At 46.1% G+C, this 71,272-nt stretch overlaps 1 protein-coding gene and 1 long non-coding RNA gene across 3 annotated transcripts; one reads left to right on the top strand and one right to left on the bottom strand.

Annotated features, from left to right (window-relative positions):
* Positions 1-16,453: 16,453 nt before the first annotated feature.
* BOD1L1 (biorientation of chromosomes in cell division 1 like 1) lies at positions 16,454-69,895 on the bottom strand. Of its 2 annotated transcripts, XM_045474528.1 has the most exons (27): positions 69,520-69,895; positions 63,172-63,296; positions 57,997-58,187; positions 56,900-57,514; positions 56,568-56,717; positions 54,286-54,452; positions 52,368-52,479; positions 51,573-51,711; positions 50,814-50,886; positions 42,829-48,814; positions 40,484-40,548; positions 39,528-39,612; positions 35,567-35,610; positions 34,014-34,074; positions 32,385-32,455; positions 31,687-31,759; positions 30,127-30,200; positions 28,177-28,261; positions 27,740-27,813; positions 26,699-26,774; positions 26,462-26,496; positions 25,355-25,400; positions 23,527-23,576; positions 23,345-23,429; positions 22,778-22,931; positions 20,019-20,159; positions 16,454-17,222 (listed from the first exon to the last, which is right to left on the bottom strand). In XM_045474528.1, the coding sequence occupies exons 1-27, from the start codon at positions 69,748-69,750 to the stop codon at positions 17,105-17,107; spliced, it is 9,126 nt and encodes a 3,041-aa protein (XP_045330484.1). In that variant the 5' UTR covers positions 69,751-69,895; the 3' UTR covers positions 16,454-17,104. The 2 variants fall into 2 exon arrangements, with proteins under 2 accessions (XP_045330484.1, XP_045330486.1); XM_045474530.1 differs by lacking the exon at positions 20,019-20,159.
* Positions 64,310-66,177, top strand: LOC123596166. The gene is made up of 3 exons (XR_006711574.1): positions 64,310-64,375; positions 65,338-65,431; positions 66,067-66,177. It is a non-coding gene; the product is annotated as an uncharacterized LOC123596166 (long non-coding RNA).
* Positions 69,896-71,272: the final 1,377 nt, after the last annotated feature.

Here is a 71,272-nt window from a genome sequence, read left to right as displayed (position 1 = left end):
TTTTCTGTTTCCAGAGCCTCACGTTGTCCGTGATGTAGTAGCGGGGGTGTTCCATTTTAAAAACTCACGCAGACGCGTTTGGGACCCCCCACTGGAGACCTTCCCACTCCAGGCCAGGGGAAGATTGGAGCCTGGAGGGACGTACACGGACCAGTTTCAGAATCGAAGTGGTTGCAGTGGGGAGAGCCCAGACACCTCCTGGCCTAGCAGCCCCTCCATCCTCTGTGCTGGCTCCGCGGGCTGCCTCTCCAGAGTGCTGGCTCCAGGCTCCTGATGGATGGTCATATAGAGCACACGCTCTCAGTGTGTTTAAATGGTGCGGTAGGAAGGTTTATCTGTTTCTTCGGAAACCAATTTCTTCAGGACACTAATTGGGGATATTTCGCCCTAAACATCGGAAACTTCAGGCATTAAAACGAACCCATCTTGTCCATCAGGTTTTTTTTTTTTCTCATTTGGGTTGTCGGGCGGTGGGTGATGATGGTGATAATCTGAGGAGTGGGGAGGTTAAGTCACAGGAGCAGGTCTGAGTAGATAAAGAGGAAGATGTTATGTGCTGCTGCTTGGTCGAGTCTGAGATGCTTGTAAAATACAAAGTCTTCTGGGGCGCTGGGGTGGCTCAGTCAGTTAAGCATCCAACTTCGGCTCAGGTCCACGATCTCAAGGTTCGTGGGTTCGAGCCCCGCGTCGGGCTCTGTGCTGACAGCTGGAGCCTGGATCCTGCTTCGGATTCTGTGTCTCCCTCTCTCTCTGCCCCTTCCTGCTCATGCTCTATCTGTGTCTCTCAAAAAATAAATAAATGTTTAAAAAATTAAAAAATACAAAATCTTCGGGGCCGCCTGGGTGGCTCAGTTGGTTGGGCATCCGACTTCAGCTCAGTCATTGGGCGTGAGATTCGAAGCCGAAAGAGATATGGAGAAAGAGATTTTTAGAGGGAAAAACTAGTGCCCGGGCACATGGTGGGGAGAGTCGGTGAGCTCAAGGCCCCGGACACGACACTCCTGTGGCCAGAGTGAGGGGGGAGGGGCAGAGTGGTCAGAGACCAGACAGCACAGAACTTTATAAGCCACAGTCAAGGGGGTGACCTTTATTCTAAGCATGATTGGAAGCCACAGGAAGATCGGAGGCCCAGAGCTAACTGACTATGAGTTGCATCTGGCTGTTCTGCAACCAAAAGATTCAGGCGGTGGCGAATGGAGAATTGGGGAGACCACCTAGAAGCTAGTGAGTCCCTTAGGTGGTGCTAGAGATAGAAGAAGAGATGGAGGGAAAAGCCAGATTTGGCATCTGTTTTTTAATAGGTTTTATTTTTAAGTAACCTCTACGTCCCATGTGGGGCTCGAACTTACGACCCCAAGATCTAGAGTCACCTGCTCCACTGACTGAACCAGCCAAGTACCACAGGAGTATGTTCCTTTTACTGATTTCTTTTAAAAAGTCATGGTAAAATGATTATAACATGCAATTTACCACCTTAACCATTTTGAAGTTTGCAGCTCAGTGGCATTTCCGTACATTTACGTTGCTGTGGGACCATGACCCCCACCCATCTGCAGAATGCATTCTTCTTGCAGAACTGAAGCTCATTGAACTGTACTCGTGAAATAAGCTCCCATTCCTCGGTAGCCTCCATTCTACTTTCTGTCTCTACGCATTTGACTACGTTAATTTCTTCCTGTAAACGGAATCCTTCACTATTTGTCCTTTGGCGACTGGCTTATTTCACTAGCATATTTCACTGGCTTATTTCATTAGCATAATGGCCTCATGTTTCATCCATGCTGTAGCATATGTCAGAATTTCTTTTCTTTGTTAAGACTGAATAATAACCCATTGTATGCATATATACCCCATATTAAACAACTCATTCATCCCTCAGTGGACACTTGGGTTGCATCTATACATTGGCACCATTGTGAATACTGCTGATATAAACATGGGCTTACAAACATCTCTTCAAGACCCTGGTTTCAGTTCTTTTGGGTATACACCCAAAAGATCATATGGTAACTGGATCATATGGTAACTTGTGTTTAATTTTTTGAGGAATCCCAATGCTGTTTTCCATAATGGCCGCACCATTTCACATTCCCATCCACAGTGGCCACAGTTCCAGTTTCTCCACATTGTTGGCAACACTTTTGTTTCTTGTTGTGTTGTGTTGTTTTTGCTAGTAGCCATGCTAATGGGCAAGAAATGGCATTTCACTGTGGTTTTGATTCTCATTTCCCCAGTGATTAGGGACATTGAGCTTGTTTTCATATGCTTATTAGCCATCTGAGTATCTTCTTTGGAGATGGGTCCGTTCTCGTCCTTTGCCCATCATTGAAGTGGTTGGTTTTGTTTTGTTTTTTTTCATTATTTTTTTTAATGTTTATTTATTTAAAAAAAAAATTTTTTTTTCAACGTTTATTTATTTTTGGGACAGAGAGAGACAGAGCATGAACGGGGGAGGGGCAGAGAGAGAGGGAGACACAGAATCGGAAACAGGCTCCAGGCTCCGAGCCATCAGCCCAGAGCCTGACGCGGGGCTCGAACTCACGGGCTGCGAGATCGTGACCTGGCTGAAGTCAGACGCTTAACCGACTGCGCCACCCAGGCGCCCCATGTTTATTTATTTTTGAGAGAGAGAGAGACTGAGTGTGAGCAGGGAAGAGGAGGTGAGAAATAGTCATTTTGGACAACGGGGAAGGAAGATTCCAGGGTAAGGTAGAACAGCTGGGCAGGATTGAGGGAGTCTTTGAGACTCACATGCCTACACCGAAAGTGTGACCGGTTAGCACAGATGTGTCCTTCTGTCCAGCTACATTCCCCGGCTCTGGGTAAAACAAACCAAAACAAACCCAAAAGCCAAAGAATGAAAAGAAAAAAACCAAACAGGTAGACTGGTAAACAGTTGGGCTTCCCGAGGTTGGGGTGTTGCGGGGCCGTGAACAGAGAACAAGACAGCTGGGGATTTCAGGCTCAGAGCCAAGGAGTCGAAGCTGGATCAGGGCAAAATGACGACACGAGGAAGGTGATGGATAGATTTAAGATCGACGGCTTAGAAGTTCTGGAAGAGTAAGATGCGTGCTGGAGCATGCGTATCAGGAATATGAGTTGGAAAGAGCCGTAGTCACAGATTGGGGAAATTAGTCAAGACTTCACAGGTAGTCAAGTTGTCAGTGACACCGAGGTCGAGGGTGACGGCGTCCGGTGGAGGTGTTGATCACTGAGGGTGCTCTCCGGCCTTGTTTCCCCCAATATTTCTTATTTCTTATGTCTGCCGTGATGTTCCCACGAAACCCTCCAACCTTGGCTCCTGTTTCTTCCACCTACCCGCCATCTGCCCTCATGGTGGAGATCCCACTGACCCACAAAGTTGGCAAAGAACACGGAAGCAGGAAAATGTACTTTTTTTTTTTTTTTCAAAGATACTGTCCTCCACCTGCCAAGCTCAGCTCACGTATTGCTTTAGTTCTGAGTCCTTCTGCTCCCCTCCCACCCGTACCTATTGTGACCTTTCCCTCCCGGAAACGAGGAAACCCAGTGCTTTGGAATGATTTGCTGGGACATCTGACCTGAGCACTTTGTCTTTAATTAGAGCAACTCATCTGGGCAAACTGCCACCCAGCGATGATTAACAAAGATATTTCATTCGAAAGTGTGGCTTTTTTAGAATAGCGTTTCCTACATTACAGTATTTGATACCCTTTTCACATTTTTTTTTTTTTTTTTTACCATCTGTAGCCACCTGTCACCATTGGTTGCTTAATAGATTTATTTAAATGACTACTTTTAAAAACTCTTTTTTGGGGTTTATTTATTTATTTTAAGAGAGAGAGCTGGGGAGGGGCAAAGAGAGGGAGAAAGAATCCCAAGCAGGCTCCATGCTACAGGTGCAGAGCCTATCAGGGGACTCAAACTCACAAACTGTGAGATCATGACGTGAACCCAAGTCAAGAGTCAGATGATTAACCGACTGAGCCACCCAGCTGCCCCTAAATGACTACTTTTTAAACTTGAAACGGGGCGCCTGGGTGGCTCAGTCAGCAAGTGTCCGACTTCAGCTCAGGTCATGATCTCACGGTTCGTGAGTTCGAGCCCCGTACCGGGCTCTGTGCTGACAGCTCCGAGCCTGGAGCCTGCTTCGGGTTCTGTGTCTCCCTCTCTCTCTGCCCCTCCCCCACTCATGCTCTGTCTCTCTCTCAAAAATAAATAAACATTTAAAAAAATTAAAAAAAATAAACTTGAAAAAGATTTATTTTCAAAAGAACCTTTGTAGAAAGAGCATGTATTTGGATATAAGTATGTAAATAAATGGGGCACTGGGAACCTCTTGCCAAGTATAATCTGAAAAAACATGGAATGCCAATAAAACAGCATTAGTAAACTAGCTGGGTAGAATGGGATGCCGAAGACTGGGGGCCTGAGGTTGGCTCTCTTATAGGAGCAGCTCGTCGTGTGCTGGAGAGACAATACAACGCACAGGCGTCAACCTGAGACTCTCTGTCTGACCTAATGAAAAAGACTGAAAGGGAGTTGACCCAACAGAAATGTGCAGGTACGTTCTCCAAAGACATGTACCAGAATGTCCATAGCCTCGTGTTCTAGTTTCCAAAAACCTGGAAACCACTCAAATGCCCATTCAGAATATCATGGATAAATCACGTAGGATGTAATCCCAGAATAGGATGCTATGCAGCAATGAAAATCACCAGTCTACAGCCACAGGCAGCCACGGGGATGAATCTCATAAACACAATGTTTGTTTGCTTGTTTTTCTTTCCTTTCCTTTTTTTAATTATTTTTTTTATTTAAAAAAAATTTTTTTTTTAAACGTTTATTTATTTTTGAGACAGAGAGAGACAGAGCATGAACGGGGGAGGGGCAGAGAGAAAGGGAGACACAGAATCTGAAACAGGCTCCAGGCTCTGAGCGGTCAGCACAGAGCCTGACGTGGGGCTCGAACTCACATACCACGAGATCTTGACCTGAGCCGAAGTCGGATGCTCAACCGACTGAGCCACCCAGGTGCCCCTCCTTTCCTTTTTTTTAAATTTAAATTTTAGTTAGTTATCATACAATGCAATATTGCGTTTAGGAGGAGAATTCAGTGATTCATCACTTCCATACAACACCCAGTGCTCATCCCAACAAGTGCCCTCCTGAATGCCCATCACCCATCTAGACCATCCTCCACCCAATGTCCCTGCATCAAATCTAGGTTTGTTCTCTATAGTTAAGAGTCTTGTGATTTGTTTCCCTCTTCTTTCCCCCCACTTTCCGTATGTTCATCTGTTTGTTTCTTAAATTCCACATATGAGTGAAATCATGTGGAATTTACCTTTCTCTGGCTTATTTTGCTTAGCATAATACATTCTAGCTCTATCCATGTCATTGCAAATGGCAAAATTTCATTCTCTTTGATGGCTGAGTAATATTCATATATACGTGTGTGTGTGTGTGTGTGTGTGTGTGTGTGTGTATATATATTCATGTCTTCTGCCCATTTCTTTACTGGGTTGTTTGTGTTTTGGGTGTTGAGTTAGATAAGTTCTTTATACATTTTGGATACTAACCCTTTATCGGATGTGTCATTTGGGAATATCTTCTCCCATCCCATAGGCTGCCTTTTAGTTTTGTTGATTGTTTCCTTTACTGTGCAGAAGCTTTTTATCTTGATGAAGTCCCGATAGTTCCCTTACCTTCAGTGACTTAAACACAGTGTTTTAAATGACTCCCTGTCGCATCCCCAGTGCCTGGAGGCGGGGGGGGGGGGGTGTCTGGCACATCATAGGCCCTTGGCAAATATTTATTGAGTATATGGTCTCATTTGATCCTCATACAGCACAATGAGACTGGTGGGACAGGAATCAGAATTTCTAGTTACAGATGAGGAACCTGAGACTCAGAGGAGCCAAGTGGTTTATTCAAGGTCATCCAGAGCATGGCCACTGCATTGGGATGCCTGCTCTGTAAACGGGTTAGTTCTCCATCATCCTCGTTACACAGCTCTTCCCCTAGCTTTTTAACACAAATAACATATTTCAGTTTCTTTTGTTGTTGTTAAATCATCTTCTGAGGCCCAACTTGGAGATGTTTATTTCCATTATGAGATATTTTGGACCGGGCTTTGAAAGGGAAAGGGCCAGAAGGCTGTGCTTTCAGAGAAAGGGGTGTAGGGTGGGGGAGAAAGCTCACTGGGGAGATTTATGTCAAAGAATTACAGTGAGCTGTCATTCTGTCTAAGTGTGGCGAGGAACAGGAAGGGAGAAAACAGGATGTCGTGGTAGCACGTGCACTTCATGGAATGTCAGATGAACAGATGGGCCTGAGCTGTCCTGGGAACTGTCAAAGGAATAAGCTCGAGGAGGCTTTGGAGAAATCCCTGCACAAGTGCAGGTGACCTGGGCTGGAGACACGTGCTTCTTGTAGGTCAGAAAGGATTCTTAGTGAAGTACACAAAGGCAAAGCAGTGGTATCTTCTGTCTAAGCTACGACTCTGCAGTCAGTCCAGATTCAGGCCGGAAGGAAGTAGGGTTCCGGGGATTGAGGGGGGACACATTTATTGAGACATGGATTTCACTTAAAGGTTAGATTTGCTTTTTTTTTTAATTTCAAGAACCCGAAACAACTAAGTGTATCCTTTTAAACGCCAATCATGTTTACTGGGGAAAGAATTTTTTAAAGGACCAGAGGGCCCCCACAATGACGGGGGGTGAAATGAACAACGGTGTTTGAGGGCAAATAGGGACGTGTGAGCCAAAAATAGGAGAAGGCAAGGTCTTGTTGAATACTTCTTTTCGGTTGAAAAACTGTTGACTGTTTCAAGTAAGGCTTGCGGAAGACTGACAAATTGGTTTCCGCAAATAAAAACAACTCTGAGTTTTGATGATAAACTCATTTTGAAAAGATGACAAAAAAAAAAAAAAGCATTGCATGGATTCCGCGAGCGGTCATAGGAAACACATTTATTAAAAGCGAGCGGAGAGGCTGATCCGTTAGGAGATATAAACTGAGTCAATGAGGACACAGGCTTCTTCAGAGGCTTTGAAAAATGTATTTGGAGTTTCCGCTTTAGGAACCATGGCACAGAAGGAATTTAGCAAGGCCCTACTGCAACGAAACGCCCAGATGCTAGATGAATTACATACCGGGATTGCAGACGTCAAGTGCAAGCAGATGTCAAGTGCATTGCTGAGCTTGCTGGAGAACGAGGGAAATGTACAAGCCGCCCGTTGTTCCTGGGTGCAGAGCAGGGTGTGGGGGGTGAGTCGTCAGGAGTGTGGCGTGTGCCAATTACTAAACTACTGTTTCTTCATCCCGGAGCCACGCCTCTCGATGCTGCTTCGTGGCATCGGGACCGGCCGTCTGCAGCCCCGGTTTCTCCCTGGGCGGCTGGCTCTCCACCGTCTGTCAGCTGGAGGCACTAAAAAGAGACTGAGGCCGAAGCCGGGGAAGGGATTTGCTGCTTCCTGTTGGCTCCCTCTTTTGTTAGTGTCACCCTTGCAACGTTTCTTCGCCGCAGCGGTGGCAGCTGATGGGTCACCGTTGGCTTCAGTGTCCGATTTTTCCTCAGTCTCCTGGAACGAGCCCCCCCTGTCCTGTGTCGGGCATGCCAGCACCACCCGGGCAGCCTTGCTGCTGAGTCTGAGTCCCTGAGCTCTGCAGAGCTTCCCCTCCGTCTCCTGCCACACTCAGTCTTGTCTTTGCGTTCCCCCAAGCCACGCTGGAGTGACGGTTGCTTTCTGAAGTTACTCTGTATTACGTCTGTGTGTCCCCCTTGAGCTTGTTAGTCAAAGCCAGTTCCCTATATTAAATGATTTATTACAATAACTGATGTGGGTTCTCATATCCGACTGGACCGTGATAAAACAGGTCTAAAATGATTTGCTATACTGCTGGTGGGAATGCAAACTGGTGCAGCCACTCTGGAAAACAGTATGAAGGTTCCTCAAAAAATTAAAAATAGAACTACCCGGGGACCCAGCAATTGCACTACTGGGTATTTATCCAAAGGATACCAAAATGCTGACTCAAAGAGGCACATGCACCCCAATGTTTATAGCAATGCTATCGACAGTTGCCAAATTATGGAAAGAGCCCAAATGTCCATTGACTGATGTGGTATCAGGACCCCCCTCCTTCCCCCCACCCCCGGTGGCTCAGTCGGCTAAGTGTCTAACTCTTGATTTTGACTCAGGTCATGATCTCACAGTTCATGAGTTCGTCTCATGCTGATAGCGTAGAGCCTACTTGGGATTCTTTCTCTAAAAAAGAAAAAAAAAAGGAAGATGGGGTCTATATACACAACGGAATATTACTTGGCGATCAAAAAGAATGGAATCTTGCCATTTGCAACAATGTCGATGGAACTAGAGTGTATTATGCTAAGCGAAATAAGTCAGAAAGAGGTAAATATAGTATGATTTTACTCATGTGGAATTTAAGAAACAAAACAGATGAACACAGATGAACAGAAGGAAACAATAAGGTAAAAACAGAGGGAGGCAAACCATAAGAGCCTCTTCAATACAGAGAACAAACTGAGGGTTAATGGGGGTGGGGGTGGGTGGGGAATGAGCTAGATGGGGGATGGGCATTCGAAGAACACTTGGGATGAGCACAGGGTGTTATATGTCAGTGATGAACCACTGAATTCTACTCCTGAGACCAATATTTCACGGTATGTTAACTAACTTAAATTTATAAATAAAATCAAAAAATAAAATGATTTGCTATAATGTAATACGAAGAATATGATTACCTTCAGGCCTTTAATCCGATACTGAGAGATGCCCTGAGAAAGGGATTAGGTGACCTGGAGCTAGAAATTTCCAGGCAAACAAGTGATGGCTTTTGCTAGAGACTTGATACTCACAGAATGCTTTTAGCGGGATGTACCTGGGCCCTCCAGGATCGCTTGTAGCAACAACACAGCAAACAAACGACCCCCACCCCTTGGAATCTGTGATTTATGGGCATAGCTCCCTGGAAAATGTCACACAGGCTGTGTCGCCATCTGGGGAGGGATGTGCCATGACTGAAACGTCTTCCTTCTGTGTAAGCAATGGAGCTGCAGGTGGTTTTTAGAGACCTTATCTGCCAACGTGGGTACGTGCGTGTCCTGGCCCAGACCTCCATGCTTGAGTTGTGCCCAGCAGCTATGCATGTGCTTGACGTTGTTACAACCCTTGACGCTGGGCGAGAGCTCCCATTTATGATGAGTCTGACCTGATAGTTGGTCCTTTGTGTTCTTACAGAAGAACTTTCTCAGAATGTTACCGGGGCTTTGTCAAAATATGATGAAGGTGTGTGATACAGGTCTTAGGGGATCCGAGGGACGAGAGCGGTGAAGGGCATCCCCAGGGCAGTGGTTAGAGGACCCCAGGACGTGAGGGCTGCCAGTCCACACTGGAGAAGTGGAACTCAAAAGACTGATTGGTAGAGCTGTTTTCAGCAAGACACCTTCCGGCTTTAGACTGGGAGAACTTGGCCAGATTTCTTTGGGTACTTGGCTTGCCTGGATCTCACACGAACATAGCCCTTGTTTTCCTCTCTGCACCCTCAATGTGAGACGCAAAACATAAAACTTGTAGAAGAATAGCTATTTGATCTCGAATCTCAAGACAATAGCTAACTACAAAATGAAACTTATATTCAGTGACGTTAAAATTAAAAACCATTCACCGAAAGTAGCGCAAAGAAATGAAAAGATAATCTACACGATATGTGCACGTGTGTGTGTGTGTGTGTGTGTGTGTGTTTGAGAGTGTGATATTTGTGACACATATACACAAAGATTATTGCCCCCAGTACTAGAACTATATATTTACATCTTAAAAAAATTTTTTAACGTTCACTTATTTTTGAGAGAGAGAGACAGAACACGAGCAGAGGAAGGGCAGAGAGAGAGAGACAGAGACAGAGAGAGTAAGAGGGAGACACAGAATCCGAAGCAGGCGCCAGGCTCTGAGCAGTCAGCACAGAGTCCGACGCGGGGCTCGAACTCATGAACCATGAGATCATGACCTGAGCTGAAGTCGGATGCTTAACTGACTGAGCCACCCAGGCATCCTATGTTTGTATCTTTATATAAAAATATATAAAGAACTCTCACATATCAATAAGCAAAACACAAAGAACCGAATGGGAAGATGGACAAAAGGCATGAACAGGCATTTCTCAGAAAAGGAAATGAGACAGAAAATAAACCCATGGAAAGATACTCCTTCCACCTTCTGGAAACCAGTGCAAATAAAAACCCCGGTGAGATATTTTACCTCCACCAAATAGGCAAAAATCACGAAGTCCTCAACTAAAAGGTCAAGAGAGGGAAGCGTACAGCAGGAGGACAGGTGGTAAACCCGTTTGGGAAACACTTGGACCTTACCTTGCAAAGCTGAAAACATGCTTACCTTAGAGGTTAGCAGCTGTGCCCCTGGGGCAGAAAGCTGGGCATGTCTTGAAGCAGAAAATGGGGGTACGCTCATCTTCTGGCCGTCAAAGTTGTCGGTCTGAGCTGGTCCTCTGGTTCGCAGGCTGATGGTCTCCCCAGGCAGCAACCAGCCTCGTCCTTCTTACTTCAGAATTCTGCCCCTGCGGTAAATATACTTTTCTATGCGTACAACGATATGAATAACTTTGGGAAGGTCTGCCCACAAAATATTCATACAATGCTCATGAAAGCATTGTTTAACCCAGGAATGACGCAAAGACCAGTAACAGGCAACTAAATGGCTTTAGTACATTGTGATAAAGTCTTTCACTGGAATCCTACACAGTGGTGAAAATGAGCCAACTGGAGCCACACCCGTTACTGGAGATGACTTTTAAAACACGGTGTGAGGGGCGCCTGGGTGGCTCAGTCGGTTGAGCGGCCGACCTCAATTCAGGTCGTGATCTCGTGGTCTGTGGGTTCGAGCCCCGCGTCGGGCTCTGTGCTGACAGCTCGGAGCCTGGAGCCTGCTTTGGATTCGTGTCTCCCTCTCTCTCTGCCCCTCCCCCGCTGACACACTGTCTTTCTCTCCCTCTCAAAAATAAACATTAAAAAAAATTAAAAAAAAATATTCTCTTTATGTAAAGGGTAAAAATGTTCACAACTTGCAATGTTGTTTAGGGTCGTATGCGCATGTAGTAAAATGATAAACTTGTATTTATAATGGTCATGGTAACCTTGTGGGCATGCTGGGAACGTCCAGGAGGTGTTGGTATTTATGATTCTGTGTCTCAAGCTGAAGGGTGAGTAAATGAGATTTTAAAGAACAATTCTGTCAATGGAGTCTGCTTAAGATTCTCTCTCTCCCTCTCTCTGCCCCTCCTTCACTTGTGCACACTCTCTCTCGTTCGAAAATGCATACATACATACATACATACATACATACATAAATACATAAACAAACCCATTCATGGGGCGCCTGGGTGGCTTAGTCGGTTGAGTGTCTGACTTCGGCTCAGGTCATGGTCTCGCAGTCTGTGAGTTCGAGACCCACATTGGGCTCATTGCTGTCAGCATGGAGCCCACTTTGGATCCTCTGTCCCCCTCTCTCTCCTCCTTCCCACTTGTGCTTTCTCTCTCTCTCAAAAATAAATAAACATTAAAAAATTAAAAAAAATTCTTTACAGCATATGTATGTACATACATCATATATATGTATACACACACATATACATTATATATATAATCTTATAGCATATGTATATACATGTATCCATACTTACATACTATGTATATTATCTAAGACATATGATATTCTTATTATATACTTGTATATATCATATGTATGTACATATATTTTATATATGTATATATAAAAGCTCTCTATCCTTTTGATTGTAAGAAATATTCCATAAATACGTAATATTTTAAGAGTATAAAAATGTAGATATGTAAAATCTCATTTTCGTAAAAAATCTATCTACCTATTTCATTAATTCAAAGGCACACTTTTGCCTCCCATGTTTTAACACCTCTGGAATTAGAAAGTATCTTTTTTTTCCAAGTGTATTTATTTATTTTGAGAGAGAGAGACAGAGCGAGAGAAAGAAAGAGAATCCCAAGCAGGCTCCACACTGTCAGTGCGGAGCCCGACTTGAGGCTCCATCTCCCAAACTGTGAGATCGTGACCTGAGCCGAAATCAAGAGTCAGCTGCTTAACCTGTTGAGTCACCCAGGCACCCCAGAAAGTATCTTAAAATTGCTACTGATCAAGTGGCAGTTAGGCTATAGTTATCGTCATGTGTTCTCGTTTCTAACTATTGATACTGCTGTGAATGATGTGCATCATTGATTCTGTGTGCTTTGCTTTTAAACATCATTTAAAGTGTCTTTTCAAAGATTGCATCATGATTTGGCAATAAAACAGAGGTAGTGTGTATTCAGAAAGTCCCAGGAACCTGGCAGCAAGAAATACCTGATGTATCAGGGAGGCAGATACTGTGTTGGAGGAAAAATACCTGTGATTTCATCTTTTCTTGCAAAGTAACCACCAAGTTCCGTGTGAGACAAGAAAGGAAGATATCCCAGAGCAGGTGAGGCTGTTCCATCTTGTTCCTGAGCTATGTGCAAAGGATTATGTGGTGCATTCCCAGGCACACAGCTAACAGTGGGAGGAAATCATCAATCCCTTTCATTTCAAAGCAACAAGTGGATATGATGGATTCATGCCTCTGGTGAGACTATGATGAGTGTCATACTCTCAGTTTTTTCTTTCTTAGTATATAAAGTAATGATGATGCATTTTATAGTCAATAGCATCTTAGATTTCATGAAATATGGCATATGAGTTTTATATGTACGTAAAAAGAAAAGTCTGGAGGAATTGTGTATCAATCAAAGTAATAACATATCTGACTTGTGGGCTTACGAGTGGTTTGGTTTTTTTTTTTTTTTTCCATCTTTGCCTCCTGTTTTTTAAAATGTTTATTTATTTTTGAGAGGCGCGGGAGAGAGAGAGAGAGAGAGAGAGAGAGAAAGTGCAAGTGGAGAGGGGCAGAGAAAGAGGGAGAGAATCCCAAGCAGGCTCCGTTTGAGGGGATCGATGCCACAAACCATGAGATCATGACCTTAGCTGAAATTAAGAGTTGGAGACTTAACTGAGCCACCCAGGTGCCCCTGCTTGGTTTCGTTTTTAATTTTTTCCACAACCAAGACATTACTTTTAGAACAAAAATACTACTATTTAACAAAATTCAGGTTATATATCATTTGTTTAAAAAGGTCAAGCATACAACTAAGAGGGAGCGAGGACGCTCCAGCCTACGTGTGTCCACGGGTCACCTGGCTCCTGCCACAGCAGACACTGTCACGGCCACACTTGTGGACGCTGACGAGGCTCACGGCATCTTGGTTCCAGTCCCAGCAACACGTAGTGTGTGTGTCCTTAGAAGTCAGTGATACAACCTGAGTGTCGCGTCTCCTTGCCATAGAACAGGGGGGCCGATATCCTTCACAGGGCTAAGAACCGAGTGGAGTTTTCAGTTTTGAACCTCATCAGTTTCCGTGGATGTTGAATTACGTTTCTGGGTGTGCAGGTGTATGTGTGTGCGTTGGGGTGCAGAAACAGGGGTTTTAGGTTTAGTAACTTCTGGGTTAAACTAACCTAATTTCTTGGAAATTTATGTGCACTGCTGATACATCCAGTGAACTTTCCGGAAGGGCCGCAGGGTGAGGAAGCCTCTCCTGGAACTAGTGCTTTGTGTGATGTGGAGCTATTGAAACAGTTATCGCCTCCAGGAACTTTCTGGAAAGTTGACCTGGTGGTAAAGATGGCACCCATCATGGCCTCCAGTTCACCCTGCTCGTCAGCTTCTAGAATGCTCTCTTCTCTAGGTTCTAACCTTGCTTAAAACTCGTCTTATTTTTTTTTTTTAAATTTTTTTTTTCAACGTTTATTTATTTTTGGGACAGAGAGAGACAGAGCATGAACGGGGGAGGGGCAGAGAGAGAGGGAGACACAGAATCGGAAACAGGCTCCAGGCTCTGAGCCATCAGCCCAGAGCCCGACGCGGGGCTCGAACTCACAGACCGCGAGATCGTGACCTGGCTGAAGTCGGACGCTCAACCGACTGCGCCACCCAGGCGCCCCTAAAACTCGTCTTATACTTAAAGCAAATAACGACCTCTTCCTCTGGTTTGTCAGGAGTTAGTCCTTCATCTGGCTTCCCTCTTCCCCCTGCCGGGTCCTGTGCCTGGACAGCAATCTCTGTGCAGCACAGCTGTTTCGCTGATGTCACCCTTCAACACCTGGGTTCAGACTCGAATCTCTGGTGCCAGGCCTGGTGCAGGAGCTTGTCAGATACATATTCCCCAGCATGGTGGCTTCGATGGGAAGACAGGCCCTTGATTTCCTTCGCCTCAAGGAGGTGTCAGTGGATGGTGAAGAACGCCTTATTCTTTCTTGACTTCATCATAATGATGGCTAAGCAGTAATTCGGGGAAATGTAAAGTGCTCTTGCACATAGGATGAATAGAAGACACGAAAATCACAGAAAGCAAGCAAACCTTCCGGCATTTGAGTTCGAATCGTCAACCACCAGTCTCAAATCGGTTAGGTTGACCAGTCACTCGATGTCTGGGCTCCACTACAGGATGGTCCTGAGGTCGGCGGGCCTGCTGTTGACTTCCATCAGTGGCCCCCTCCCACGGGGCCTGGCACGGAGAACCCCGACCTGGGGCTTAGGAGAGTTGAGTCCCAACTTTGCCACCAACCCACTTTGAGATCTCGCCGGGAAGAGGAACACTAGATGGCCATTCCTAATTGGGGTGCTTAGGGCAAGACATCGTTAGGTTGTAGTCTTTACAAAGCCTAGGTGGTGGTGGTGGTGGTGGGGGTGGGGGGCATAACGTGCAGAGGCCTCAAGTTGGCAGGGAAGGACTGTGGTCTTGCACGACCAGCTTTAGCTCAAGAGGAATTAGCCACATCACTTTCCACCAGGGGATTTTTCTGCCCCTTCGGGAAGTCTTGCTGGCTTATTCCAGCCCTGTCTCAGCTCCGCGATGTGCTGGTGTTCATGTTGCTCGCGGAGGGGCAGAGAGTGGTGGGGACAGTGGTAGCTGGGCGGAGACCAGGGGATGGCAAACACGGAGATGGTCTGTGCGGGTCTCCAGGGGAAGCTACAGGCATTTGGCGCAGACGTTTCTGTGGAGGCGAGGGCGGTCTCGTCCCCTGCAGAACGTTCAGCGTTCTGACCTCCTCCCTTCTACTAAACGCCAGCAGGACTGAATCATCGTGATGACTGACAACTGCTCCCCTGTAGTTCCGGTGCCCCATGGGACGGTGTCCCCTCCCTACCTGGCTTTTAGAACAACTGGAAGCCACGATGGCCTAGCTGAGTTCCCACCAGAAAATTGCATTTCCCAGTGCCGATATTTAGCTCCAACTTTATAAAGAGGCAGCATTTCCTCCTGGTCCGACGACTCTGTCGCTGTCAGGCCATGCCCAGAACAGCTGTGACCCAACCGCATACGCAGGTTTCGCACTGAGAATACAGTTTGAGGTGTTTCTGGTAATCCAATCTAAACCCCACAGTGCAGAGACTGTGGCTCCAGGACTTTGGGGCCTTGGAACCAACTCTGGCTTCTTCCCTTGACTAACTGTAAGAAAAGCCACTTTCCATTTCTGAGCTTTGGTTAAATTCATCCACTTAAATGAAAACGAGTAACTCTCTTGTTCTTGTCTCCAAGGTCCCTTCCAGATCCAACATTCAGTTCTACCAAGGGGCCACCACGGACTCATATTTGAAAGTGAAAATGGAACAGTATCTCCAACACCAAGTATTTGAAGAGAAGAAGTGTTTTTCACAGGAAGAACATTTAAAATACGGAAAAAAAAAAAAAAATCTTACCGCTCAAGTTTTGGAAACATCTTATAATTTATATATAAAATCTTGTAAGAAACCATGTAAAATGACAGAAATATCCACCTTACATTAAGAGTCAAAAAAAATTCACACACACTGAATGTAAATTTTAATTATAAAACAATATGAACAAAACATTTTAAAATAATCTCAATTATTTGGCAACTCATCACATCCATTGCTAGAGACAAATTTGATCTTAAGAAAAATTTAATCTTATGAAAAAACTTAGGTTGGACAGTTTGTTCATATGGGAGTTAAAACATGTTTAAAAAAGAACCTGGCGATAAAGCCAGTTTCTATCTTGAAATCACCGTGTATAAAACAACATAAAATCCTGAAGCTCGATAGACAGGAGTGACCTAATCTCAATGCATTTCTCGTCACCGAGAAAGGACAATATGGAAAGAAAATGGGTAGAAGCCTCGGAGTAGCACACAGGGGAGGAACGAACACTGACAGAGAGGTTTTTGCTGCAGGTGACGGGATGTAGGACCTCGCACACCAGTGGGGCTGGAAGGAGAGCCACAGAGGCGAGCATAATCTAAAAACAAGGTACATTCTTAAAAACAGTCACAGCTGTGAACAGAAAAGCAATGCAGACCCTTTCTGGAGCTAAACTACTTTACTGGGATACATGCGAGAAGATTCTGTATTTCCTGCCAGGTCATATTCATATAGTTACAAGGCAGGCAGCGTCCTAAAACATCTCTACTGATGACTGCATAGCATTGAAACCCACCCCACCCCCTTTTTTTTTATAAAAAAAAATAATAAAATAAAATAAACAGATATATAGTAAAGTTCACAGATAAGTTTTCTCTGTAAAATAAATAAAGTGTTCATTGATTAGCATCATACATAGAGTAAAATACAACCTATTTTTACATGTTTATATACTGTACACAGATTACCAGTAGGCAGCCTGGTGTCTGATGGGCTGGAAGGGTTCGCATTAGTGACGTGTCCCATCGGGAAATCCCAATTTCACATGTTAAAATATACAACTACTTTGTTTTGAGTTCAGATACAAAGTAAACTTATTTTCCTTTATCTGAAATAAATGTACATAATATCTTCTATGAACAGTAGTTTATAAAGCTGTTTAAAACAGAACAAGAAAAAGCTTGCACCTAGAAACTCAGAGCACATGCATGTCCTTTCCCTGGTTTAAAAAAAAAAAAAAAAGCTTATGGCCCCGAGGCTCGTCCCTCCTCTCTCCGCGGTGTCCTCCACAAGCCAGGGGCGGCGGCGGCCAGGATCACCGCTTGGCCTTCTTCGAAGGGGCTTCTTCCACCCTCTGCTGGCCTCTAGTTCGGGCTCCGGGGGGGCTGGCCTCCCTCTTGCGCTTGCTAGGAGGGGAGAGCTGGGCCTTCGATCTGCAGGAAAGAAAAGTCAAGGCAGTGATGAGAGCTGAAGGGAACGGCTTCAGTAACTTGGGAGTTCTTTAAACAAGGGGAGGTTTTGGACTTTAGAGCCAGGAGGAGAAAGCCCGGGTCACGTTTCCGCAGGAAGAGGCGGCTCTAGGGGGGAGCAGTGCTGACTGGTCATCCGCTGACCGCCTCATACAAACGGCATGAGGGCAGCTCGGAGGCCTGTAATCTGCTTCTAGCTCCCTCGCGCTCCGGGTGCCCGCCTGGGTCCAAGCACCTTCTTCTCTGGGTCCTAGTTCTTCTGTCTACAAAGTAACCAACAGCCAGTCCTCCACGCACTGCCCCGAGTTGAGACGGCCAGCGGGACCCCAGCAGGGCTGTCCGCTACGTCTGGGCGAGGGCCTGATCGTGTTTCACGGGCCAGTTTACAGAGAAGGGCTGGCAATGGTAGAAAAGGCACCGGAGGGGGAGTTCGGGGCGGGTGGGGGAGGCGCACATGGGTGGCTCAGTCAGTTAAGTGTCCAACTTTGGCTCACATCACGGTTCATGGGTTCGAGCCCCCCATCAGGCTCTGAGCTGACAACTCGGAGCCTGGAGCCTGCTTTAGATTCTGTGTCTCCCTCTTTCTTTGCCCCTCCCCTGCTCATGCTCTGTCTCTCTCTCTCAAAAATGAATAAACGTTTTTTAAAAAAAAAAAAAAAGGCACTGGAATTTCCTAAGAGCATTCTGGCCAATCTCCTCACTCTCCTGTCTGCCGTGACAATGATCTGTTGGAAACCCCAACGGATCGTGTCACTGTCCTGTTTAGTATTATATGGATGTCCCTGTTGACTACCTGATGCTTTCAAGATAAAGTCATCCCGAGAATTCAAAAGTCCTTTACAGTTAGCCCTTGACTTCTACACCACCCTGGGCTACGGTCCTGCCGAAGTCCTGCCGTTCCCAAACATGACATTCCTTTACGTTTTCGTGCTTTGACAAGTGAATTCTTGGAGAATCACCCACACCTCCCGTCTAGCAAACATGCACGTTTTTAGGCCCCAGTTCAAAAGCAACTCCTTCCGGGAAGCCGTCATCATCACAGAGCGAGCTGCTCTCTTCCAACTAGAGGATACAGTCATCGTTCTAGAACGACACGTGAACAGACCTCAATAGGAAATGCCACCGGCATTGCTTCTATTAAATTTCGTTCACGAAAATTTTGTTTCGGTGATAGAGGCAGAATGTGAACACAGGTGATGCTGCAAAAACCGTTTTGGCGCGGTTGGGGCCAAGGAAAGTTGAAAATCACGTCCACGCGTCCGCGTCCGCTAGGCTGCTTCTCCAGGGCGGCTGCTGGGTCCAGTACCGGGTATGCAGGCACGTGTCCGCGCCTGTCCGTGTGCTACCCGGGAAGGAGAACACCGCGGAAGCCGAGTCTGCAGGGGCGGACCAGTGGGGCCACACCGACAGGAGAATGCGTTTGCGCTACCGTTCTTCTGACGGCACAGGGACAGAACTCAAACGGAGTCAGCTGCGCTTGTACAGGACGCGGTTCCGCCGGGCCCGCATGAGCGAACGTCCACCTCAAGCCGAGCCGGGGAAGCCGCCGGCCACTAAGTGAACACCTATTTGCCGGGCAGCCGGTGTATGCCGGGCCCGTGCCCCATGCCATGTGGCGGGGAACAGCAGCTCTCGGTCAGGGTGCTTCTTCCCGGCCGGGGGGGGGTGCTGGGTGGGCCCCCCAGGATGCAGTCTGTGACCAGCGGCACCAGCATCACCTGGGGCTGTTGGCAACGCAGATTCTCGGCCCCCCCACCCCGCAGAATGGCAATCTTCTTCCTAGCGAGAGTGTCCATGATTGGTCTGCAGTTCCGCTTTGGGAAACACGGACCAGCCTTTCCTGAGATTCATCCCCTCCCTGATGAAATAAGGATAAATACTACATTCCACATGATGAGGATTAAATGGAGAATCTATGTGAAAGGCGCCTGGCCCTTTAGTCCACTTCCCTTTCCAGGACGTGGGGATATCAGCGCATGTACACATTATACACACTCGTATGCTGTGAGAAGCCAACTGTCGTAGGACAGGTCGCGACAGCCTTTGTACAGCGTGAAGAGTCTTCTATCTTTCGGTGCTATGACTTACGGAAAGTAAGACACGCCCCGCCTCTCAAGGAAGAAGCTTACAGTCCAGAGGGGGCCCCGCTGCCATCCTCCGCACAGCAGGCGAGAGGTGCGGCAGGAAGGACAGCAAAGACACCGAAGCAGCGGGGGGCGGGGGCCTCCTGAGGAGGGAGAGTCAGGATGGCAGTGCCTGGCTTACTGGGGGCTGGTGGCAAGGGCGCTGGAGACCCAGCACAAGCCAAGGCCAAAAAGGAGGCCTCGGCGCAGCCTGTGGGAAGCGGCAGGACGAAGGGGGCTGTGGACAGTGGGGGCTGAACCAGAAGCGGCCGTTTTGCTCGTTACCCCATCGCCTCGCCAACGCTCCGGCTAAAACACAAATGGTTCTGGGCTATGAGATGCTGTGCTGGGTTAGCCAAGCACTCAGACCCGTGGCCACCTGGGAAGAAACACGCCTCGCCCTTGGCCCTGGCGGACGGGAGCCAGCAGGGAAGGCGCACAAGGGTCAAGGGCAAGTCCATGTAGGAGGGCCGACATTCCTTCCACAGCCACTCCAATTCCTCTTGGAGGAGGTTTCCATTTGGGAAACCAATGATCCCAAAAGACAGATCTTAAAGGAACTTGGGAAGAAAACATTATCGTACCAAAAATAGGCTCAGGGCATTAAAAAAGACTTGGAGTGTAAGCAGGGACTTACCTTCCTAATGGGGGAGAGTTACTAACTTTCTCGCTGGCAGATAACTTCTCTTTTGCTAATTTTTGGCGATTTCTAGAAGAAACTGTCTCTGGGCTGCCATGTTTGGATGCTGCAGGTGCCGATGGCTTGCTAGGATGCTTTCTGAAACAGATTACAGAAACACCGGGCAGTGGTACCCTCAGCACTCCAGTCCCGGGGCCTGTCCCGAAAGGACAAGGCTCCTCGTGGGTGAGTCAGAGAATGGGGACTAAAAGCAGAAAATGGTTGGTTTTCCGGACCGATGGTAAAAAGTGGACCTGATGTCGTCTACCACGAACTGCCCGCACGGCTCTGGATTTGCTTTGATTGTGTGGGAGGTTTTTCCATGATTTAGAGGAAGAGGAATCTGTGATAATAACAAATACACTGGCTGACAAGACAGCAATCCCCACAATGCTCCCCGCGGGAGAGTAAGGGCCCAGAGTCACAGAAGTACAAGCCACAAGGCTAATGGATGAGGCCCTGGGACTGGGCCGAGTAACGGTCTGCACAGGTAACAGGGGACCGGAGAGCTGGCTCGCCAGGAAGCCCGGGAGAGAAAGCTCGTGTGAGCTGCTGTGCGGCTCCAGCGGAGAACGGAGAGCCGGGCGCACGGCTGGCTGCAGCGCGTCCCTACGAGATAAGGTGGGGCGATCCTCTCCCGGGTTCCTTAGCCCACACGTTGTGCAGGACACGTGTGCAGAGCAAGTGCTCCGGAGTGACACAGAAACTCTGGGGAACACATGGATGATGAGGGGGTTCAAAGTAAGAGGACACCTAGAAGTTGCCCACAAGCGTTTAGGGAAATGCTGGAGAGAAGCCCCCGGAGCAGATCCAGAACAAGGGCAGCCGCCTCTGGGAGGCCAGCTCCTACTGCGCACAAGGAATAGAATGCCAAGCAGGGGTGGCTTCCCCGCCCCCGAGGACCCCGCCGCGGGAAGGCCTTCCGAGAGGAGCTGCGGGCGCAACAGGTTAGCAGCACTAACCCATGGAGACCCCGGCCAACCCCCAGCATCTGGAATTAACCAGAGCCAGAGCCCTGGAACCAATCAACGGATGCCAAGGAATCGAAACCAAGACAAGAGAATCCCTTTGTAAGTCAGAAGCCCTGAAGGCACGTTAAGGAGAGCGCTGACAACCTAGGCAATCACGGAATCCGAAGTCGAGTCAGGTTTGTTTTCAAAGAATGAATTCGAAACACCTGACCGCTACCTGCAGACGCTCACTCAGAGACCACAAGAAGGCCCACAGACTGGCCGTGAGGCGGGCCCAACTGTCCCGGCGGAGGCGGTGGCCCTGCAGTGGTTCTGAGCCCGATGCAGGGGACTGCGCTCCACTTCCCGCCCTCTCCCACGCGCAGGGGACCGGACTCTGGCTCTTCTGCTTATCTGAGCTGCTCCAGCTAAAAACCAAGTATGAGGCCACCCGCCACCTCTCTTCACCATGCGAGCTCCTGAAGTCTTGTGGCTCTGAAATCTGATTCTTGGAGAAACCAAACTGTGGCACCAGTGGCTGCTGATGAGTTAAGTATGGAGTGATCAGAAACGGTGATTTCGGAGCACCTGGCTGGTTCAGGCGGTGGAGCGTCCGACTCTTGATTTGGGCTCGGGTCACGATCTCACGGTTCGTGGGTTCCAGCCCTGTGCTGGGCTCTGCACTGATTCTCTCTCTCTCTCTCCCTCTGCCCCTTCCCTGCTTGCTCTCTCTCTACCTCAAAAAAAAAAAAAAAGCATTAAAAAAAAAACAAAAAACTAAAAGAAATAGGTTGATTTTAAGTCTTCACGCAAACACACGTCACTATTACTGCTACACGACGGTGACAGATATAATCAAATGATACTCTTGAAATAAATGTTCCTGAACTTTTTGCTGAATCTTGGGTAACGAAAGGACAGAAGATGATGCCACAATCAGCGGCTTGTGAATCACCTTAAACACGGAAAATACTCTCGCTTTGGTAGGTTAATAAACCATAAAGTGATGCAACAGGTCTCAAAATGTGCCCTGGGGAAAAGAACACTGACTGATACTAACAGGTGCGGGTGGGGGTATAACTGGCGAATAATGTCTGTTCAGACAAAGTTCAACAGGTTTCCTTCCTCTAGGACCGCGCCAAGCCCTTGATATTCTCATGTGCCCTGGGACTCCTGAAGGACAAAGAATTCACTGGCACTCCCAAAACTCATTTGCCCACGGCACTCTGTCTTCCAGAGGCTTCTGGCTGACCCAGGGCCTGGGAGAATGAACCCTGGGAAACATGAAGTAACTTATGTGAGGAAAAAATGGTCGCGTGCGGGCAATTTCCCACGGTCAACCTGGTCCGTGCCACCGGCTGCACGCGCCTCACGAGTGACGGGTGTGCCCGCCTCCTCTCTCGCTGGAGCTGAGCCGGCTGCAGGCGGGGCCTGTGTGCGCGCTTCCCTTCCCCCAGGGGCCCAGCACGGAATCCGAGACACCGAGTGACGCTCAGTAAGGATCTGTACCGGGACCGAACTGGTTCCACCAAACGGGCTTTGGGACCCTGGCAAAGACTCGAATGTGAGGGTGGAAGGAGGGTTTCTCCGAGAACTGCGGGGTGCGAGGGCTGAGAGCACGTGCTCTCTGCTCAAGATACAAGGAAAGGACACAGCTTACGCCGCGGCGCGAGGGGGTCAATGAAAAGAGAATCCCGTGAAACCCGAAGCTGCTTTCTGATGGGAGAAGCTGGTGGAAGGCCTTTGGAAGCTCTCTGCCCCCGTTACCTCTGAGCCTCGGATCTGGTGGTGGACCTCGTGGTGGCTCCCGAGGGCTCATCCTCTTCCTCCTCTTCCTCGTCCTCCTCAGACTCCGGGTCTTTCTTGTCCTCGGTGGCTTCAGACACTGATTTCTGGCGTTTCCTTTCTGGCTCTGAAGATTCTGCTCAAACAGAAGGGTAACACCTGGGTTCTACAATTCCCCGAGACACTTCCAGAGGAGAGTCATGGCGCTTAGAGCGTAGGATATGAGGGACTTGGAGGCAGAAGAAGCGGTTTTCCATTTCCTTTTGTTTCAGCACTTGCAACTCAGAACTGTTTAACTTAATCTCAAACACATTTGGGATAGTTTACTTAGGCAGTTCACAGCCAGCATTCACGAAAAATCCACATGTACTCAGAAAAGCATCTGGGATGTACCATTTCTGACATGGGATTAGAGCCATTTCACACATATTTATGTAATATTAATACTAGCTGTGCCCCACTGGATTTTCCCTCATCCAGAGAAAAACTCTTAAAAAGGTGATTTTGAAATGGTAAGACTCCGCAATTAAGAACGTGCCAGAAACATACCAGCGTCGTCTGACAGAGTGAGCGAGCGCTTGGGCTTTCTTCCTCTCCGACGCACGCTCGCTACTGCTTTTTCTTCACCATCATCCTAGAAGCAGTAACGATAAAGTGAAAAGGGTGGTTAACTGAACATTTACTAAATTTATTCCTAAAGGATGGACCTTGATGAGAAAATTGACACTTACATTGCTTGTACTTCTTTCTTGTGGGGTAGTGGTTTCTTTATTGGACTCATCTTTAAGAAAAGGAAAATCTCTGCATTAATACTTGGTGTAAAATCAGTTTTCAACAGTCTGGCTTGTTGTCTCCGAATGTACCAGTGCCGATTAATGCCCTGTTACCCCAGCTGTCACCATCTTGTATCAGGCAAACGGAGCTCGAGTCAGAATACGCAGCAGAAAGTACATCTGAATCCAAGTCGAGACCTCCAAATCTGTGCTTTAGACCCGTCAGAGGTCACCTGGGCCATCTGGGAAAAATTTTAAATTCCCCAAGCCTCAGTGTTTCACCTGTAAGCTGAGGACCTGGCTTAGCCCACCTTTTCAGCTCGAATGCTCTGAACCCAGAAAAGGAGGAGGAAAGGGACGTCTGGGACACCTCGGGACACACCGGGAGCTGAGCATCAGGACGAGAGACCTCACAGAGACCTCAGTGTAGCTCCCTCTCTGTTATAATCCCCATTTTACAGTTAGGAAAAACGAGGCCCAGGTAACTTGATGTGAGTAATTTGTTCGGAGTCACATCACAAGTGCATGCTAGCTGGAATGCTCTGACTGTAAACAGTTATATTGGAGCAATGAGAAAAGCACATATTAGAGGCCGATTTTAGGTTGTGTGTGCCTGCTCTTTACATACATGCTTCCTGTAGATGTTACAGCTTTCTGACGGTGTGTCTGAAGTTTAGTTTAAGGCGCTGTTTGAAGTTATTAAAGTTATGTAGATGGAACAGTCACGTCAAGAAGGCTGGCAGTGGAGAAGCCTGCCTCAACCGGCCATCGTTACCCAGACTCAGAAAATCGCTGCCAAACCACTGATCACGCAGCTCAGATTAGACTCCTTCGAGGGGATTCAAGTTATAAAGGTTTCTTGTTATATGGATTCAAAATATTATAAAATTATGAATAAAAACTGGTTAAAAACCAAACATAAGACGTCCCCTTTGTAAAAAAAAATCAATAAATAAAATAATAATAATAATCAGCCAACCTTAATTTTCCAAGAGACAAGAAAAACCGGAATTTGATCACAAGATCAAATGTGATCAGTTAAATGTGGAGAAGTTTTTAAATCACGTATTTGCTTTACCTTGCTGAGAACATGTACTTTCCTGATCTAACCAGCTGTTTATTTGATCCCAAATCGTGGTCACATTCATCTTTTTGCCTGTGCCAATCCTTTAAAACCCACCAATGGGTCTTGTTGGTTTTAAGTACAAAGTTTTAAACCATGAAAGTAATATATACACATTGTACAAATTCTGGAAAATGCAGGTAACGAAAAGAACACGGAATGTTCCCATGATCCCACCACCCTGGGCCAATCATTGTCAACATTCTGGAGTATTTTTCTCCTTGGAACGAGGACCAAAATAACAGAAGCAATTTTATCTCTTGCACTCTGCCTCTAGAACTGCACAGGCTACTTTCAAAACTGTGTGAGAACAACAGGCTTTTGAATATCAATTCCTATCTTCCTGGTACGAGTGCCCAGTCCCCAGCCTGACCCATCTCTCCCTTAAACATACCTAGTAAATTATGGTTTGGACACGACAGTGTCACCCCTATTTTACTTTTGGTTGCCTTCACCCTCCTCTCTGGAGGCTTCCTCAAAAAGCCTGAAGCCAAGAAGGGCTCCTGTCACAAGAAAGGCCAGTAGCAAGAGTCTCCCAGGGCTACGAGGGCACCTGTTGAAACCCACTTCACTGAGAAACAATGAAACTCTGAAACCTTCCCCCATAGGCGGCCGCCTCCGCTCTGTCCCTAGATCCCGTGCAGAGCAACGCTCAAGGCATACCTGCTTGTGTTAATTTTGGTTTGCTGCCAGGTGGAGACTGTTCTACCTAAGTTTAAACAAAGAAAAAACTGAAGTCAGCAGTTAGTTGTCACCACCAAGAAAGTCAGCAATTACGTAAGGCAGGTTCAAGATCGCTACGACGTAGGCAGAATCTATGGAACCTGTCTCCTGCCGTTGGCTAGGTCTACCAGGAGAACATGGATGCCGTGCTTGTGAACGCATGGTCTTTCCACAGGAGGACCGGGGCTGCCACGAGCCTCGTCCCCGGCCGCGCTGCTGCTATGCTGGGAGAGGAGCACCGGAGGGGACGTGGCATGGCCCACTGTTAATATTCCCCAACTCGGGCAAACCATCTCACACGTTGTAAAGTGCATTCACACATGGCTCCTCGGTCCTGCTGTCTTCTAATAACTCTACTGAGAGAAGCATGGCAGGTACTGTTACGGTTCTTTACATCCAAAGACACGGGAGTCTCTGGAGGCTCACATCACTAGCCTAGTGCACAGCTCTGGCAGTAAGTGGCAGAGTGGAGACTCCAGTTCCATTTGGTTTTGTTAGAACACTGGACGTGTGTTTGTCCTTCTAATAACGCTGCCCTTGAAACTCATGCAGTGAAGTCTTGACGCAATGATTTTGTTGGACGGTACACGTCAGGGCCAAAGACAAAGAAAAGATAAAGTATCGCTGAGGATTTTCCTGCACTGATATCGGGGTGCATTTTATCACGAAAGGAACTCCATAGGGAGTAGTAACAGGTGAGACACAGTGAGGGTTTCCATAAAGAAGCCATTATCTAAAAATCACATACAACAGCCATTTTCTACATCTTAATCAAGGATGACAAGAAGGTAAGTCCCTACGTAATTTCTATATAACCAAACTCACACGTGAGGGTGGGATCGGACTGAAAAACAGTATGTTTACATAAAGTTACTGGTAACTGGAATGTTATTTAAATGGTTATTCAGGATTCTATTTGAGGAACTCGTTCAATGCTTTCCAAATATTAAAAAAAAGTAAAGTGGTTCAGAACACGAATGCTGCAGTATATACTATCCAGGTCCAGAGCAAATGCTCCCAGATTTCTCACGCGCTGCAATTACTCACAGTGACAACACCAGGATCTGTTTTGCAATCTTCTTCTAAAAAATACAAAAATAAAAATCTCACTTAGAAAATCAGTTTGAAAGTATCTTTTTTTTTTTTTTTTTTTACATAAGCGCTATGCCCGATGTGGGCCTCAAACTCACAACCCTGAGATCAAGAATCTAACCACTGAGCCAACCACGCCCCCCCGGAAACGTCTTTCCTGTGAACCGAGAACACATGAAAATAAATACCTACTTGTTTTTAACGCTGTTTCCACGGGGTATTTACGGGGTCTTCCTCTTTTCCTTTTAATAATTACTGGCTGATCCTCCTAAGGGGAGAAGGAAACAAAGAGCAATAAAATTTTGTTGTTGTCTCCAAATGAGATTTAGAGTTCTCTCCTAAGACGTAGGTCTCAGATCCCAGCTCTGTCACTTAAAAAAAATACCTGGCCCAGGGCTCCATTCCCAGTCGTGCATTCTGTCACCTTGTAAACACGGAGAGCTGTACTACTAATTCGCGGAGTCCTGGGGATTAGGTGATGAGCTAGCGGAAGTGAGTGCTTAGTGTCAGCTTTTACTTCTGCAGTCGACATATGTGTGCACTGAAATATGGATTCAGTCCTAGTCACTTGTGACCAAATGTTATCCCTTATAAAAAAAGTAAAGTAGGCCACTGATCTTCTCATACACAAGTGTGAGAAAACAAAGAGAACTATTCAGAAGTTGTATCAAGTCAGGCAACCTTGGTCACAGTCACCTGGATGTGGCTGGTGTATAGGTTGTTTCCCTTGATTTATGGGCCTGTCTCAGTCCAGCGGGATTCTGCCTCCACCGCCCCCCCCGCCCCAGGCTCTGCACATCCCCCAGAGTAGAGGGGGATGTGGCTAGGGGTCGGCCTGCCCTCCTGAAAGTGGGTCCCATTGCGCACTCGCTGTGGGCCTTCTGTGCACCCGGCTGTGCTGTCCCCATTTCGTCCTGTCTAGACTCCAGGGCTCAGCAGTCCTGCTCTCTGACCTAAACACTGAGGTACAGCTCTGGGCTGATCCTACATGGTCATGACAGAAATAGGTCTCTTAAAATGTTCGGATGAAATGAAGTGAAAATGAAGAGAGCAAGATTAACCACAACGACACCGTTGATACGATGCGCAGCGTGAAACGGTGGCCCAGCGCGCTGAAAAAACGAACGACCTCAAAGGCACCTGGCAAAAACTTTCGGTAATCGCCTTCAACGCACTCTATTTCTCGTCAGTACTCGCGTATCTGAACAAGAAGACAGGAGGGACACTGCTTACCTCCTGAGATTTCACCGTGTCGTCGTCATTCTGCTCCGTCTTTTCGCCAGCAGCTTCCCCGCCGCTGTATTCGTCTGCAGAAAGAGCACAGCTCAGTCCACTGCTGGGGACCGCGGGCAGCCGCGTCGCCACCACACCCGTCCAAGTGGCCTACGTGGTCTCAGTCACCGACGCGCACACACGCCATCCTCAGGCCTATGCCGCCCAAGTTAAGGCGCTGGAGTCTGGCTAACTGATAAGCATACTTTGGGTAGAGTTAAGATCCAAATTCAAAACGATTCCCAAGCCCTGGGGCTATGAAGCGTGAGCCACCGGATTCTCCAGGAAGGACAGCTGAGTCATCTGCAGCTTTGGCCAGCGAAGTCTGGGGACAGAGACGCTGGCACTCGGAAGATTAGTCTCTCCCAACAACGTATCTAAGTCTGTGTATCACTCACCTTTTTCGTCCGTGGCCCGTGAGGCAGTGCTGTTCGTCTTAGAGCTCATTTTAGATAATTCTTCCAGATCTCCTGCGTTCTCCTCCTATGGAGAGGTTGAACAAGACCAGAAGCTTCCTCACCCTGCCTCCTTTTGTCCTTCCCAAAGTTTTCCTTTCTATTTCAAAACTATTTCCTAGGAGTTTTTGTAGAAGTTTGTTGCACAATTTTTAAAAAGTAACTGTTTTTGCTGCTAGTGAGGCTATACCAAAAGATACAAATTCCCAAGGTAGACCCACAGGAGATAAGGCTAGACTCTACAGCAACAAGGCCATTCTTTTTTCCCCTGCAAAACAGAAATCACTCTTCCTCCCTCAGGCTGGATTTTGTCTTTTTGAGAGAAACTCCAGAGAAGAACTGATAGGAATTTGCAACAGATTTCTTTTGTTCGTTGGGAGGTGGAGGAGGGGGTGGGGGGTGGGGTGGGGAGGGATAAAGGGGAAAGTGCCTGCGAGAATCTGGGGGGATCCAGCTGGGCTGATTTAGAGCAATGATCTCGCAACACATGAAGTCATCCCTTAGGGGCAAAAAAGTTTTGAGCAAGAAACATCGAAATGCTATACTGTAATACTAACATAGTACGTAAACAAAACCACATAAGTTAAAATATAAAATGGGAATTCTGTCTTACAACATTGAAAATATTATCGGTATGTGATTTTTTTAGTGAAAATGGTTGGTATCTTTGACCTAAATTTAACATGAAAAAACTTACATGAAATTGAAGGGAAAATATAAAGGTACCCCTTCAACCTGGTCTCTCCAAATCCAGGTGTATTGTCTCAGGGTTCTTGTTCAGCACAGGGCAGGGGGAGGGATGCGGTTAAAATCCTCTTTCTTTCCTTCACCATGACCAATTGAAATTCATGACGTTACATGGCTCCCTCTCTGGTTGTTAAAATCCTGCCATTACTTTTTATTTAGTTCATCGATCACTGGGAGAAAAGAGAGACTCTGAACTGGTGTCACTAAGCTAGAATTCAACTGCATGTATGGATATAAGCTGACTTCAATACTTCTGGAACAAAGTGGAAAAAATAAATGAGGGAAAGAGAGAACAGGGAGACGGAACTAGTTTGGAAGAGACAAAAAGCAGTACTGAGTCTCAGAAATGGAAGTGTGCCCAAGAAGGGGTGTCGCCAGGAAATGCAGAAATGGGGGCCTGGAGAGCAAGGGCAGAAATACAAATTTGTGAGCTGCCTCCCTGAGTCCTCAGGGGAGAATAAGACCATGTGAACGAGAGGCAGTGGGTGAGGCCAAGCCTTGGACTACTTCTATTTTAAGTCCAGGAAGTAAAGTAGAAGGCAGAGTATTGAATTTTTATTTAAAAAAAAATTTTTTTTTTCAACGTTTATTTATTTTTGGGACAGAGAGAGACAGAGCATGAACGGGGGAGGGGCAGAGAGAGAGGGAGACACAGAATCGGAAACAGGCTCCAGGCTCTGAGCCATCAGCCCAGAGCCCGACGCGGGGCTCCAACTCACGGACCGCGAGATCGTGACCTGGCTGAAGTCGGACGCTTAACCGACTGCGCCACCCAGGCGCCCCTTGAATTTTTAAAATAACGTGATGCGTCATTGTATTTCAATGTTTTGGTGCAAGCACATCGGTAGCATATGACACTTTGGAAGAAAACACCTAGAAACCTTAAGTCAGTGAATGTGACTGAACAGAAACCTCAGCAATGGTTACATATAAACTGTGATGTTACTGCCCTTACAGCTTAAGATGATAAAGTGCAGTATTTGTTGTTTTGCAGGATCCTAAAAAATACACCTTTTATGATAAAGTGACTATTAGAGATACATGAAGTAAAAAGGGTACGAGAATGAGAAAGAATATCATAATAAGTATTCACAGTGATGTAATTAGGTTGCCCCAAAACCTAAAATTAATATGTGGAAAAAATACCTTTGTATCTTGCGGCTCAGTTTCAGAACACTGTGCTGTTTCTATTCTGGAATCTAGGACATCTGGATTTTCATCTGTAAATCAGTTTGGACAGAATCACAAAGGGATAAAAGCTAAATGGAAAATGAAATGCATAGTTCTATTTTAAGACACTTTAAGGCTTCTTTTTTAGTCTTGTGATATAGTGAACCCAAAAGTTACTCTAAATGTATTTATGTCACGTGACTTGAGCACTGAACACTGATGGTGGCCCTGGCAAAACCAGGAAAGCAAAACATAAAAAATAAAACAAGAAATCCACAAGTGCTCAGATGACACCAAAAAAGCAGCAGGTTCCATGGAAAGGGCTTAGGGCGCACGGAGTTCCTGGAGATACGTTAGCACCCTCAATGAGTTACCACCTAGAAGGTGTAGCTTAGGGATTAAGACCACGGGCTTGGGAATCAGATTTACTTGGTGGGAATGAAGTCATCGTCTCGCCAAACCTTCATTTACAAATTCATTTACAAAATGGCGATGATGCCTAACTCACACAGTTATTATGAACGTGTATAAAATAACATGAATGGTACCTAAAATATGAACTCGAGAATTAAAAAATAATTACATGCTCCTAACCAAAAAAGGAAATTCTTCTTCACATATTCTTTCTCACATATTATTTAATAAGCATTTATTGCATTTCTTTTTTTTTTTTCTTTTCAACGTTTATTTATTTTTGGGACAGAGAGAGACAGAGCATGAACGGGGGAGGGGCAGAGAGAGAGGGAGACACAGAATCGGAAGCAGGCTCCAGGCTCTGAGCCATCAGCCCAGAGCCCGACGCGGGGCTCCAACTCACGGACCGCGAGATCGTGACCTGGCTGAAGTCGGACGCTTAACCGACTGTGCCACCCAGGCGCCCCGCATTTATTGCATTTCTATTTTGTGTCAGGTATCAGTCTCTGTACCATCCAATACGGTAGCCATTAGCGACATGTGGCTGTTGAAATTTAAATTAAAATTGAATGAAATTATAAATCCAGTCTTCCGTTCACACTGACGGCATTTTACTGCTCAACAGCCAGCCACATGTGGCTCTGGCTACTCTACTAGACAAAACAAATGCAGAATATTTCCACCCCTGCAACAAGTTCTATTGGATGGCACTGTTACAGACCGTGGGAAAGTCAACAATATGAAGCACAGAAGGGCTACTGCATTTAAGCTTCACTAACACACTTCACGAGCTCTGTGGGGCATCTGTTTATGATATAAAATAAGGAAACTGGTGGCCCCTGGCAGGGTCCAGGCACAGGTTACAGAGGGACCCATAAAACCCAGGGTTTATGTCAGTCCCAGTAGTCCCAGTGATTGGGTCTTCTGCATGTAGTTTCTAGATCAAGTCCAGAAAAATCCTTGAGGTGCCAAGCCAGTCTGGACACAAACTGGACTCAAGAGTTGTAAAGTAGGTACTTATCACCCTCAAAAATTTTCTAGGATGTTTGCCTAGCATTTCGGATGTAAAAATAATATGATCTTCAATGACGTCTAAAAGAGGAACATATATATTCTACATACCCTGTTCATCTTCTGAAGAGGGGTAATGCTTCTTTCTTTTTCTTTTAGGCATCTGCCTTTCTTCCTCTTCAACCTGGAATGAAGAATTACTATATTAAAGGCAATACAATCTGGGACCACATCTATTGAAATGACAGCACATTATATTAGCTTCTAGCCTTTGAAATACATTTTCATGCAATTTTTTTTTTTTTTTTTTTTTTTAAATCTAGGATAGCATTTTTGGCATCTAGATTTGGATGAGACTTATTTTGTGAGCCTGAGTCTTTTTTTTTTTTTTGGATCTGAATGTAAATCCATACGAAACATCTAAATCTGTTTCTGGTTAGATACTGTAATCCAACAACTCTAAAATATGTTCTTAAAGAAGTATTTCTCCTTTTTACCATCCCTGAAGTCCAGCTGTGTCTTACAACCAATGGCATGTCATAAATGAATCGGTAGGGCTCTTCTCCTCCTCAGTGGCCCAGCAAAGAGCCAAGGAAAGGCAGGTATGAAGTAACACTTAACCTTCCTGACTGTATAACGTGGACACATCCCAATAACTACTTACACAACACAAGAGCATATACAGGTAAAAGGGATACGGAGATTCATTTAATTTTTAATAGATACAAAAAAGTGAAGCCTTTCTCCGTGCACCGGTGAAAACACTAGGTACAAGCCGTGAAATACTTGGGTTTCTTATGAAAACTCACCTCTTTAGGATTTGCTTCAACACTGTGATCTCTTAAGGCTTCTGTGTTGTCTTTTCTGCCATTGGACATCTCTGATTAATAAACAACAAAAAAGAAAAAAAAGGTTATTAAATTTTTCATTCCGGTACTTATTTGAGGGGCGTGCGTGGCAGGGGGAAGGACTTCATAAATCTTTGTGACGGGGTCCTCACGGCAACTACGTCAGGTAAGCTCCGTGATTTCCATTTGTAAAATGTGAGTAAATGGGTTTGTGGAAGGATGAAGGTCACTGGACTCTACACAGAGTAGCGCCATTTCCCTCCAGCTCATGTAGCAACATCTTGTGAAGACGTATCCAAGGAGAACAAGTCCTTGTTTCACAGTCCTCCGATTAGCGAACATTCCTGAGTCTGATTATACTGAATATAGGAGACGATGTGGAGCTATAATTGGTACACCACCTGGGGACAGTTGGGCACAGTCTGTGAAGCAGAGGAGGCGGCCAGCCGCTCAGCAACTGCACACCCAAGTCACAGCCACACGACTACGCGTTGGGAAACAGGTACAAGATCACGCACGGCAGCACTCTTCGTAATTGGGAAAAGTTGCTAGAACCCAAACGTCCACCAACCAGAGCAAAACAGGATGAAGGTGGTCTAGTCCCACAGTGGAATACTAAACAGCACCCGAAACCAAGTAACTGGAGTTACACACGTCAACACGACAGAACTTCAGGACGTGATGCCGAATGAATGGCCTCCAAATAAGGCGGCGGGGGGGGGGGGGGAGGGGGGGTCAGCTTCTCCGTGTACGCAACATCAGGCTACAATTTTCTGGGGAAATACATACAGCGATTGTAGAAGAGTGGTTCCCTTTGGAGTGGGTTGACAGAGAGGGATTGGGATCAGGGAGGCATACAATGTGATTTCAATTCTATCTGTAACATTTTTTTTCCAAAAAGCCGACAGAGCAGATATACCAAATTTTAAGACATGACAAAAGTAGGTGCTGAGTATTTGAGTGTGTAGAATTACCGCTGCTTTACTTTGGTTTGAAACACGGTACATAACGTGTTACAAAAATACCTCTTTCCCCATTCTTGGAGTAAGGTGCCCACAGCAGGAATCGACGAAAGTCTATGTTCTGCTTGAGAGGAGAATAATCCCTCTGCAATTGGCAGCCTCCATAGGTTTCGTGGAGGCCTGACTCCCGGGAGAAGAGCCACATAACCGTGACACCCCTGATCTACCAAACTGGGACTGTCTGTCTGAAGGCAACACAGGTACTTAGCACAAGTACTGAGCACAAGTACTAGGAACTGCTCTTACAGTACAGACCACGGGGAACTATGCGTTTTGTGTTCCCGCCGGATTTAAGTCCACTGTCAAGTTACCGGCAAAGTTCTAGTAGCTATTTACGGCAAGCCACCACTCACTTATCTGCTAGAGGGCCTTGAATAAACACTGGACTTCTCCAAGCCTCAGTTTCCTCAGCTACAGAAGTGATGCTGCTAACACCTACCAAATGATATGACTTGAGTAAGAGCGACTTTGTGAAGTAATTAGCATAGGGCCTGACAGACAGAAGGCCCTCGACAAATGGTAACCACAATTAATACTAACGTCAATAGTACGAAATTCATTAACTTACCTTCTTGGTTATGAGATTTACCATGAATTTCTTCATTTGTTCTGGAGCCTGAATTTTTGACCTAAACATACCATAGGAAAGGTTATTTATGGATTGTGTCACCAAAGTCTTAAAGGCAGAGAAAACAAATAAGGAAGATAGTGGGCACAATCTGGTAGTCTGTGGGAATGCTGAAATGGACTAGAACACATGCTCAAATTTCACCCAGGAGAAAAAACAAAGTTCAAAAACTAAATTTCACCCAGAAAAAAAAAAAAAGTTTAAAAAATAAATTTCACCCAGAGGCATAAGAGCAGAGTGCTTTTGAAGAAGTTTTGGTTTAACAAATTATCATCCCACTGTGTTTACTCTCCTTGTCTTTAAAATGGTTATGGTAAAAGTGTAAGAGGTAAGAAGAATTTTCTGATTTCTATGAATTCTCTTCCCATCCAATGATCCCTCATGACCTTTTCCCCCCTCTTTATTTAAAAATGCTGAAGGATTCTGTCATTCTGTCATCATCTCTCTCTGGCAAATCTTGTCAATTGTGCTCTTATTTTTTTAGCTGAGGGAAGTCTTAGGATACCCTACAACACTCGAAATCTTAGCTACAGAACTTTATGAATACTTGGAAAGGACAGTGATGCCCTGACTGGGGAAAGGCAGCTGCCGGGGGGGCCTCAGGGAAATGAGGCGGGGTGGAGGCCTCCACATTTGGAATCCTTTTGGAGGATAAAGCTGAACCAAACCCAGTGGGCTTTTTTCTCTTCCTTCTCACTCAGCTGACTGTGGAGGAGTTTCCAGCTACCATACAGGATGTTTCAAAGGGGTGAAGTCAGCCCTCTGATATCTGCTGGTGCAGAGCTCCCCCAGTTCTCTGGGGCACTGGAAAGAATGTGTCTCTTTGCAACTTGCAAGCATTTTACAAAATGTTCTCTCCTGGTAAGATATCAGGTCCCTTGTGCATTAAGAGAGACATAAAATTTCTTCCCAGCACAAAAGGGATTATGACAGCCACCGCTGGGAAAGAATACGTATGCATGACAATCACAGTTGAGTATCTTCAGAAAAGCTCTCCCCAAACATAAAACGCCCTGTAGTTTTCAAACGGTTTTGTCCACAGCACCAGGATAATTTCAGACGCCGCAATCCAATGATCAAACTCGCTACCATTCATAAAAAATAGAAAGTTCATAGTTCTTTGAAGGATTGCATTAGTAATTACCAGGTGAGTTTCCTAGTCTGAGGTACGCAGGCCTTCTTCTGTTTCCTTAAATGCTTCAAGACACTGGTCTAAGGAGTCACTAGCACGCGGTACTGCTGAATTCAGGGAGACCCTTTCCTTCTGAGGAAAACAACTAAATTTCACGACATCAGGGGACACAGTTGAACGCTGGCTGGCAGTCAGTGCAGCGAGAGCAGTCAGCGTGCTGCTCTCGAGTGGAGAGCACATTACAAGCAGCTTCCTGTCTCCTAAAGAATGCACAGGACTGCCCTTCCGCGAGACGCCCCTATACATTTGCTCTCAGAACACCAGACCCCGCGACAAAACCCAAACCATGACGGTGACTTACGTTAAGTGATTCATTCACTGAGAAAGGCTCCCCCTGTGGTCCAGCTGTTCAAAAACAAAAATGAGAAATAAGGAAACCGAATACGGTTTCTGAACCACAGAGAAACAAATTGAGAACTTTCTAAGGTAAGGTAGGGGCTATGCCGCTAAGTAGCCTAGCTGCCTTGTGAACTATGAGATTCTAACCAATTGTTTTCTACAATTTATGTCTGCCATTATGCCAGAAAAACAGGAATTATTGTTGTCTGCATTTTTATAATAATGGCAGTGGTCCATCAAATCGCTGCAGCTATTTAACTATGTTGGTGATCTGAAGCTTAGAAGAAAGGGAGACCTTTGCAAAGTGACACGGGTTTAGGTGCAAAGTGACACGGGTTCATTTAAAAATAATGTCATCAAGCAAAAAGTCAGATTCTATCCCTTCAAACAGCAATGGTCTATTTATATTCTCTGGAAACTTGAAGTACAAGGTCTACTGTTTCTACTCAACAATGACAGAACACACATTTTTCTTTTAAACAACTTCCTTTTACGTAAGTAGATGTCTTATTGAATCGTACCTAAACACAGTGAAGTCATCTGGATTATACTGTGGGAAAAAAGACTTCAGAATCCAAAAACGTCACCTTGACAATTAACAAGGGGATGTTAATTATTTGTACTCTAACACATACAGACCAATTTTAACTAACGTGTCTAGGTTTTGGATAGTCACTGTTTTTTTGTTTTTTTTTTAACGTTTATTTATTTTTGAGAGAGAGAGAGAGAGAGAGAGAGACAGAGCATGAGCCGGGGAGGGACAAAGAGTGAGAGAGGGAGCCATAGATTCTGCAGCAGGCTCCGGGCTCTGAGCTGTCAGCACAGAGCCCGACGCAGGGCTCGAACCCACAAGCTGTGAGATCATGACCTGAACCGAAGTCGGAAGCTCAACCGACTGAGCCACCCAGGCGCCCCAGTCACTGTTTTTAACATGTCACCATGAATGGCTTCTCAGGTCTTGGGGTGATCCCCGAGGACTATTTGATACTTCTGCTTATAAGGCTCTTGAGATCACATACTCTGGAGGCTGTGCCTTCAGATGGTTTTGCCTTGGAGGGTCCCTGTTCTGACCACTCTGGACAGTCCTGGGTGAGGATCCACACACACCGCTCCCTACACACCGTCCTCCTCCGTCGCCTTGTCTACCTAATGCACACCTGCTCATCCTTCCATAATTTGGCTCCAACTTTGGGGGAGTGACCAGCACTTACGGAAATTTAAACCTTCTATATTCTTTGACCCTTCGATTCTCTTTCATGGAAATACTTGGGGGAAACACAGAACTATATGCCTATGAAAGTTCATCGCAGCTTTATTTATAATAGTAAAAACCATAAAAACTGGAGACCACTAAAGCTCTAACAAATGGGAAAATGCGTTACAGACTACTTTCAGCTGTTAAAACAAATGAAGTCAATCTGTATATGCTAACACCGAGTTAAAAAAAAAAAGAAATTACAGAACACTACAAATACTATGATTTCATCTTTGTTTAAATACAGAATTGTATTTAAGGTGGGTACCATGAAATGTGGGAAACCTTGCTATGCACTTCTATGTATCTTACTTTCTATAATTAAAGGGGAGAGAGAGACTGGTTCAGCTTAAAGCCAGGCCCTCCCCAAGGCCCTCCCAGCAGAGCTAGCCCCACCGGTCATGCATGTATCTGTCTTACACAGAGAACCTTCCTCACTGGCAGTTACTTCTGCAAACTCCCTGAGCACAGGAACCACATTCTCCACCTCCATTTCCTTGGTACTCACAAGGAACCCCGCTTACTAATGTTTGTCGGGGGAGTAATTTAAAGAACCAAGGTCATCATAGTAAATATAATAGCTGCTCTCCTAGCCCCTTCTCCAAGAACTCAGACCGTGGTCTCGGATACTACGTGCTTCCAAAGACACTAACTCTACTCTTACCCCAGGAACAGAGAGCACTTGATTCACTTTGAGTCAACCAGCAAATCATATTCATCTGGTCATAGCAGTTAGTTTAGAGTGGACAAAGGTATGTAAGCTGAAATCAGAGTAAGTCTCAGGATTTTGGCCAGGAATGACAGGACAAAGATATTTCTCTAAAGGCTCACAAATGAGAAAGCAATTATCTCTGTTGGGGGCTGAGGGAAAGGGAAGAAATTGGGTCTTTGGGGACCTCATCATGCTCCGAGATCTTGCTCTGCCTGAACTTTGCAGTTGTGTGAATACTATGGACTGGATGTTTGAGTCCCCCGCAAATTCATATATTGAAACCCTAGTCCCCAGTGTGATAGTATTTGGAGGTGAGGCTTTTGGGAAGTTTCAATATCATGAAGGTGGAACACTGTGATGGGAGTGGGGTCCTTGTGGAGAGCAGAGGAGGTAGGAAATCTCCTTCTCTGCAGGCATACATGTGAGAACATAACCAGAAAGAGAGCCCTTACCAAGAACCTGACCACGCTGGCACCCTGAACTTGGACCTCCAGCCTCCAGAACCATGAAAAATAAATATGTCGCTTCAACACTCAGTCTATGGAATTCTGTTCTAGCAGCTGAACTGCCTAAGATGCTGAGCGCACACATTCCCCATAAACATTGGCAGGGTTACTGTTACTTGCAACCAAAATCGCCTTGACCGTTCTACGTGGCTTATGTGGACATTCCAACATTTAAAAACAAACAAAAAAGAACAGACTTAAATTTGGTCACATACTCTCAAGTTCCTAGTATCTTTTTCCCTGGTTGATGTGCAAACCAGAAGAGATGTTACAGTACTGATTAGAAACAAACCAGAAATAATTGTCCATTGTCACCATTCTCATATCTATTTCCCTAACCCAGTGATTCTCGAAGTGTGGTCCCAGGACTCCTAGGACTCCTGAGATCTTCCATCAAGGGGTCCGCAAGGTCCAAACTATTGTCAACACACTAAGATGTTATTAACTTTTTAAATTCATGAGTCCACAATGGAGTTTTCTAGAGGCCATGTAATGTTCCCAGAATTATCTGAAAATGCTATCTATTAAAAGCCAACCATTTAAGTGTGATGCTGGGTTTTCTTCATATACTTCAATCAAGACAGCATCAGCAATACACTGAATAAAGAAACAGCCCCGAGTAACCAACTGCTTTCTATTAAAGCCAGACTTACAGAGATTTGCAAAAATGCAAAACAACGTCACTTTTCTTGGCACATTTTGCCGTTTTGGAAAATGTGCTATTTTTCATGAAAAAAATGTTACTTGTGCTTAACCTATAGTGAGCTGGTGATATTAACTCAGTTTTAGTTTCTTATTTGATAAATGCCAATGGGTATCATCCACGTAACAAAAGCTGTCTGGGATCCTCAATAATTTTTAAGAATGGAAAGGGGTCCCGAGACCAGAGTTTGGGAGCTGCTGTAAATCCTGGGGCTCTCTCCTACGAAGCCTGCAGTGGACCCTGGAGACAGCACACGAGACCGGGAGGAGCCTGTGTGTGCCGGGAGCAGCTCTGTGCTCGCTGGGGCCCAGCCAGAGTCCAAGGGACAACAAGCAGAGCTTTGAAGGGAGGCACGGGCTTTCCAGCTTTTGGAAAGGACCTGTGACAGCATTTTCCGTGGCAGGAAGGTGCAGGGAGCCACGTGCTGGGGAAAGAGCAAGAGTTTGCTTCAGAGCAGTTTGCCTCCTTGCACACTTACTTGGTAAGAAGAGATTTAAACAAGTACCTTACATGAAACTGACAAAGAGTCAGTTTGATGAGAAACTGTATATGCTAAGATAAGAAAGAGTATATGCTAAAAATGAAATAGGAAAGAACTCTCTCCAACCTATTTTAAAAAGTGAGAGGAAAATTCATATAGCCTGTGTTTTATAATCATGAATCAGCTATTGATTTTAAGCTGCAAAAGAAAGTAAAAACTGTAGACCAGGAAAACAGTAATGTGGACAACCACTAAAAAGGGCTTACCTGCTCCACTTGGCTGTCTCCCATACAGACTTTCTGGTGCTGCTAGAATTTCCTGGGTTTTCTCTTCCTCTGATGGTACAAATGTCTAAAAAGTCCAAAGCACCATAAAACACTAAGTTAACTGAGGTTCTGACGACAAGAAGGCAAGACTAACATCAAGATAATGAAGGCATCTTGCATCTTGTAACAACATAAAAGACCATGTTCAAGTCTGTGCAGAATTGAAAGGGAACACATGCCAAACTTTGAAAACGAAAGTCAGTCTAATCTCATATTTCATCCATCAGTGGTTGCCCCGTCCCCTTAAAAGTGAAACGCCACCGTAATACGACACACAAGACGACCCCCCGCCCCCATCACGTCCCCGCCCTCGTCAGGCCTCCGTTCCCGCCCCGCTGCAGGGTCTGGGGCTCACAACTGCCCTCCTGCTCCACATCCAGAACGTACTTCTTTGCCTGCAAGGCTCTTTTCCGTTTCGTTCCCCTCTGGTAAACCCCTACTCTGCTTGTGAACCACCACTCAAATGTCTTCTTTGCAAGCCCTCCTGTCTGCGCACCATTGCTCTTGCTGGTAAGTTGACCGTCCTCTGCACTGTGCATCGTTCCCGTGCTTACTGCTACCTTGTCTCACACACTCAGAGGGGGCCGTGAGATCCGGCTGCAGAGATTCAAGTCACATTTTGGACATGGAACGCGTAGGAACTGGCAATGGCTTAAATGTAGGGTGACACCGAGAGACTGTGGGTGACTCCTGGTTTGAGTACATGGAACTGATGATGGCACTACGTGTTGAGATTATTAGCTTTCCTTGCACAGGACACGACCATGACAACGTGTAAACGTCCAAAGTACAGTGGGAACAGGAGCCATGTGATGCTGAAGGATGCACACGTCTACGCGTGGTGGGATAGTACTTACACCACGTGCAGCCCAGTGTAACTGAACTGTCAGCCATACCTCAGTTTTCAAGCTGTCTTTCAGTGCCCATCCTCCCAAAACACTCGACGGAGATTCTTCAGTGCCTAAAGAAAGCCAAACCGTTAACCAATTTAAGAATTTGCTTGCAAAAAAAAAAAAACAAAAAACATGCTGAATCAAAAGGTAACAATGTTGTTCCCTGGCCTGCCGTGACCCCTTCCTCCGCTGTTTTATTTTGCTGTCAGTAGAAAACAACAAAAGGAGGACGTGTGAAAAATCGTGGCTGAAAGGCAGGAGTCGTTTACTAAGTTTGGGGGTGAAATTGTTTCTCGCTGTTAAGATGGCTGCCCAAAAAGAATAACAGAAGATTATTTCTGGAGACGTGATATTTCCAAATATTTTTCTACAGTGTTCTGCATCAAGTTTGGCCCTAAAAGAAAAAACTCTGGGCCACTGAGCTATATTCTCAACAAAGAACATGTTTATGAACAGATTCACTTTGCTTGCTTCACCCTGACACAGCAGAGTTGAAAATAAAGTTAGGAAACCGGGAGGCAGACAGAAAGAAAATGGCATTTTCTCTGGTAAGACTCAGTCCTATCCCTGTTGTGATCCTTCCTCTCTCGCCCTCGTCTCTCTGTGACTGTGGCCTCCAGTTCTCTCATCCACCCGGACAGAAGCCTCCAAAGAAAATCCTTCCTTTCTCTAAGAGGATGCGGGCTTTTCCTTGCTAAAATCTCTTCTACTTTTTTTTCTTTCTAACGTTTATTCATTTTTCACAGGGATAGAGCACAAGCGGGGAGGGGCAGAAAGACAGGGAGACACAGAATCCGAAGCGGGCTCCAGGCTCCGAGCTGTCAGTACAGAGCCCGACGCGGGGCTCGAACCCACGAACCGTGAGATCATGACCTGGGCCGAAGTCGGACGCTCAACTGACTGAGCCACCCAGGCGCCCCAAACCTCTTCTATCTTGTTCCTTCAGGGAAACAAAGCAGGGGAGAAAGGAGTAGCAGACTGTAGCAATGGTTAACGCATAAAAAGTTGCAGAACGCTTGGGGCGCCTGGCTGGCTCAGTCAGTTGAGTGTCTGACTTCGGCTCAGGTCATGATCTCGTGGCCTGTGGGTTCAAGCCCCTTGTCGAGCTCTGTGCTGACAACTCGGAGCCTGGAGCCTGCTTCGGATTCTGTGTCTCCCTCTCTCTCTCTCTCTGCCCCTCCCCCACTCATTCTCTGTCTGTCAAAAATAAACAAAATTGGCAGAACACTCAATTTTCCCAGGCAAAAAGCAATGGAAAAATTTCAAGTCCCTTATTTCAACCCTTGGAACACTTCTTAATGCCCCTTATCTTAAGTCCCTATAATGAACAGGACTCAATCTATTGGCCTCAGCTTCCTGAGGCTGTATTTGATGACATCTAAGGGCTGTTGCAGTTGAAAAGTCCAGAACACTCTAATTCACACACCCACAGAAAAGAAGTTGACGTCCCTGACTCCCTCAGGTCCAGCCCATGATGTCCCTTTGAGTTCCCACAGCGTCTAAGCGCCTGCCATCAGAGCGTCCCTGCCTACTTAAAATGCAAAGCTAGATTCACAGCTGCTCCCCTTCCCCAAAGCCCAGCACAGTCGTGGCTGGCACAGGGTGTCCCAAGTTGGATGGCACAGTGAATGACTGAGCCTAAAGGTTACCCCTTTGAAAGTTACCAACTGTTGCTACCAACATCTACTCTCCGAAATCTGTCAGGAGGGAACACGTTTCTTTTTGTCTTTCAAATTCCAAACCAGAAGCTCACTTTACCTGAATGAAAAACTCTGTTAAAAAATACTGTGCTCCCCTGATGACAAGTAGCCAGCCGGACTGAACTGACACTCATCGCAAATCTATAGGACGTTAGATGAGGGCTGAATCGTGTTTGTTTTTGCACTATTATCCCCGTTTTATACGATGGAAAACTAAGGCTCGGAAGTAATTTTTTTCTAAAGGGCCCTAAGTACCATGCAAGTTATTTAAACTCTCTGAACCTATTTTCTCATGTGTAAATGGAGTGATAAGAAAATGCTCACTTCACAGGGCTGTTGTAAGGTAGTGTTCATTTTGACAAAAACCCGAGGCTTCAAGGTTTAGTAGCTTGCAGCAGTCATGCAAATCACACACGGGTGGCTGACCTCCCCTCCCCCAGCTTCCTGCCTCTGCTCTCCTGGCACATGAGAAACGGGTCTAAGGTTTTAAGTTTTTAAACCCATGGTTCTGAGCTCAGTCTTCCTACTTGAGAAGTTATTTTGTGACATCCTGGAAGCAAAACCACCTTTTGAAAGATGGTTTTAAACATACCCTACGTGCAATCACCTTTGTAAAACGCTAGTATGTACAATTAGGGAGAGTCTCACCTATATCGTGCAAATTCTCCTCAGGAGGAACAATGACCTTGAGGTCTCTTTCCTCCTGGAATGATTTCCTCATGCCACTACTGTCTCCTGCTTTCTCACTGGACCCTTGGATTGTCCGTCTGCCGTTGTGGTCACTTGTCACGGTCAAGTCCTGCTCACGTCTTGGAGCCGATGGAGCTACAGCACAGGCAGCTGGAAGAGGCGCCCCGTAGGAAGGACCAGTTTCTGACTCTCGGCCATTAACACATTCACTGGTGGTGGTTTTCCCGGGGTCGGCCGGCCCACGGTGCCCAGGAGAGGGTGGCCGCGCTGCAGTGTCCGGGACAGGAGGCACGTTGTCGGCCCTCCCGGCACCGGGACTCACTGCCGGCAAACAGCGGCTCCCGAGGGAGGCGTCCCCGGCCGTCCGCCCCTGTCCATCCTCGGGTGCGCCCGCTCCCCTCTGCTCGCCCCTCCCTGCCCAACAGGTGTCATGCCCGGCCTCGGCGGCCCCCTGGCCCCCCCGCCCTCTCTGAACGGAGCTGGGCCACGTGCTCCTCTCTGCCACGCCGACGAGGGGCGAAGGGCTCTCGCTCCGTTCTGTCACTGCCGGTGGCACCTCGCAGGGACGGTCCTCGGGGCCTGTGGCTCTGGCCCCTGGAGGCGGCGCTGGGTGTGGAGGGCTGTTTGCGGCCATCGGGCTGGGTGTCGGGGCCTCGCCCCGGCTCCTCCTGGCGGCCGAGGGGTCTTTTCTGTCGGCGACGCTGGCGGTCAGCGGGCTCTCCTCGTGCCTGTCGAGGCCGGCAGGCAGCAGCACGCACTCGGCCGTGCTGGTAGAGATGATGGCCGTGTCGCTGGAGTCCTCCGTCCTTGCAGCGGCGGGCCGCTCATCATCCCGTGGGACAGCACCCCGCATGACCGCCTCGCGGCCTTCGGAGGTGCTCGTGGAAATCATGGCGGTGTCGCCGACCTCCTCCGCCCGCACCGCCGAGGGGTGGCCTTCCTCCCGCGGGGCGGCACTGGACACGGGGCCCTCGCAGTCCTCCCCCGAGCTGGTGGAGATGATGGCACTGCCGTCCTTCTCTTCCAGGGCGGTGGCGGGCCGCGCGCCTGCCACGGAGGCCTCGCGCTCCTCCGCTATGCTGGTGGAGATGAGCGCGCACTCGTCCTTCTCCTCCTTGCTGGTCGAGGCAAGGGGGCTTTCAGCTTGCGTGGGCGCGCTGGGCATGGGCACCTCGAAGTCGTCGGCGCTCGCCGAGCCGGCGCCTTTGGCACTCTCCTCCGCCGCGGCCGCCGGCGGCTGACTTTCGGCACACGTGAGGGTCGTCGCGCTAGAAATCGGCACCTCGAACTCTTCGCCGATGCTTGTGGAAATCATGGCACACTCGTCTTTGTCCTCATTTCTCACGGCAGCCAGCTGGCTCTCACCTGACACCGCACTGGGCATGGGGGCCTCGAATTCTTCCCCGTTTATGCTGGCACCTTCCCGATCTGCCCCACCTCTCAGTGAGCTTGAATGACCCTCCCGTACATCAGCAACTGTGCTCAGCTGAGGGGTGCAATCGTTTGTCGTGCTGGTGGAAATCAGCAAGCCTTTGCCTGGACTTTTGCCCCCAGCTAGGCCAGCTGGGTTGGTAACGGTGTCACTGGCTGTAGTGGCCAGAAGGCCATCACACTCTTCGTTTTCCGCAGAGGTGATGATTCCTTCGTCTTCCTTCCCACCAGGCGACATGTGCCCAGCTTCACGTTGTGGGCCCGCACCCGACCCGAGTGCCTCGTAACTGCCCCCCACCAAGCCAGTGGAAGTAGTGGTGTCGTCCACTTTTTCCTTCCTGGTGAGCAGACTGTCACTGTGATCTGAAGCTGCACTGGTCATGGGAGCCTCGCAACCTCCGGGAACTGGGGCCACGTCACCCTTCCCTGAAGCCGCACTGGTCACGCTGCTTTCTACAACGCCTTTGGCGCTGGAGCAGATCTCCGGATCTTTCGTGCCCTTCTCCGCACCGCTCAAGCTGTCAACACTGCTCTCGTTGGCGTTGGTGACGGTGGCTCCGGCCTCAGCTCCCACGCACCCTGCCGCAGTACCAATCTGACTGTCCCCTTCTTCGGCACTTCCGCAAATCGATGCCCCCTCGCTTTCCTCCTCTGCCCCGGTGCAGGTGGACGCATGCCCGATTTCATTTCCCCTTCCGGTGCTGGTCACCACACCTTCACCTTCCTCGTCCTCCTCTTTTGCGCCGGTGCTCGTTACAATGCCTTCGTCGTCACATGGGCCAGCGGCGACCAACGGCACATTAGTGGCTTCTTTGGCTACCGTGCTGTCCATTGCGCTCTCTCCATTTTCTTCTGATTCAGAGCTCAGAGCAAAGCCCTCGCTGCCCTCTTCTGAGCCTGTGCAGCTGGCTGGCCCCTCTCCATCTTCTTCTGTTATCCCAGTGCTGGTGACGGCACTCTCACCTTCCGCGCCGTCATTCACAGAAGCGTCTCCGTCCTGGGGGGCGCTGGTTCCTGGTGGCGCGTCATTACCCGCCAGGGCCACAGCTGCGCCTGTAACCACACGCTCCTCCTGTCGCTCTGCGCCTGTGACGGAGCACATGACAAAAGCAGCGCTTCTCCTTTCCGCTCCGGTGCATGTCACAGTCCCCTCGGTTTCTTTTTTGGGGCCCGTTCTCGTCACATTTCTCTGGAACCCATCCACCTCCTCACTGCTTAAGGAGCCCTCCCTTACTTCTGTCCCAGCACTTGTCACCGCGCCATCGCTTTCAACCTCACTGATAAAGGTGACAGTTCTTTCTGCCATTTCCAACGCACTACGTGAAGAACCGTCACACTTCTCTTCAGAGCCGGCGCTGGTGACAGCATCATCTTTCTCTTCTGTCACCCCACTATTGACATTGTCTTCAATTGTTACTGCGTGGGCAGTCATGGGGTCTGCTGCCCTTTCTTCAGATTCAGCCATAGCACACTCTGCACTCTCTCCCTCCTTGGTGCTTGTGAGGAAGGTTTCACTTTCGGCAAACCCTTCTGTGACAACGCCTCCGCCTTCTTCGGCCGCCGCGAAGACAGTGCATTCGCTGGCTTCTGCCCCGACGTGAAGGGGACTGTTTCCAGAGCAGACACCTGCTACGAAGCCTTCATCTGCCTCAATGCTCATGCAGGGCACAGCCACCTCACCCTGTCCTGTTTCTGAGGACGTGGTTGTAGCATCCCCCGCCTTCAAGGTATTGAAGGGAACACCTTCGCCCTTCCCTTCGGAACTAGTGGCAAAAGAAGACTTTTCTGCTCTGCCAGGCCCGGCAGTCACACCCTCAGCATTTCCACTCCTTTGCTGCAAAACTGGGGAAGTGGCATTACATCCAACACTGGTGTCCACCTCGCTGTTTTCAGTCCTTCTTTCAACATCAACTGATGTGTTTTCTATTTCACCTGGGCCACTACTACACTTGAGCACAACTGTCTCGGCAGCTTTGTCTGTCCGCGTGCCGAGCACTGGGTCAACAGTGACGCCATGCTTTTTGCCATTTTCTTGCACAGCTCTCACTGTCTGCTTTGAACTGGGCTCTGTGCTTAAGTCACTTTCTTTCCTGGCCACGTCCATCAAGCCATCTTCTGTGTTAACACTCTCACTTTCAACCCTTGCGTCAGTTAACTTGCTACCAACAGGCATGTTTACTTGTCCCTGCTTACTGTGCAACACAGTGGGCTGGTAACCTTCTGGAATGTGTCTTTTGCTATCCATGCTTGCTTTTGCCGGTGTACCTACTGTGGAAACTGCCCCACTTTCTTTGCTGTCACCTGTCATAAGGACTTGTGATTCCCTAGCAGTCAAACTTGCATTAGGAATACCAGAGCGCTCCACAAGTGAGGGGCTGGCTGGGTCGCCTTCTAAAACAGTCCTCCCGTCAACCAAAGGAATTACGTCCGAATCAGGAGACTGTTTTGGAGGCACGACAGTTACTGAACTTAAGGATGGTGAAGGATCTAAATTTGGGGAATGTACACGATCAGCATCTCCTTGGGCAGCATGTTCTTCGGGGGGTCTGGTTGTATTTTTCAAATTCTTTTGTGCCCTGTCATTGTCGGACGGGGCTCGAGGAAACGGTGTAGGACTAGTTTCGGAGTCTGTATTTGTTTCATGAGTTCCCTGGTGAATGGGTTCTTTCTCCCCAGGGTTCAGTTTGGACACAGCACTTTGGATATGCACTTTCTTGGTCAGGGTGCTTTTATGGTCAGTGTGCTTTTCAGAATTACTAACAACTCCTGTTCCACGTCCTGCTTTACAGGCTGGAGCTGCTGTTTTTGAGTCTACTGTGGAAGTTCTTAATTCATCCTTTAGAACCGGGACTGCGGTTTTTTGTTTCGTAACATTTTCAGAGTCAACGTCTTGTTGAGAGATAGTATTGCTGTTGTCTTGGCTTTTAGATGCTTCAGACATATTTTCAACAGCTGGCTCGGAATCAATTTCCATTGGCTCTTGTTCAGGCATTGATGTGGTATCACCACTCCTTTTTGGTCTCTGAATGGAGGAACTACTGGTGGTGCCCAAGGTGTTTGCTGATCTTTCTTCTCCTTTGGTCATTTCTTGGGATAAGCTTCCTCTTCGGTTTTCACACAACTTCCTACTCCATTTCTTTTCTATAACTGAACTATTCCCTCTGGCCTTGTCGTGATTACTGTCAACTTCTTTACCATCTTTGTCATCTGATTTATTTTCTTCCCTTTTTCTCACTTCCTTACTGCTATGCTTTAAGCTTCTGCTTTTGTGCCCATCTGATAACTTCCTCTCAGGTCTGGAGGGGCCTGAATCTTTTTCAGCCTTAGATTTCTCCTTTGCTAATGGTAACTTGGCTCTGTGACTCGAAGAGTCCTTCTGGACCCCGTGTGAAGAAGCGGCACTGTCCGATACAGCTTCTACACCAGTTTCCTCAGAAGGTTTGTCTTCAACTTTAGACTTTCGCTGTCTATCTGGGTTGATCTCTTCTGCGTTCTTCTCCTTATCTGGTTTTGGAGTGGTCACCTGTTTCGCGACACTTTCTTGTAATTCCGGTTCAACTACTTTTAACTGCTTGCCTTGACTTTTTGGTTTCGACTTTAACAAAAGCTTCTCTTCCAGTAGGCTCTTTGTTCTTCGCTTCTCCTTGTGAACCATCTCTTCTGGTTTCGAATTACTATCTACATTAGTTGGGTCCATCTCACACTTGTCCTCTGAATAACTGTCACTTCTTCTCTGCAATGGGATTCCGTGTTGCTTTGCACTCAGAGAATCTTTCTGAACTTTAGAATCACTTGATCTTCTTGATTTGTGTTCTGCCTTAGTTTTCTCGGCTGACACATGTCTCTCTTTTTTGTTGTTTTCTTTACGAACATTCTCATCTGTTTTTATAATATATTCAGAAACTGGCTTCCCATCTTTGCCTAAAATTGATAATTTCCTCTCATTCTTATGTTTACTTTTTCGTTCAGTTTTATCATCCGAAGACAGTTTTGGTTGCTGACTTTGCTTTTGAGTATTTTCATCCACTTTTAAGCTTTTCTCAGAAGAGTGAAGCTCCGTCTCCTCACTCGTTTTATGCAGACCGTCACCTTTATATTTATGTTTCATAGACACTTTGTCTTCTGACAGAGTCTTCTCTTTTTCAGGCTTGTCCTTTGAGGACTTTGCCTCTTTCTTAGGTAGGCTTTTCACATGTGGTGTTTCAGAATCATCTTTCTTTAGATGCTTTTCATTTTTAAGTGTGCTCTTCTGTTTCTGGGGCTCTTCGGTGCCAACCTCTGACCGTTCTGCCTGCCTCTTCCCATCTCTTACGTCAGCCTCTTCCTGTGCCCCTTCCTCCACGACGGGGGTGGATGTGCGTCTTCTGTGTTCTCTCTCTATCTTGGACTCATTTTTGTTTTCATCAGCTGAATGCAATGACTCGGAAAGTCTCCGGGCAGGTTTACTAGGTTCGCTTTTTGTGTGAACATGCTTCAGGTCCTTTGAAGAGGACACTTTTTCCTTTTCGCCATGCTGTAAAAAAAAAAAAAAAAAAAAAAAGGTAAAATATGAGCAATACTAAAATCAAACTTAGCATTTGGGTACCCCCGATATGCTGACTGCCGTCACATGTTACATGTCACTTAAGCTCGCCAGCAGCCTGTGGTAGGTACTGGTGACCCCACTTGGTGCATCGGGAAACCGAAGCTCAGTGGGACTTGATGACCTTGTCCCCAGGCCAACGACTTCAGATGAATTCGTTCGCAGTCTAGGGCTCTTCCCACTGCACCGCAGAGATCTGTGCAGAGACCAGCTATCTCTCCTGAGACCTGTCCCTGCATTTGGGAGGCCTCCTTGAACTCCAAACCATTAAAGCTCACTAACACCCAGCAGCCACTAATAAACATAAGCTGCATGAATGAGAGCTCAATGTTCTTTTCAGTTCCAAAACATGATGAAGACAATTTAAAAATTCTATACTGAAATGAAGGTTTCTTACATTTTAATTTAGGAGCCTGAATGATTTGTGGAAACCTCATGAATTCAGGCTCCTTAAAGGATATTCTAGTTAGGAAGTTTCAAATGCATGCAAAACCTCACTGTAACAGTAACCTTATCACATATCAAGCACGTGTATGTTTATGTATCCGAAGGAAGACAATGATGGACCAGAGCATCCGACCCTTCCTCCCTGTCCCACAGTATGGCACCGAGTACATTATTAATGTTAGTCAGTGAACGCAGACCACACATACTACAGTCTCATTGACCACTACCTATAATTTCTCATTCAAATAATGAGCTGAAGTTCTCCGAAGGATCTGTGTCTCTGGGTTAGTTTATCACTGCAACTTCTTACAATTTAACACAAAGATTAATGCACTTCTACAGATTCAGGAGTAGGACATAGAAAGATCTTAAAAAAACACTTTAAAGTGAAATTCCTCAAAGAAAGAACAAGGATTTTATTGCCTAATTTTACAGTAAGCTTCAACCAGTTTATATGAACAAAATTTTATGAAGTCATTTTTAAAAGAAATTTATCACAAAATGAAGTTAAATATTTTAAAGTATGCCATTAAAACATCAGGATATACTTATAAATATGCCTCTAATTTCTGAATAAAGAAATCAAGATTATTTACTGGCTATGAATAAATAATCACTAAATTATTAGTTTTCCCTTGGAAATGTGAAGATAGTTTCGGTATAGGGGTGCTTGGCTGGCTCAGACAGTAGAGCGTGAAACTCCTGATCTCAGGGTCGTGAGTTTGAGCCCTAGGTTGGGCGTGGAGTCTGCTCAAAAAAAAAAAAAAAAAAAAAAAAAGATAGTTTGGCTATAGAATTATAAATATGGCAGAGTAAATAAGGATTTGAATCCAGTGAAAGCAAAAGTTTATCCCAAGAAAATAATCTAAACAGGGGGAAAAAATATATTCATTAAACATACTTTCAGTACTTACATTGGTCAGATCTTGGAAGTAATCTAAGTGCTCAACTATAAGGGAATGCTTAAGTTACAGTCTATCTATTCAATACAACCCTATGCAGTCATTAAATATAATAACTAGAAACTTACAAGGTAACATGAAATGAGCAAGAGGGAATGTTAAAATCATTTTGCAAGATTACACCCACTCTACAAAATTATGTACATTTGTGGAGGAATGTAGGAGAATGAAGTGAATAATCTGCCCTGGAGAAGGGATTTTAGCTACCCTCTTTCTTTTCCATTATCATTACTGGCAATTTTGCTATTGCTAATATAACAAATGAGGGTGGGGGGCTGGGGAATGAGGGAAAGGAAAGTAGAAAAGTAGCTATTACTTGGATAAAAGATCACGTGAATCAACTTGGTCAAAATGAGGAATTCAGGTCATAATAAGATGGGGGTTCAAGAATGCTGAAGGTGATACATTTTTTATCTAACTTGGAAAAGACCAAATTGCATTCCAAGTTTTACTCCGAAGGACTGAATGGCCTTTATCTAACAAAAGAACATTTAAAATGGGTTTTATTAATTCAGACACACCTCACTTGTCTTGAGAGTTTCTTTGGAATCTTCTTCAGATTGCTGTTTCTTTTTAGAATTCTCTTCAACATTCCTAAGTGGGAAGAAAAAGTCATATATGAGCTTAATTTGAATAAAATATAAGAATTTCTCAGTAAGATTAATTACTGGTTCAGCTAAATCCAAGTCTGTGACAAATGTACATAATGCAACTTGATTGTAGCCTATGGCTCATGGGCCTTCAGGCCACTTTCAGAGTCTCTTTGGCTTTCTAATTCTTATAGAATTCACTATGACAATGCAATGACAGATAAGCATTTGGTTCAGCCCTCTGGTTTACGGGGAGAAGCATGAGACACTGTTGAAGGGAATGCCTAGCAAGACTAGAAAATGGATGCAGTCACTATAAATAAGTGGTTAAGTGGCTACTGTAGGGATACTTCCTGAGTATTCTAGAGGGTCCATAAACTCTGAAATTCTCAAAACAACTGTGTGTTTATACACATGCATTTTTCTGGGGAGATCCAAAACTGCCATCAGATTATGAAAAAGTTCCGGGCCCCCCTCTCCCAAAAACATTAAAACACACTACTTTACAGTAGAGATACTAACACAAGGAATGAGGATATAAAGAGTTCTGAACCCCCATGGTTCTCATAAATGTGCAACAATAACACACACTTTCAAGGTAAGGTTCTTTACTGTCACTGCCAATGCCTCCCTTCTGAAAGTATGCCAGGGGAAAGTTATAATGGGAGCACTGCCAGATACAACATGTACCTTGAATCTTTCTTTCTTCTTTTGCTTAAGGCTACCTTTTTCTCTAATACTTTCCGCTCTTTAAGGACTTCTTTAATTCTGGGGGTTTTCAGTTCCAAAGTCTTTGTTGATGATTCTTCTAAGTCCACACTATTTTTGCCTAGGAAAGAAGCAATATCAATAAGCTGTACTTTAGAATAGAATTTATAAACAGTGTAATATTTATTTTTCATTGAGAATTTCTGATCAATGTAAAAGTGCTGAATGGCTTTAATATCCTTAAGTTGTACTAGAAGAAAAGTAATATTTTAGATGGACAAGTCTTAGCTTTTTTATTTCAAATGCTTATGTGTGTGTATTTTTTTTTTTTTTTTGTATGCTACAAAGGATCAGTGCCCAGAGAAAGTTCAATTTTGTTCAATGAAATATTCCAGATAAATGTTTGACACTTTAGTAAACAAAAAAGCACAGATTAATTCCACTAATATCACCAGCAAGGCTTGATTACTCACATGCAAACAATTCATTTTCCAGTGATAATTCATTCCACAATGGCTGGAAAATAAATTGCTAATGAGAACTGTATAAGCTGGTACCTGACAGAATGTATAACTTAGATACAGCAATATAATTTAAAAAGTGATACATCAGAATAAAAAAAAAACCTTCCATATTTAAGAATAATTTTTTTAATACAACAGCTTTATTGAGATGCAATTTAGATCATTTTATACCATCTCATAAGTAATATGAATATCTAGAAAATAATGGAGTATACAAGATAATTTAAAATATTAAAGTTAACACCTCCTATACCTTGACTCTTAGCTTTTGAAGACTTTGTCTTTTCTGCCTTCTGCTTTCGTTTTTCTTCAAGTTTCTCTCTATTAATTTGCCTTCTTAAAAGCCTCTCTTCTTTTTCTTTAGCCTAAAACCACAAAATATTCACAATTATCCTGACCAACTATTAGGCAAAAGCAAAAACAATGAAAACAAGTATGTTTACCCTTCAAATATTCTTACAAAATAATGGGCTTTGCAAAGGTGCATACACATTATATAATTTGGAAGCTACCAGAAGAGACAGATCAGAAAATTTTCCATTACTCTTTCAGATTGCCATTAGTTTAAGGAATAGGAAAGGTACCATTTTGGGAAATGGTGGTTTAATAAACCAGTTACTTCAATTAAAAGGCTGGCTGTGAAAATATATATGAACATCAATGTACATATACACAGGCAAATCTCCTGTGTACAATAATTTTTAAATTATTCTTAAAAAAAATTTTTTTTAAACATTCATTTACTTTTTGAGAGACAGTGAGCGGGGAAGAGGCAGAGAGAGAGGGAGTCACAGAATCCAAAGCAGACTCCAGGCTCTGAGCTGTCAGCATAGAGTCCGACACGGGGCTTTAACTCAAAAACCGCAAGATCACGACCTGAGCCGAAGTCAGACGCTTAACCGACTGAGCCACCCGGGCACCTCAAATTTTTAAATTATTCTTAAAGGAGAAACTGAAGTGCACATTCAAGAGACAGGCTAGTTCTACAACAAATATGACTTGTGGGTTATGCTCTTGGGACCCAGGTTTTGGACATGGGACTTTCTGCTATCCTATGTTAAAAAAACAAGGGGCGCCTGGGTGGCTCAGTCGGCTGAGCATCCGACTTTGGCTCAGGTCATGATCTCATGGCTTTTGGGTTTGAGCCCCACATCGGGCTCTGTGTGGACAGCTCAGAGCCTGGAGCCTGCTTCAGATTCTGTCTCTCTCTCTCTCTCTCTCACTCTGCCCCTCCCTCGCTCATGATGTGTCTTTCTCTCTGTCAAGTATAAAAAAAAAAAAAAAAAAAAAAAGAAATAAAATAAAATAAAATAAAAAAAACAAGAATCTGGTCATCGTGGGTTACGCCCCCACCCTTTTCCAGCCAGAACTCCAAGTCTTAGAGGGCCAAAAACCCTAAGCATTGGTATAACCTCTGATGAAGCAAACTTCTCAGAGACAAGCAACTATCAGCATTTCCACCTCCTTCAAATGACCATCGTAGGTAATAGCATTTCCTCGCTCTAAGATGTGCAGCTCCATATTTTAATGTTTCTAAAACCATAAGTCATCTTAAAACTGACGTACACTTATGATAAAGTAGCAAATTTTTTTCTCTAAGAAGCTGTTAATCCAATGACACATCTTGTACCTAGGACATTTGTAGACTGCACTTCTCTCTTTTTGAAATAAAATTTTTTAATGTTTATTTACTTCTAAAAGAGAGAGCGAGCGAGCGCGTGAGCGAGGGAGGGGCAGAGAGAGACAGAGACAGAACGTGAAGCAAGCTCCAGACTCCAAGCACAAAGCCTGACATAGGGCTCGAACCCACAAGCAGCGAGATCGTGACCCGAGCTGAAGTCTGACACTTAACCAACTCAACCACCCACCTGCACTTCTCTCTTAATCTTATGTTAATGGCGGCACATCCTATCTTTGTATGGGCTGGATCCACACTTGATTCAAACATTTCCATACTGTGAAACACTTGTTGCCCGGTTTTCACTATTAACCATAATGACACAAACACCTACGTCACACGATTATGTCTGTTCTGCCTAAATGACAGGCTGCTGAAGGCAGAACCTCCATGTCATGGTTCTGTCTGCTGCCCAGTACCTTGCACACAGACTAGCCAGGTTTGTCAACCTGATGTGACAGGTTAAAATAGCGACAGATCGAATCTGACTTACAATAGACTGGCGTCGTTGTTCTACGGTAAGTTCATCATCAGAGTCGCTATAATACTTTGAGTAAAGATATGGTTTGTGAACATAAGCATGCCGCACACTTTTTGCTTTTCCTTCACTGGGGTCGCTGTTTTGAGTTTTTGTTTTGTTCTGCTTGTTCTTCTCCTCATCTGGAAGAAAGCCAATAGAAAGAGGAGTGCTTCTGTGAATTACCAATGAAGTCGACACCATGCTTGATCAACATCAAGCAACAAAAGCAGTTATCGATATAGTTCAAGTGCATTTGTCAGCCCAATGGAAAATATCAGGATGCAAAAAAATCAGAAATAAACATTTTTAAAGGCTATCATCCCATCCATATCGAAATTTACTTCTTCCAATGAGCTTCTCACACATAAAGAAGGCAAAAAAAAAATTAGACCCTGTCACCATTCAGGGTTCCCTGACAAATACTTAATTCTCATTAGTACGTCAGTAGACTTGGTACGGACGTGGCTTTGCCACGTAAAACTGAACAAGTTCACTTGAACCCACACTTTAAAGTAGGCTTGAGATTTTTTTTTTTAATTTTGAGATTTTAATGACCACCTGAGAGTCTCTCACTACGCAAGAGGCAAGAGTCAATAACTGGCCCACACCAAGTATGTACTAAAAGCCCTCTACCCTACGAAGGTGGGTATGTTTCCCACAACACAGCAAGTGAAGTAGAAAACCTGTAAACAAGGTCTTCATTTCTACCACTTAGTACTCTCTAAACAGTCACCTTCTTACTTCTTGGATCTCAGACATATAAAACCTAGTCCTGTCCATGAAAAAACGTGGAAAGCCCCACAAAAGCACCTAGAATGAGAATTTTAGTCAGGCTTCAGAAAGTGGGGTACACACAGGATGAGTGATATCCATCATACACACAGGGCCTACGGAACTGACCTCACAACGAGGTATGAAAAGCATACCTGATGTTGTTTTCTGGGCTGGTCATTTCGTTTTTAGGGGGATACTAAGGATGCAAACTGGGATGGACTGAAATTAAGAGGTGGAATTAAAAGCTTCTACTTTTTCTCCTCTAGGATTTTCTCTCTAGGTGTCCTATCCAAAAGCCCACGGCAAATTTACAAAATGCTGCTTACAAGTAGTTGCAAATAATATTTGATTTTTAACAAAGGTCGTAAGCAGAACTTAATCACGTGATACAGAGTAGCACAAAGTGTTGGTCAGAAGCCCAGACCAGGGTTGAAACTGACACGGGAGCTCAATAGCTGCGTGACCCTAGACAGGACACCTTCTCTTGGTGACTCTCTTTCCTCACCTGGACCTACTTCTCAGGATTGTTGAGGATTACAGGAGCTAGGACACAGAACAGTACACAGTGCCTGGAACACAGTAAGTGCTTAGTAAGGGCTGGGTGAAAAACAAACTCTACAGAGAAGTATGGTCTTGCCCGTAGCTTCTGGGAGGTAATCTCTAAGTCTGTGGAATGTCATGTCTGACACAAGTGTTTGTCTGCCTGGAGGTCTTGGATCAAGCTAAATCAACTCACGGTATGATCTGGGTCAGTAGCTTTGGGCCATGGCATATCAGCTTGACCTCTGGAAGGGCTGGAGATTAAGATCTGACGCTATGTCTCCATGATGGAGCCCCAGTAGAAATTTTGGACATCAAGGTTTCTGTGAGCTTCCCTGGTTGGCGATCAGCCATATACATATTTCTGACATCAATGCCAGGAAGGTAATGCTCTCTGTGACCCCGCAGGGAAGGGCTTCCGGAAACTCCGTGGACTCTGGCCTGTGTGCCTCTTCCCTTGGCTGATCTGAATGTGTGTCCCTTCACTGTAATAAACCACAACCATGAACTGTAAAGCTTTCAGTGAGTTCTAGGAGTCCTCCTGGAGAATCGTCAAACCTAAGGGTAGGCTTGGAGACCTCAACTTTGCAAATGGTGTCAGAAGTGAGAGCAGCCTCGGGGACTGTGCTCCCCCAACAACGCCCATACAAACCCACAGACACCCACACCCACAGCACCGTCATATACACTGTCTCCTCTACATCTTCTAATAAACCTGCGGGATGGAGTTCAAGGATGGAGAAACAAGGCTTGTGGAGTAACTTACCAAGCTTGCTCAGACAGACAACCTCGGAGCTGGGACTCAGAAACACATCTTCCAACTACAAAGTCCCATGCTCTTGCCAGTATACCACACTGTCTTTCACGATATAGCCATGTGAATATACAAACAATGCTCGACAGAAAGCTTCCCAGAGGCGTTATTAAGTAAAATGCTTTACCGTCTGACGTAATCTCTCCTTCTTCCATGCTATCAGACATTACAACTTCCTCCTCGGTGTCTTCTTCAAAAGATGAAAGGTCACTGGTATGGACAGAGCTAACTGTGATGTCTGTAAGTCCATCCACATCAGAATCTATCAAAGAGCAATCTTCGAGGAGGAAATAAAACAAAAAGATAAGTCATGTTATAAGAACAAACTCAGCACCCAATTCCTAAATTACGTTTAAAATACTCTGCATTAAATACAGGTCAAAAAAATTTGACCCCCCCTCCCCAACTGACACTCTTTGATCTGTAAACTATTGTAGATTTTTGCAAGTTTTTATATACCTTCTTTTGTCCCTTCAATGGTTTTAGCTTTATTACTATTCTTTTCTGACGGGAGTTTGGAGCACTCTAGTTCTTTTTCCTTTGCCGGCTTTTCTTCTTTCACTTTTTGTAGGTCCTCACTCCTTTTTGGGTGGTCAAACTTCTTTTCGCTCTTTTCCTTCTTTTCTTTCTTTCTTTCTCCTTTGTCATTGCTCTCTGGTTTCTTTTCAGCTTTGTCCGTTGATTTATTTTTTTGGTCAATGCTTTCCTGTTGAACATCCTTATTTAGCAGAATTGAACTATTACTCTCTTTCGTGTGATTTTTAATTTCCTCAACTGGACAAGGGAGATCATTTAATTCTTCAGACTTGGGGGCTGTTTCCTGTCCTTCCCCTGCAGAGTCGGGTGTAGACTTTTCTTTGTCAGCCATGTCCTCTGAAGTTCTCTCTTTCTCGGTACTAGTGTCAGTGCTGGGCTGAGATGGGAGTTTTTTGGACACTCTCTCACTGGTCTTGGTGTTTGATGTTTCTGTTGAAGCTCTGGCTGCACTAGCTTCTTGGTTAAGAGAAGTTATGGTTTCCAAGATTGACATGGCGTCATTGGCTACATTAGCGCTGGGTCCAGGCACTGGGACACCTTTGAGGGAAAGATGAGCGTTAGAAAAAACTTATGCAGAAGGTAAGCCCCTCTGATGAATCGATGCTACAAGACGCTCTCATCTTTATAAGACGCGTATGCTGTGCAGACCATTCATATTCTTTTAGACTTTCGGATACCAATGCTAACACCGAGCACATTCTAAATCCTCTACTGTTCTAACACTGTGTCATAGGAAAGGCACCATGCAAACCTGAGAATAGTCTAATTCTCTTCGGTTATATTAATTATTCCCTCAGTTGAAACACACACACGTACACACAGCCAACACGTCAGGAAAATGTCTACCATTTTGCATTAATCTCAAAAAGAGATGTTCTATCAGTTGAGGAATGTGATATTTGCAATAAATACAATTTCAGTAGAGCAGCCAAGGAACAAAATTGATAATTGCATCCCTAGCTTGATACCCAGTTCAAGAAGCAAAGCAAAGGAACTGACCAAGAGTAAAAGCAAAGCACCTTGTGTAATGACGGAAGAGTCTGGTTTCTCATCATCGGGGGCTGTGCTGCCACTTGCTTCCTCTTTGTGGTTTAGGGTGGCCAAAAACTCATGCACAGCTTTCTCCACCTGAGGTCTGAACGTGTGGTTGATCTTTGGATCCACAACCTGAGAAATAATTCGGTCGATACCAGACTCCAACATTCCTGATCTGAAACACAAAATAAGTTTTACAGAAAGGTAAAACACAATTTCATATGATTTACATTAACTGCTTTTAAATAAAATTGTACCTGTCACATATATGTTCAACCTGAAATTACCCAATCCACTCATCTCAATATATGGAAAGAATAGGCAATGGGGAGTCAGTTTCACACCAGGCAGCATTTAGGTCGATCACACTGCAAGAAAGTCTGTATGCTTTCTACCAGCGGTGTCACTAGTGGAAATGCTAAAGCAGGCAAAACAAGAAACAAAACACCTTTAGAACTAGACACAATACGGGGGGCCTGGGTGGCTCAGTTGGTTAAACGTCTGACTTCAGCGCAGGTCATGATCCCACTGGGTTTGTGAGTTCCAGCCCCATGTCGGGCTCTGTGCTGACAGCTCAGAGCCGGGAGCCTCCTTCAGATTCTGTGTCTCCTCCTCTCTCTGCCCCTCCCATTCTCATGCTCTGTCTCTCTCTGTCTCTCAATAAAAAAAAAAAAAAAAAAAAGTTAAAAAAAAAAAAAAGAACTAGACACAATACATTATCTAGAGCCCACACTTCCAGGTGATGCTTACCTTACCCCAACACTGGCCAGGGCATATGGGAATAAATGATCACTAAAGCTGAGTTCTGGGTATAAATCTATGGACTCCACAATTTTTTTTTTTAGCAGAAAAATGTAAGCCTTTTAGAAATATGAGAATCTCCAGGAAAACTGAAGAACATATACAGAGTGTAATTTCAACAAGCTTATAAAACAAAGAAAAGAAAGCAAACTTCAGAAAAATAAAAACTTAAGACTTCTCGTTTTCTTTTTATTACATTATCTTCCTGCTGTAAAAACTGATGATTTATTCATTCAACAATCAGGTTACGAGTGTCTTCTCCGAAACAGGCACCGTGCTGGGGATCGGTCTGTTACAAATCAGACCTGGTTTCTGGTCTGGCGGGAGAGACAGACACGATTAAAATACCAGAGGGCAGGCACTATAAGACACCGTCTACTCTAGGAAAGAGGGGAATAGAGAAGTATTAAATATGTTTAAGGTGATCTGGGAATGCTTCACAAAGAGAAGACGCTTCCACTGAGCCTTGATTTCCATAGAAGCAAAGAGGAGGAAAGAGCTGAGAGATATACACGCAAGAGATGGGAGGAGCAAAGGGGGCGACACAGACTGAAATGTGCAGAAAATCACAAAAGCGTGAGTAAAATAAGAGGATGTGGATTTGTTTTAAGAAACGCACTTACACCTCGTTTCTTGCTAAAACAAAACAAAACAAAACCAACCACCTGAGGAGCCAACGTTTCTGGACAGTATTGGATGAGCCAGGGGCTGTCTCTTCCAGCTTCTAGGCCTCGGCTCTCTCCGCAGAACGGGGAGCCATCTCTCCTTATACTTGGCAATGCTATTTTTGAGTGCAGCTCTTTCTGAGTGGAGGATGGATTTGATTTCCATTTCCTGAGGTACCTTGCAGCCTTGTGATACTATAATTCTACTTATGTGGGCCATAGAGAAAAATGAGTCAACACCAGACAAAGTAGGTAACCTGCTTTTTAAAGTTCTAAGATAAAAAAAAAAAAATGCAAATCCTGCACACATCGTTACATCTGAGAGGTGCCTTTAACATGTAGCAGGTGTAAAAGAAACAAGGACAAGCAATCTTAAAAATGTTTTCAGGCACACCACAAAGGCACAGCATAAAAAATAAAACCCACTCACCCTAAGCCGATGTTTCTCTGCCTCTATTCCAGGCCCTCGTCTATTTCAGTCTAGTCTCCCGCGAGGTCAGCTCTGATCTTAAATCAAAGTGGGGGCCATCCTAATGAACACACTGCTCTTAGTGGGCCCACTCTAGTATGGTGTGGTCACAGCAGCCTCACCAGAGGGAGATGCTACAGCCTTGGACTCAAGGGCAAAGCCGAAATGCCAGTAGGTAGTATTTTCCTGATTAAAGCTACTTCCTTTTCCTTTCAAATTCTGTTCAGTTAAGATCATTATTTAGAGCTATCTGGCATTTTAGATTCTGTTGTTCAAATGAATGCATAAAAAGAACACTACTGAGAGGGGCCTGGGTGGCTCAGTGGGTTAAGCTTCTGATTCTTGATTTGGGCTCAGGTCACGATGTCACGGTCGTGAGATCGAGCCCCACGTTGGGCTCTGCGCTGAGCATGAAGCCTGCCTGGGATTCTCTCTCTCTCTCTCTCTCTCTCTGCCCCTCTCCCACTCGCAATCTCTCAAAATAAATAAACATTAAAAAAAATACCACTGGGGGCGCCTGGGTGGCGCAGTCGGTTAAGCGTCCGACTTCAGCCAGGTCACGATCTCACGGTCCGTGAGTTCGAGCCCCGCGTCGGGCTCTGGGCTGATGGCTCAGAGCCTGGAGCCTGCTTCCGATTCTGTGTCTCCCTCTCTCTCTGCCCCTCCCCCGTTCATGCTCTGTCTCTCTCTGTCTCAAAAATGAATAAAACATTAAAAAAAAAAATTAAAAAAAAAAAAAAAAAGAGAAAAAAAAAAAATACCACTGAGTCTGAAGATTAAGTTGAACCATTTGAAATTGCCGTATTTTTGTCCTACAAAAATGGGAAATTGTAGACGGTTCAGGCTAATGGTCAATTGAATATTTCTCAAAGTCTTCGTAGGAAAAACTGTTTGAAATTGTATGTATAGGGGCTGGTCCCTCTCTACAACAATAGCTGGACAACTAAATACTGTGGTATCTTTCCTTAAGGAAGCTTGAAAATGATATACTCAAGTGATATGTAACTTTACTCGGTAAGAGAATATTTTAATTAATGGGGCATCTGGGTGGTTTCGCTGGTTGAGCATCTGACTCTTGATTTCGGCTCAGGTCATGATCTCACAGTTTGTGAGTTCGAGCCCTGCTTCGGGCTCTGTGCTGACAGTGTGGAGCCTGCTTGGGATTCCCTCTCTCCCTCTCTCTCTGCCCTTCCCCAGCTCATGCTCTCTTTCTCTCTCAAATAAACATTTTTAAAAAAATAATAAATAACATAGCTAGCAGAGAATTTACAGATGTTAGTCTAAGAAGAGCAATTCCTGAATTATCCAAGGGAAGCTGTTTGTCCTGTTATAAAATGTCTCTGGAAGACAGGCGCGTGGGTGGCTCAGTCGGTTAAGCGCCAGACTTCGGCTCAGGTCACAATTCAGGGCTTGTGAGTTCGAGCCCCGCGTCGGGATCTGTGCTGACGGCTCAGAGCCCGAAGCCTGCTTCAGATTCTGTGTCTCCCTCTCTCTCTGCTCCTCCCCTGCTTGCGTGCGCTCTGTCTCTGTCTCTCTCTCTGTCGCCAAAACTGAATAAACATTAAAAAAAGAAATTTAAGTGTCTCTAGAAGATAGTTCCCAAGACCCAGGCTGGTGGTCACAAGAACCCTTCACTGCAATGTACAGCAACCCCTCACTAAGCATGATTCTGTGAAAGTGTCTTATAAGGGGGCTGTTAAGAATTGTTAAGTGCTTTCCATTTTACAGGGGTGAGAAAAGAATGAAGGACTGCTTCCCTCCTTGATAGGTTTTGCATGCTGAGGGGTAAATACAATGCCAGGAAATCTGCCTATGACTTCGGTCGCTCAACGTATGAAAAAAAAGAATGCACCTCCCCCACACCCCCCCAGTAAAAACTCTATGCTTTCGAAGGGATGTAATGGCTGGTTTGAAAAGGGGGGGCAGCTCCACCCTCTGTAATCGGGAGTGTTCTGTAGAAGCGAGGGCAGGCCCCGACCTTGCCCCGAGGTTTGCCCCACCCCCACCCCCTGCTATTCCGGCTCCTGGTCAGAAAAGCCTGGAAATGTCGGCAGCCACAGACCCTCGGGTTTTCAGGAAAGTCTTTGGCTTTTCCCATCAGGTATTAACTCTGCAGCTTTCCCTGGCGTCTTTTGACCTCTCGGGGACTGTTTTACAGGTTTCGCAAACATCCTTTAAAATGCAGACAACAAAGCTATTGTTAAATTTCCCTCGTCTCTTATTCAGTAGGAGACAGTCAGGGCCCCCAGGTTCCAGGTGTCTAGTATTACGTGTGGCTAAATGGGTCTTTGAGTCAGAGTGTGAAGCTTTGTTTGTGGGGCTTCCCCGGGGCCTGCACACCAGGCAGGCTTGCAGGGTTCCTACCCGGTTAGGGGGTTTGAAGAGGTGGGAGGTAGAAGATGAATTTGTTTAACTGTTTAAGAGTCACATTTCATTCTAAAAGATGAGCTTGAACGTAAATATTTGTCAAGAAAGGAAGACTGGGCACTCTTTAAATAACTCAGTCACCCCTTCCGCGGGGAGGGTGACGCAGGGATACGAGGTCCGGGTCTTCCTGTCTTGGCAAATATTTATATTCAAGAACAAGATGGTATTGTAAATCTGCTTTTCTGGGAACAAATATGATTTTTTTTAAAGGTCCCTCTAAACACTCCAGCTCTTCTCATTCTCTTTATCTTACCCAAAATGGCTCTGACAGGTCCAAACACACTTTCCTGCTTTTTTTTTTTTTTTTTTTTTTGGCTATATCATCACTAAGAAGCAGACTTAAAAGTCACAGTAAAGTGCAAAAGAAAAAAAAAAAAAAGAGGGGAGTCGTATTAGAAGACAGGAGACATGGCCTCAAATTAGGGGAAATTATTTTAACTGCCGTGATCTAGAATGCCTTTTTTACTTATCAAAGCAGAATAATAAAGCCTGATCTTTATGGGATATTCTGGCACTTACCAGCAATTAACATTATACCCTAGTATTTTGTTTCTGGAGTCACATTGGCATCCTGGTCCTTCAGGTATTTCCAAAGGTCTGCAGAAGTCAGACTGCTAAAATTCATGGGGAAATGTGGAGCGATTTGAGCCCCCTCTAAAACTGCACTGCGTCATCCTCGAAACAGCCAACCAGACGTGATAAAACGACATCTAGCTTCCACAAAATGGTCTCTGCCTTCCACAGAGCAGACTGACGCCTTCAAGCCTGCCTAGGGACTCTGGGTCTGGAAGACTTACTTGAGCACCTGCTGTCTAATGTTGTTTCTCAGCTGGTTCTTATTGAGGTGAGGACTCCATGTATGAGTTGCCAAGTGGTTCGCAACAAAGCTGTCAACCCGTTGTCTCAGGTTCTGATAGGCAGGCTGGGAAGGGGGGGGGGGGGAAAGACAAATGTTAAAAATCACAAGTGTTACATAATATCAATATTTCTAAGTCTCAGGAATTTGAGGATGCTTAACAGTGTTAACGTTTTTTAGATTACAGCATCAATGTGGCCACAAGGTTTCTCAGCTTAGGACCTTCCTGCTTCAGGATAACTGAGACATGCAAATACTGCTTATTTTGTCCAAGCCAAAATGTTTGGAGACAGGAGGACACAAAGAAGAAAGACATACCTCTCATCTGTAGACAAAGGACTCAAAAATCAGATACAAGTAACTATCTGGGTTAGATTAGCTTCAGATGATCTGGAGCCAAGAAAGGGAGGGGAGCAGAGGAATAAGTCTTTGCTGAGGATGTGGCATTTGAGTTGGACCCTCCGAGTTTCACAAAGCAGCTGGTCATTGGAGACGGAGAACTTGCACATACAGCCAACAATAGAAGCAGTGCAAGTGGATGAGAAAATGTGGGGTCAGGAGCATCTGGGAGCCTCCAAGTTGGTGGGGGAAGAGAATATAAAAAAGCAGAGATACGAGGTTGCAGACAGCCTGCGGCCACGGGCTGGAGGGCATCCCAGATGTGTAGACATCTGGGATTATGGGGTTGAGGACAGGAACTTACTGCACGTGAGCAGAGGGATATGCTATGGCTGAGCTTTCTGCCCAGTAATCTTCCGACAGGGAGAGACTAAAGAGACACACGATATACTTCGGAAAGGAGGCGGTAACTACAGTGATGAAGATGTGTACCGGGGGAGTGGAAACGGGCTGAACCAACACTGCAAGCAGGCATTCGATCTAACGTAAGCGGTGGTCCTCAACCAGAAGCGATTCTGCCTCCACCACCCCCACCCCAGGGCACTTTAGACAATGTCTGGAGACAGTTTTGGTGGCCACAACTCAGGGAGCTGCCACTGGCATCTTGTGCGTTGAGGGCAGGGATGCCGCTGAGTGCCCTAGAGTGCAGAGGGAACCCGAACAACAAAGGACGTTCCAGCCCAGAATGTCAACGGTGCTGAGGCTGAGAACCCCTAAGTTAAGGGAAGCAGGAGAGAGAACACATAGTATGTCACTTTTTTTTTTTTAAGTTTATTTTTGAGAAAGAGAAAAAGAGAGAGAGAGAGAGAACAGGGGAGGGGCAGAGAGAGGAAGACAGAGAATCCCAAGCAGGCTCCACTGTCAGCGCAGAGCCCGATGCTGGGCTCCAACTCGCAACCCGCGAGAGAACCGTGAGATCGTGACCTGAGCCAACATCAAGAGTCGGAAGCTTAAGTGACTGTGCCATCCCCGCATGTCACTTCTTAAAAGGACATGCCTAGGAGTGCTTGACCACCCTATCAGGACTGCACCCCTCCTTCCTAGAGCCTGCCCCCCAGCCCCCACCACTCGCGGTCTGTCACGTGGCTTTTCATGTAGTGGAGTGAGAGTCCCTGAATGGCCATACGGCTTCATCTGCTGTTTGTGGCTCCTAACCTTACCCTTCAAAGCCCGTAGTCCAGTGAAACATTCTCACGCCTTCAATCTTCTGTACCTACCATTCCCTCTACTCTCTATTTGGCAAACTTCTCGCCTTCAGAGCTCACCCTCATCTGTGATGTCACCCCTGGCTTTCCCCCATGTTCCTCCCATCCTGTGTACATACCCCCTTTCCAACAATGCTTGCCCTGTACTGTATTTTGGGGAGGGGGGTATTTATCTCTCCACTGAAGAGGAAGCCGGGTCCTCACATTCCCTTCATCTTTGTTTCCACATAGCTTCTCACACTGCTTGGCAGATAAGCAATTAAAAAAGTAGCTGTCCGCGGAGATGGCCAGATACCTATCTCAGGCACAGATGATAAGACTTCATCCCTTTGTGATGCCCCCTCATCCCTCCCAATTTCCAGACTTTTCCTGATTCCTATTTCCTGTCCTACAAGAAACACTCAGGGTCCCGTCTCACATCCCTCTCCATTTATCCAAAATCAACGTGAACTAAAACGAATTCTTTCTCCCCACTGACTCTAAAACATAACTCTTGTCTCCAGTATGCCCCAATCCCAGAACCACTGGACTCAAACATCATCACAAAGCATTCAGCACTCTTGCTGCCCCAAACAGCTCCAATCTGAACTACAACAGGTAAGTCTCCTTGTTGCCACATTCTCCTTTCAGTAAAAAGCCTAGTGACTTCAGCAATAGTTTGGATCCCATTACTCCTCTGAGAAGCTTTCCTTTTCCTCTTTTCTTCCTTTTCCAGTGCTCTGCTCAAAAGCCTTGGAGTCATCCTTGACTCCTCCCTTTCTCTTCCACCCCACCTCCAAACCTTTGGCAAATTCTGTCCACAGCAGCATCAAAATACACTCAGAATCTGACCACTTTCCACCCCCTTTACCGCCACCCCTCTGGTCCAAGGTGCTCTCATCTCTCTCGATTCCCAACCCATCTCCTTACTTCTGACCACTTGCCCACCTGAAGTCTATTTTTCACACAGTGGCTCGGGTTAATCTTCCAAAATTAGGGTCATCATATATTTATTGTCCAAACCACATCATGACGGAGTGTGAAGGGGACACCCTTAATAATTACACACCTAAACCCGACCCATCTAAAAGGGGAGTCAGACCACGTCCTTAGGCTCAGAAGGTGCCAATGGCTTCTCAGCTCCAGTAAAAGCCAGTTTCTTACCATGGCGTCCAAGGCCTGCCAGATCCATGAAGGGAGGGGGGACGGAGGGCCACTCCTATCTCACCTTCTGTCACTTTCTCCCTCACCAGGTCCTGCCTCAGGCCTTCCCACTGGCTGTGGTCTCTACTTAGAGCACTGAGCCCCACACAGCTGGCTGGATGGTCTCTTTGGCTCCTTCAGTGACGGCTCAAGTAACACCTTCTCGAAATCTTCCCCGGACAACTTACTGAAAACGAATCAGCAACCCTTCCCAACCTCACCCTGCTTTATTTCTTCCACAGAACCTATTACACGTTATCCCCTGTCTGCTTTTCGCTGCTGGGATGCAAGCTCCATAAAAGCAGGGAGGTTTTGTTCACTGCTGTATCCTGGCATCTGAACAGTGCTTTGTACATAATGAATATGTGTTGGGTGAGTAAGTTTATATACTCTGTCTTCAATATTCCTTTCAAATCTAAAAAGAAAAAAAAAAAAAAAAAAAAAAAAAAGAGGCAATAGTCACAGTGACCAGGAGCCACTTGTAACCGAGAAAGTATACAAAACTTGGCCTTTATTACCTGGGGAGAAAGGTGCCATATTTATTTGGTTGGTGAGTTCTCTGCCTGGGACAGAAGGACAGGCCTCTCTTGATCTTCCCTCTTCACACTCTCCAGGGTGACCTCAGAGCCAAGGGGTCAGAAACGGCAGGGATCTGAGAACTAGTAATCTACAGCAGAGGAGCCTCAGCCTTAGTTAGATCTTGGGATGACTAAGGTTCTCATTCTTTGGGTAGGAGGGCTGATTGGTTTGCTAAGGTCAGATCCCTCTCTTGGTTGGTTAGAGGCCATCAATAACCCCAGGGCAGTCTGGAGGGTTTTCTGGCCCGCGGGAATGCCAGCGGACTTTCGTACTTCTCATCTTGCTTTAACCACACTGGGCTGGAGGGTGGCTTTGCTCTTGGAGAGCTCCTGATAGGTGTCAAATGTCTTGATTCTTAAATATGCATGTGACTGACAAGCCAGTTACTGCTATAACCCTATAGATTCTGTACTGCAGGTCAGAGTTTGACATAAAGCAGGTCAGTCTTCAGGGTTCAATTATCAAAAGCACCATACCACAAATGGTCTCAATTACAAGTTGTTCTTACAGAGGAGATTCAACGGTTCCCTAAAAGTGATGCTCCTTTGCATGAACAGGGGATCTTACGTCTACTCTGACCCACTTATCACATGGAGAGGAATGTTAGGCTCAAAAGAAAACCTTGGCTTCTGTAGGATTTTTGAGACTTTCAAACTTGTCATATGTATGTATATATATATACATATATATGAAAAAGGATATAAAATGCTACACAACAAGAAGAAACACTTTAAATCAGATTAAAATCTGCATAATCATTAGTAAAGCTAAGGAACAGGAAGAGGGAGACACTCATGGGGGAAAGAGGAAAGAGAACCAGAACCAGGAGGCACAGAGGTAGAAGACAAGGAGGAAAAAGAGAGGAGGGGAGGCATCAGGAGTGAAGACAGAGGGAGAAAGCAAGCACAGGAGGGGTGAGGAAAGAATTTCCGCTGCACACAGGCATACTTTTCCGTCAGGGAAGGGGTATTATTTCAGTTCTCTAGTTTCCAACATTAAAACAAGGGACCTTGTTCTGCGGCCCCTGAAGTCCTTCCAACTGGGTATTAGGTTGAGCCACATGTAACTGCCTACAGTCGACCGTTTCCGAATGACGAAAGTTTCACTTTAATATGCACAGGTACATTTTTTCTTGGGAGAAGGTCCTGCCTTCATTAGATTGTCCAAGCAACCGCCCTCCCTTCCTTCCCACCAAGAAAGGTTTTCAGGCTCCACTTTGAGAGGATCTGGCAGGGGCATTACAAACACGTAACAATAACATTTAGTGGGGATGGGGGATGAAGAAAAATTTGAGCCTTAGGTGTTGCAGCGCCCCCTTTAGCATATTCACGTTTCCAATGTGCCTGCGCAAGGGTAACATAGAGATGTGGTTTCTCAGAACAGCAGAGTGAAATCTCTATTTGCCCGATACAAATAACCAGCGTCATCTACATAACACGTACCTGGATCTGTCTCATCTCCCATTTTTTTTTTTTTTTTTAAAAAAGGGCAACAGACATTATTTTCAAAAAGATGGCTGTGCATATTCCCTAAAACAAAGTGAGAAAACTATATACTTCCTACACAGATGAACATCTCCAAGTATCTTGAATTCTCTGTGGTGTAAAAACCCCAACACCCCGAAAAAGCACATTCTACTTCTGGTCCACGTGGTGGATCAGAGATCCCCAGATTCTCCAGAGGGTTTTCCCAGGGAAGACAGCAGAATCGTGTGCAGTTTCCATCAAATCCTGGTGGACAGAGTCACAAGGAAAAATCCGTGTAAGGATGCAAACACTCCTTGTCTCAAAGACATGAGGTTCCTCAGAAAATGTGAGGAATGTGTTGAGAAAACCCTCACCCCGTGCAAACTCCAATCTGAGGGACCCAACCAGATATAAGCCAAATACCCCAATTTCCTAATTGTTTCCAACTGAAGCTTCCTGCTTCAATCATTTCCCGAATTCCAGGCTCTGTGTTCCATCCTCCTCACTGATTGCTCTATCCTGGTTGTCCACTGCTCATTCTTTGCAGAATCAGCAAAGTGTACTCATTCCCGCTACCACCCCCTTTCACTCTGACATTTGGTACAAAATCCTTCCCCTTCCCAGCCCCTAACTCTTTGCATACAAGGAAGCACCTTGCTGACCTTTCCCCTCTTTCCCATTACTCTCCAGAACTCTCTTCTTTCCTGTCCTTCTTCCACTTCAATACCTGCTGTCACCTCTCCTCCAACCTTTCCTCACTGAATGGCTTGGTTCTCCCTATCCCCCTGCCCCTTGTCACTTCAGAGAAGTGACTTGGCCTGAGCCACCTTAATCAGGCAGTCAGCGGTGGAAACAAGAGTCTCAGTCTCTCTAGCCCACCTTTCCACCGTCCGGCTCTGTCTCCTTACCTCTGCACCCACGCACACAGTGACCAGCAATGCACAATGCTAATAATTTGATTCATTACCACTGGATTCCTCCAAAGGACACAGACATGAACCTTCCCGCCCCAAAATCTTCAAGAGAGCACGCAAAAATAACTTGGATACAAAGTAAACCACGAAAAAAAAAAAAAAAAAAAAGACCAGAGACGAAAGCCCTGTTAGCATTAGTGTTTCCAGACGAGTCTCCCGAAGAACCATGACTTAGTCTTGCTCACCACCATACTCCCCGCGTCTAAGCAGGGCAGGTGATTAACACGAGCCCGTTAAACGAACGAAAGGATCGGCGAATGAATGAACGCACCGAGCCTCGCACAGTGCCCGGCCCCTAGCAGCCGCTCAAAGAGGAAGCGGCTGCCCAGGGAACCTGGAGAGGGAGAGGCGCGCTCAGCAGGGGCCCCAGCTGGGGAAGTCGAGGCGCAGCCGGCCGACGGACGAGTGCGGGACACTGCCCGAGAGGGCCGCCCTCGGGGTCCTCCCCTTCGCCCTGCCCCCGCAGCCCCCGTGCGCCCCGAACCTTGGTGTCCACGTCGGCCAGGCAGTCCCTGCGGAACTGGTCGAAGAGCCCCTGGCTCTTGAGGTGGTTCACGATCATGGCCACGAGCTGCGGGTCCCCGGCGCCGGCCCCCGCGCCGCCCGCCGCACCCGGGCCAGCCCCGGGGCCCGGCGGCGGCGGCGGCGGCTGCGGCTGCGGCGGGGGAGGCGGCGGCGCCGGAGGAGGCGGCTGCGGCTGCGGGTTGGTGGCCATGGAGGCCTGGGCCGGGGAAGGCGCGGGCCCGGGCGGGCGGGCGCTCCTGGGAGGCGGCGGCTGCACCGGTCCCGCCGCCTGAGGGAAGCCAACGGGATGTTGTTACGGAACCAGCGGATCCAGAGCAACCCCGGAAGTGAAAGGGAACCAGGGGAAGAGAGGAAAAGGAGGTGACAATAGCAACGGAGGCTTGGCGACGGGAGCCGCGAGGGGCCAGTTTCGGCCGTCCGCGGGCGCCCTCGCGAGGCGCGCTTGCGGCGGAAGCGGCGGCGACCAGGCGCTGCGAGCCGCGGCGTCGGGGCCAAAGACCAAGGTCAGGAATCCGGGGTGGTCGGGCGTGCGAGCCACGCGACTCTCCGGGCCAGGGGGCCGACTGGGCGCCCGCGCGGCGCCGGCCGGGTTCCCTGCGCGGTGGCATTTAGGCCTGACGCCCTTGCTTCTCTTGCACGGAGCAGTCGAGATCCATAGTCGTTTATAATGCGAACCGTAGGTGGAAGTGCTTCTCTAAACTCTCCCAACCGTCTTCGCTCAGCCTACGATCCGGCCCAGTTTTCTTCCAAGCAGGTAGCTCCAGCCGCCTCCTGTCTTTCTTCCCCTCTCTCCCTCCGGTTTTTCCGTGGGCGTCCCCCCTCTTACTCCGAATGTGCCCGTGGTCTGGAACTCGCTCCATCCCAACAGCACCTTCCTGCCCGTGAAGGCAAGCCCCCAGGCTTTTAGTTTTAACGGTTTGTTATGGATTACTTTGATAGGAACAGGTAACGCTCCTGTAGCTCTCATGCAGCACTGTGTGCCCCGCATGGCCCTGAAAGCTTCTTATATGCATTAATTAGTTCAGTCTTTGGAACGACACTAAGCTACTAGGTCTTAGTACTGTCATCGGTCTGCAAATCAGGAAACGGAGGCCCTTGAGACGTTAAGTAAATTGCCTAAGGTTACACAGCAAGCAAATCAACCGATTCTAGACTAATCTATTTTTTAAAATTATTAGTACACAAAGTGAAATAAGTATTAACAAATTTTCGTAATTGTTTAGTAGAATGCAAAATTTATTGGAAAATACATCTTGGTTAAGCGGATACTGTTGCTTTTACAAATTCATTTGTCTGTGGATGAATAGGCTTCATTGTTGGAAGGAGAAAGGCTGAGCATGACTTCTGTTGTTATTTCTAGTTTTTATAGCTCTACGCCCTGAAAAACCGTGTTCATATAAACAAGTACATACCTGTGAATGGAGTCTTACTATAGCAATGTCACTCAATTCTTGATCTCAAAAAATTAGAGTTGATGACTTATGAGTTCGCTTACTCAATTCAGCCTCCTTCAATTTTGTTGAAAGCAAAGAATTGAAAGCCACCCGACTTGCCAAAGGATTTGTGTATCTAGTCCTTATTGTTCCACTTTTTCAGTTTCTGGGAAATATAACAAATAGGCTTAACAACAAATTAAATGACTATGAATTAGACTTTTTTTTTTTTTTTCAGTGAGATGTATCTTGTTTAACCTGGCACGCTCAAAATTTGGG

This window comes from Leopardus geoffroyi, chromosome B1, assembly GCF_018350155.1.
Source record: "Leopardus geoffroyi isolate Oge1 chromosome B1, O.geoffroyi_Oge1_pat1.0, whole genome shotgun sequence".
Lineage (NCBI taxonomy): Eukaryota > Metazoa > Chordata > Mammalia > Carnivora > Felidae > Leopardus > Leopardus geoffroyi.
The sequence above is the reverse complement of the archived record's forward strand: the minus strand, read 5'-3'. Positions and strand labels throughout refer to the sequence as shown.

Excerpts from the sequence above, each read along its gene's own strand:
- BOD1L1 (XM_045474528.1), bottom strand. The coding sequence starts at position 69,750 with ATGGCCACCAACCCGCAGCCGCAGCCGCCTCCTCCGGCGCCGCCGCCT. Across the intron at positions 57,515-57,996 it reads CTCTTCCGTCATTACACAAG|GTGTCCCAGTGCCTGGACCC; the intron begins GTGCTTTGCTTT and ends TTTCCCTCAAAG. Across the intron at positions 22,932-23,344 it reads CACTCTGTCAGACGACGCTG|AATCTTCAGAGCCAGAAAGG; the intron begins GTATGTTTCTGG and ends CTGTTTGAGCAG.